At 42.6% G+C, this 72,089-nt stretch overlaps 4 protein-coding genes across 4 annotated transcripts; 3 read left to right on the top strand and 1 right to left on the bottom strand.

Annotated features, from left to right (window-relative positions):
- Positions 1–20,727: 20,727 nt before the first annotated feature.
- On the top strand, positions 20,728–21,650 carry LOC120914583 (olfactory receptor 5V1-like). Its single transcript, XM_040325263.1, has one exon. The coding sequence runs from the start codon at positions 20,728–20,730 to the stop codon at positions 21,577–21,579; it is 852 nt and encodes a 283-aa protein (XP_040181197.1). The 3' UTR covers positions 21,580–21,650.
- A 15,456-nt stretch (positions 21,651–37,106) lies between these two features.
- Positions 37,107–38,148, bottom strand: LOC120914471 (olfactory receptor 1361-like). The gene has a single exon (XM_040325156.1). It carries the CDS (start codon positions 38,142–38,144, stop codon positions 37,203–37,205), a length of 942 nt encoding a protein of 313 aa, XP_040181090.1. The 5' UTR covers positions 38,145–38,148; the 3' UTR covers positions 37,107–37,202.
- Positions 38,149–53,845: 15,697 nt separating this feature from the next.
- LOC120914584 (olfactory receptor 10C1-like) lies at positions 53,846–54,784 on the top strand. Its single transcript, XM_040325264.1, has one exon. The coding sequence runs from the start codon at positions 53,846–53,848 to the stop codon at positions 54,782–54,784; it is 939 nt and encodes a 312-aa protein (XP_040181198.1).
- Positions 54,785–65,401: 10,617 nt separating this feature from the next.
- On the top strand, positions 65,402–67,177 carry LOC120914472 (olfactory receptor 5V1-like). The gene has a single exon (XM_040325157.1). The coding sequence runs from the start codon at positions 65,810–65,812 to the stop codon at positions 66,725–66,727; it is 918 nt and encodes a 305-aa protein (XP_040181091.1). The 5' UTR covers positions 65,402–65,809; the 3' UTR covers positions 66,728–67,177.
- The last annotated feature ends 4,912 nt before the right edge of the window (positions 67,178–72,089 follow it).

Here is a 72,089-nt window from a genome sequence, read left to right on the forward strand (position 1 = left end):
CGCCGCTGTGCTCTGTAAAATGCACTTACCTTAATCCTTTCGACGTCCCTCGATGTCTTCTCCCGCCTTGGTGACGCTTCAGCCAATCAGGTTACCGATAACCAGAATCGGCGAACCTTATTGGCTGAGACGGCCCTCAGTCTTATCCAAGGAACGCACCCCGTATGTTTCCTGGATAAGACATCCGGGAGACGAGGGCTCTGGCTCTGATAGGCACTTCCGCACAGCCAACCAGCTCCCGTTATTCAGGTGGTCGGCGCTCAGTTTCCGGCCACCTGAATAGACCAGCGGCAGCTGGCAACAATGCCATACATTCATGCAATGCATTAATGTATGTTATTTTCAGTGGCGATGCGGAGCCAGAGGGGGTGGCGCTCCAGCGCCCTCTATGGACGGACCGCCGCTGTACAAAATGCTACACAAGTAGAACATAGCAGTGATTAATTCACACATGGTCGCACAATGTTCAAAATGTGTGATATTAAATCACTACTGTGAACTACTTGTGCGCCTCACAGAACACTATTTTGTAGCAAATTATCACTGCTCCTAGGTAAAGGACTGTATAAGGGCTTCTGTAAATCAAAATGTATTCCTAAATCAAATAATGTATTAAAATTAGGTTTTCAGTAATGGAAACCCATTGAGAAATAGTCTCGACTCTGTTAGTTCCCAGAGGAAATAACAGAAGCAATTAACCATTTTTCTCTAGGAAAGAATATAAGGAGATTTGATTATAAAAAGCTCATGACGGCAAGGTGATTATTATACCGTGGCCAATGACTCCAAAGTAAGTTCAGGATTCTGCTTAATCAAGTACAGCAAAACATTTCTTTTAAAATAATTTAGGTTTCTTTTTTTAAATGCCACATATATTCCCTACATTGTAGGTAATAAGAACACCAGGGTTTTTCTATTGTACCTTTTTTTGTATACTTTGTAATCTTTTCTTTTTTTTTTTTATATTACTTAACCACTTCCAAACCGCCGTACGTCTTTATACGGCCTAACTTTAAAGATGTATATCTCGGTAACGGCAGCAGCTGCTGCCACAACCGAGGTATCAATCTTTAGTGTCAGCGGTTCTGTTAACGATAACGGCAGTCTCCGTGGCGGATTCGCCGCGAGATCGCCATTATCGGCGGCGGGAGAGGGGGCCCCCCCTCCCGCCGCTCTCCCGAGCCCTCCGCCGCTTACCGGCGCTGTCGGTAGCGGCGGAGGCGATCGGCACCGTTCGGCTGCTGACTGGGGACGAGACTGAAGAAAAAATTTCCTTCACCCGTCCCCATAGCTCTGCTGGGCGGAAGTGACGTCAAAACATTAAAGAAACATTTTTTTTTTTTGTCATTTGAAAAAATGACAGTTTCAAATATTTTTTTTTTTTTTGCATTTTAGTCTAAATATGAGATCTGAGGTCTTTTTGACCCCAGATCTCATATTTAAGAGGACCTGTCATGCTTTTTTCTATTACAAGGGATGTTTACATACCTTGTAATAGGAATAAAAGTGATAATTTTTTTTTCCAGTGTAAAAAAAAATAAAATAAATAAAAAAAAATAAGAAAAAAAAAAAAAAATTTTTTAAAGCGCCCCGTCCCGACGAGCTCGTGCGCAGAAGCGAACGCATACGCGAGTAGCGCCCGCATATGAAAACAGTGTTTAAACGACACAAGTGAGGTATCGCCGCAATCGTTAGAGCGAGAGCAAAAATTCTAGCCCTAGACCTACTCTGTAACTCAAAAAATGCAACCTATAGAATTTTTTAAACGTCGCCTATCGAGATTTTTAAGGGTAAAAGTTTGACGCCATGCCACGAGCGGGCGCAATTTGTAAGCATGACATGTTGGGTACCATTTTACTCGGCGTAACATTATCTTTCACAATATATAAAAAAATTGGGCCGAATTTATTGCTGTCTTATTTTTTAATTCAAAAAAGTGATTTTTTTCCAAAAAAAGTGCGCTTGTAGGACCGGTGCGCAAATATGGTGTGACAAAAAGTATTGCAATGATCGCCATTTTATTCTCTAGGGTGTTAGAGAAAAATAAATATATAATGTTTGTGGGTTTTAAGTAATTTTCTAGCAAAAGAAAAGGTTTTAGTCTTGTAAACACCAAATCTGAAAAACACCCAAAGTAGAGAAGTGGTTAATTTCTATCACTTAGTACATCACCTTTAGGAAAAAAAGAAACCCTATAAATTAGTATAACTTTAATACACTTATTAGGGCCCTTTCACACAGATGTGTCCGTGTACGGGCTCCGCTTTGCTCAACGGGGATCGATCCGTCGATCCCCACTGAGCAGACAGATGACAGGTCTGTTTATGTACAGCCATGGCCAAAAGTTTTGAGAATGACACAAATACTAATTTTCACAAAGTCTGCTGCCTCAGTTTTTGAGATGTGAAAATGCATATACTCCAGAATGTTATGAAGAGTGATGAGACGAATTGCAATTAATTGCAAAGTTCCTGTTTGCCATGAAAATGAACTTAATCCCATAAAAAAAAATTCCACTGCATTTGTAAAGAAGGCTTCAGGGTGCCCAAGAAAGTCCAGCAAGCGCCAGGACCGTCTCTTAAAGAGGATTAAGCTGCGGGATCGGAATGCCACCAGTGCAGGGCTTGCTCAGGAATGGCAGCAGGCAGGTGTGAGCGCATCTGCACCCACAATGAGGCGAAGACTGGTGTCAAGAAGGGCAGCAAAGAAGCCACTTCTCTCCAAAAAAAACATCAGGGACAGATTGATCTTCTGCAGAAAATATGGTGAATGGACTGCTGAGGACTTGGGCAAAGTCATATTCTCCGATGAAGCCTCTTTCCGATTGTTTGGGGCATCAGGAAAAAGGCTTGTCCGGAGAAGAAAAGGTGAGCGCTACCATCAGTCCTGTGTCATGCCAACAGTAAAGCATCCTGAGACCATTCATGTGTGGGGTTGCTTCTCATTCAAGGGAGTGGGGGGGGCTCATTTACAATTTTGCCCAAAAACACAGCCATGAATAAAGAATGGTACCAAAACACCCTCCAACAGCAACTTCTTCCAACAATCCAACAACAGTTTGGTGAAGAACAATGCATTTTCCAGCACGATGGAGCACCGTGCCATAAGGCAAAAGTGATAACTAAGTGGCTCGGGGACCAAAACGTTGACATTTTGGGTCCATGGCCTGGAAACTCCCCAGATCTTAATCCCCGTTCTGTCTCTGCGAGGAATTATCGCAGGCGGTCGGGGGATATTGAGTCCGCTGGACCCGCTGATTGGCGCCCCCGCTGGCCAATCGGTGTGCCCCCACAGAAGCTAGTGCACGAATCGCCGTAACAGTATGGAAATTCATGCATCTGAGACACCTTGCCACCATGTAACTGCGGCGCGTGGTCAGCAAGTGGTTAAAGGCCTGTACACACTATCCAAAAATCATACGAAAAATACCACTTTCGTACAATAATCAGATTGTTAGTACAGGGCTTTTGAAAACCCGATCACAACAGTTCATCTGATATTATCCGATTGCATATGCACCAAAACTATTCTTGTACGATATCTATTCAATCAGTACAGTTGTCGTCTGAAAATACAATACAAATACACTACAACACATGACATCACTTCAGATTTTTAGTCTGTCTTCGAGAATATTTCACAACTTTAGGAAACTCTTCATGTTCGATATGCGACTAGCATGCAAAAACAAACCAGATGATTTGTTGTCCAATTTTTGGAATGTGTGGCTTAAGGCCCTGACCCTCAGGCCTTGTACTCACGACCGGATCTGTGCGCTGGAAACTGTCTGCCCGACAGTTTCCGGCGTACAAGGCTGATTTGTGTTTTGTTCCGCTGGCGTGTACACACCAGCGGACCAAATTCCCGTCGTACCGGAACGCGTGCACGTAAACTACGTACGACGTCACTATAAAGGGGAAGACCAAAGTTAATGGCGCCGCCCTCTGTTCCTCTTTTGCTAGTTACGGGTTTGCTCGTGTTAGTGAAGGTTTGGTTAGAGCTGATTCGCGCTTCTCGGTCTCCAGGCTTTGACAGCGTGTATTCACGGGTTCAGTGCGTGTGCTTGCGGTAACGTAGTTGTCATTCGGCTATAGGCTAGCAGGTTGTTTCTGCTTTAGCAGTTGCATCCTGTGCGCTCGTATCTGTTTGTCACGCGTTTGTCGCAGGTAGTGCTGGATTTGCGAGTGCTTTCTGTTTCAGTGTGTTCTTGACTGACCAGCCGGCCGGTTTGAAGCCATGATGGAGCAGCAGCGTCAATTTTCGCGAGTTGGTGCTGTTTATGGGATGGCTGCTGGATATGTTCATTTGTCCAGTACTTTGGCCAGAAACAGGGGGCGGAGGCGTTTCTGGACCAAGAATTGGTTGCGCCAGCGTGACCAGTTCTCACATATGCCTCTGCTTAGGGAACTCCAGGAGAATAATCCTAATGACTTTAGGAATTTTCTCCGCATGACGGACCCCGTATTCAACAGTCTGCTGGAACTTCTGTCCCCCTATATCACGAGGCAGGACACTGTGATGCGCCAAGCCATCACGGCCGAGCAGAGGCTTATTGCCACGTTGCGGTACCTGGCGACTGGGAGGAGCCTGCAGGACCTCAAGTTCTCGACAGGCATCTCTCCGCAGGCGCTTGGGGTCATCATACCGGACACGTGTGCTGCCATCATTAAAGTTCTGCATGAGGAGTATATTAAGGTAAGTTTCCTGGCTGTAATAATGTGGCCAACTAACTTTATTTTTATTTTCCCAGATATGCTGTGTGTTTAACTAACGTTCCCTTTTCTCCCTATGCATGTTGATATCAGCTTTACATGTTTTATTCTTGGCCTACCTGCATATTTGTCCCTTACCCAATATTAACCTGTCCAGCATGCTATCCTAGGGACAAACCCACCTTGCCATTTTTTAAAACAGGACTTTTTGTTTTTTGTGTCCCCCCCCCCCCCCTTCAAACTTTTATTGTCCCCATCAGAGGGCTGTGGAGTCTCTTAATGAAGTGGCCCTATATATTTCATTTCCCAAATTCTCCATGCACATTTTTCTAATGCAATTTTAATAATGTGAACTGTCACAAGGATGCTTGTAGGATGTTTTTGTTACAAAGTACTAAATCTCTATTTTTGTTTGTCCCCACAGCTACCCTCCACACCACAGGAATGGCAGTCTGTGGCTTCCCAATTTGCCCAGCGGTGGGATTTTCCAAACTGCGGTGGAGCAATAGATGGGAAACACGTCCGCATTGTGCCCCCACCCCACTCGGGGTCCTACTATTATAATTACAAGGGTTATCATAGTATTGTGTTGATGGCGGTGGTGTCGGCACAGTATGAGTTTCTATATGTGGACGTGGGGAAGAATGGCCGGATGTCTGATGGGGGAGTGTTCGCACGGACTGATTTCTATGATCGTCTCCAAGCTGGTGGTCTGGCATTGCCACCAGATGAAGATAATGTGGAAGGACTTCCGTTTGTGTTCCTAGCGGACGAGGCTTTCGGGCTTGGTCCTCACCTCATGCGGCCTTTTCCCCAGAGGACCCTCACCTCAGAGAGGAGTGTGTTTAATTTTCGGTTGGGCAGGGCTCGGAGGGTAGTCGAGAATGCCTTTGGGATACTCACCAACCGGTTCCGCCTGTTCAGGACATCGATACATCTGGCGGAATATAAATTGGACACCGTTGTATTTGCCTGCTGCATTTTGCACAACTTTTTACGCAGGCACTCCCAGACGTACCTACCCGACATCGGTTCTGAGGCAAGACTACCCTCAGATCCCCTTCCCGGGCTGGACACTGGTCGCGCTGGCTTGGCCCCCCAATCAGCTCGTGAGGTACGCGACAAATATGTTGAGTACTTCATGGGTCGGGGGGCCATTGCTATGCCAGATCATATTTCTTTCTAATTCGGCCCCCAAAGAAAGGAATATTCTAAAAAATAATAAATAATTAGACCATTGGACTTTATACAGTTGTTTGTCATTAATGCTTTTTCTCTTTTTCTGTCTTCCTGGTTCTCTAACTAACTTGTTCAATTGTAATGCATAATTGATTTCTCCACTTTTAGTAACTAACCACATTTTGCACAGTATTCACTCATCTACAAACAGGGTATTGAGTCTAGAAATAAGAAGCAACTCCATTTGTAAATTTTGAGGTCAAGTATTTTAATTTTTGCTTGTTCATGACCCCAAAAATTATTTTATAGTTTTTTCATTACTCCCTGCTTTTGTACTTAGGAGTCTACAAAATTTTTTTTTAATTTTTTTTTTTTTCAGGTAATTCAACCAAAAATATTATGCAGATTATACATTTATTAACAAGTTCACTTTTTTTTTAAACAAATATAGTTAGATTTATTGTTTACATATATATATATATATATATAGATTATTTTTGGTGGGGTGTTTCCCGCCTTAATTTTTTTTTTTGGGCATATTTTTTATGCACAAAAAACAATAATTTTTTAACCATTTTTTTTGTTTTTGGTGTGTTTTTCTAAAAGTAAATTTTTAGGTGAGATTTTGGAGTCAAATCTCTACTTCACTAAATTCAGTGATTAGAGAGATTTATAATTCTATATATATATATTTTATATTTTTTGGCGTTGTTTATTCTTTATGGTCTAAACTTTATAGTATCCCAAAATGTTCAACATGGTCAAAAAGTAACAAAATCCAATTCCAAAAATCTAAAAACTCACAACAGCAGTCAGTCATGGTGTGCTTTCACACTGGAACACGCCAAAATTGGAAGATACACACATTCAGTGCAAACTCGCCAAATGTCATTGGTTCAACAGACAAATGGCCACATGTGCTATCTGACATCATGGGTGATCAATGTCTGTGTTTTGTGGGAGCAAACCCTTCCTCTCAACTACTTGAGGATGGAGGAGGGGGTTGGACCCACAAAGCACAGACATTAGATATTCTGTGATGGCAGATAGCACATGTTGGCACACTGTGTGTGTATCTTCAAATTTTGGCGTATTCATTATTCAAACTGTAAAAATGTTTGTGGGGGCGGGGGATGGGCGGGGGGTGTTTCAGTCTTTGACACGGCCCATCATGTCAATAATGTTTTTAAAATTAGATTCGATGACCATCATTCTTTGCCGCATATTGTCCATTTCCGTGCTGCATTCCAAAAGGACATTTGTTACATTCTGTTCCATGAGAAACATCCTTTCACGCATATTGTGCATTTCAGTGCTGCACTCCATTACCTGCTGAATAATTATAGCAGCACTTGCACGTGAAAATATTGGCACACCATCCTCCTCCCCTAAAAAAAAAATTAAAAATGGCATTTACAACATTATTTTTCGATGAGGCCTATCTACATATGTTTTTTGGAATCACGCTAGGGTGACACTGACCTGATGGGCTTCTCCTTTCCACCTCTTCGACATCTTCTATCACTCCTCCTTCTTCCACCACCTCCCCATCATCTTCTATCACTCCTCCTTCTTCCACCACTTCCCCATCATCTTGGACTCCTCCTTCATCCATCAATCCACCTTCTTTCAATTCGCCAAATTGTTCTTCCGCCACTTGCCCTTCATCTGCTATAACTTCTAAGTCCAAAATTACTTCTTCCTCCTCTCTTCCTTCCTCCTTTCTTCCTTCCTCCTCTCCTTCCACATCCTCCTCTCCTTCCACATCCTCTTCTCCTTCCACATCCTCTTCTCCTTCCACATCCTCTTCTCCTTCCACATCCTCTTCTCCTTCCACATCCTCCTCCTCCTCCACATGTTGAGATGGCAGATTTTGGCCTTGTCTGGCCCTCTCTGCCTCCTCCAAATGCTGGCGACTTCTTTCCCCTGAAATAAACCAAAAAAAATGTAGACTCATCAGCACACAGATATTGGAGAGCATAAATCGCACACATTGCTTAGAAGATGCTTTCATTTATTTACTTTTATCTTTCACCAAACCTACATTTTGCAATTACTTCTATATGGCAAGCTCTGATCCTGCCCCTTTTTAGCAAAGTGACACACATGGATGTCCCCCCTAAACTGTATTTCTGGGAGACCCTACCAAAACCCATTTTTGATTTGGGGAGACACAGGTGCTCTGCATTGCAGATGTGAAAACATCTGCTTTATTACCACTGTTTTTAGAATGAATCCTGTTTGCCTTTCCCATTCTCATACTTTTTTGTTCTAGAACTAGCTTTTACACAATGTTTACAAACAAAGTTTTTGGCCAGTGAGCCATGTCCAGGTGTGTTGTTCCTGGAATAACCGAGCCTTTCTGAGAAACTATGTGATGTTACGTGGTTTACTAAGAACACTATTTGTAAATATGTAGTTATTTATGTCCTAAAAAATAAATGACAACATGTCTTTAAAATTACAAGCAGGCCAAGGAGGCAGATGGTGAAATATACATGGCAACACATTATTGCAGACAATCACCCCCCCCCCCCCCCAACCCCAATATATATTTACTTACTTTTACGCAGAATTTTAAGTATTTTCTTCATCTGATGTGGCTCCCTCAATTTTAAGTCTGACCATCGTTTCCTCAGCTGTTCCTTGGACCTGGTGATCCCAAACATCCTCTGCATTCTCCTCGCCACCTTGTCCATAATATGTGCCTTTCGGCGGTTAGGGGTCTTGTATGGCCCTAATTCACCATCATAGTCCTTCTTTCGCATGATGTAAACTAACTCCACCATTTCCTGGAACCGCATATTAGTGGCTTTATATCTTCTTTTCCTTGATCGGGACGTCCCTGCCTCTGTCCCTTCACTTGTGGCATGAGAGCATCGTGCCCGCTCGTGTGACATCGCCATCTTTCCTTTCCCACAGAGATTATGGGCGTGGAAAAGATGAATTCTTACGCCATGGGCGGAGAAGAGGGCGGCGTTTAATACATACGCGGAGTGTAGAGAATGCAAACAACGTGTTTACGTCGGTTACGCGGAGAATCTTCGAGCGCATCCAGAACATACACAGTTAACGCCATATTTCCTAAACTCATTGATTAGGGGCCTCGCAAAGGTGACGAGGGCGGGGTTTAATAAATACGCGGAGTGTTTAAAAGGTTTACGCCGTGATTACGCATCTTACGCGGTAATTAGGCGAGCGTGAGAAACGAGGAGCGAGAGACAGGAAGGTAAGGAAATTAAAAATGTGATCAGCAGAGGCCTTGAAAATGTAGACACATGGGATGGGGGTTTGGGCTGTTGGTTGCACCCTTTTGAAGCTATTCTGTCTATGGGGTACCACAATGTTATTTTGGTTTACAAATGCTTTTGGACACCTCACAAAATAGAGATGTGAACAATGCTGTACCTCATTGACAAGTTTTTGAATGGTGTATTCAGATCAGGCAAAGTATTGTTCAAGTGTTGGTTGTACAGAGGTCATTAGGAAGTGTCTTTTATGTCATCCATTGTCAGGGGCATGAGATTTACACATGAAAGAGTGCCTAGATGAAAACTGTCATTTGTAAGCATTGTTTATTTTTCTAGATTAAAATTATTTACTGCAATGTGAACAATGGCTCTGCATCTAGCAAATCAATGTTTGGTACAAGCAATGCGGCCGAGCTGCCAATCATTGTTTAAACAAGAGAGACTGTGTTTGTAATTAGATATAGGTAATAAATTTGAAGACACATATTAGATCAAGGTCAACGCTGATCCTTTGGAATATTTATTTTTCTGTGGTTTATGTTTTTGTAATCTAGACTCCAAAAGAAATATAATTTTGGATAAAATACAATGGACCTCCTACAAAGCAAGGAATCTATAGAGGCCTTACTCCAAAAGTATCAGGAGACGCCCATCCTGTGGAATTCAAAGCACTCTTTATATTGCAATAAAGAGGTACGAGCGGCAGCACTAGAAGAGTTAGCAAATTATATGCAAACTTGGGTGCCAGGATGCACTGCCAACATGGTGAAGGATAAACTTGCCAACCTCAGAAGCACATACAGGAGAGCATACAAAGCTAATAAAAGCCAAAAATCGGGAGCAGCAGCAAGACAAGCAAAGGAACCCAAACTGTGGTATTATAAACAGATGGCTTTTTTGCGGGACGAAATGGAAGGCAGGAAAACGATGTCCAGTCTTTCTTCCAACCTTTCCTCCATGCTACCTTCCAGCGGACCTTCCCCAGATGACCACAGCCCTGCAGAGTCGGAGGAAGAGGGCCTGGCTGACAGAGATGCAGATCTGCCACCCTTTGATGAGGAGGTATAGTAGTTTCCTCTATATTTCTGGCGTAAATAATTCTTGGTGGATTAATGATTAGATATTGTAAAAAAAAAACCAAGCTGGGAAAAAGCAAAAAAAAAGGTGTTCAGACAAATAGGTGTCAGAGATGACAACTGCAGGGGTCAGAAGTAGAGTGTATTCAAGTAATAATGAACAGAAAATACTAAACGAAAAACATGAAAATGAGTGTGGTTTTATTTAGCGAAATTGTAAAAAAATTCCTTTTTTTTCCACACAGGAAGAAGAGATCAGCCAGGAGGTGGCAGATCCTCAGGTGTCTGTCAGCCAGGAGGAGGCCGGGGTCAGTGGCAGCCAGGAGGAGGCCGGGGTCAGTGGCAGCCAGGAGGAGGCCGGGGTCAGTGGCAGCCAGGAGGAGGCTGGGCCCAGTGGCCTGCAGCAGGTCCACCCGGCCAGGAGAACCACCACCAGCCAGTCTTCTCCCCCCCAGGTGAGGCCATCAGGCCGAAGGAGGCAGTTGAGGCCTGTGGAGGAGGCAAGCCTCCGCATGATCCAGGAGGCAAGCGCCATCATGAGGGCCCCCCTCAACCCCACAGAGGCCTTCAGTGCCTCATTGGCCCATGATTTAAATGAAGGGGAGGAGGACCAGAGAAGACTGGCAAAGGCCCTGATGAACCAGGTCCTTTGGTGGATGCAGAGGGGCCTGCTGACCCCAGACACTGGGCTATGTGACCCGGCCCGGCTTGCGGAACACCATCCTCCTGCTGCCACATCAACCCCACCTGCAAGACCCCGTGTTCGATCCGCTGGAAGGCTGCCTGGAGGGAAGGCTGGAAAGAGGAGGAAACGTTGATTTTCTGCCTTCCATTTCCTTCCACATAAAGGACATCTTGTTTGTACTACCACAGTTTGGGTTCCTTTGTTTGTGTGCTGCTGCTTCATATTTTTGTGTTTGGCTCCTGAGGCTTGGAAGTTTATCCTTCACCATGTTGGAAATGCAAGTTTGCATATAGTTTGCTATCTATTCTAGTGCTGCCGTTCTTTTTATTTTTTGTGATGACATTTGCCTGAATAAAAGGCTTTTTGCTTTCATTTGAAAACATGTCTATTGTTTGTTATACTGTGGGGATTATTAGGCAGCAAACCTTTAATAAATATACAATGGGTAATTTACAAAGGACACACTCCTTGGGGGGGGGGGACATTTGGTGTGCCAACATGGTTTAATATTCTCTAATGAAACACCAAAAAAAAAAAAAAAAAAAAAAAATTTGAAAAAAACATGTAAAAAAAAATTAGTTTAAATGGTGACATAACTAGAAACAACAAAAAAAAATTAATAAATGCACATTCCTTTACAAAAATGACTACTCTAAATTATGGAGGACCACCAACCAAAACACACGTCTGGCAGAGAAAACATTATTAAAGGATTACATCACAAGCAAGAAATGTGACATTTCAGTATGGGACAACTCTATTGAAATTGCATCAGCAAGAGAACGGGGTTATTCTAGCAAGAGAAGAATTAATAAAACGAGGCTTGAAAATGTGGTTTAGTGCGCCTTTTTAAGACATTGTTCTCTTGCTAGAATAAAAGGTTTCTAATGACGAATGTGCCATATCCCAAAGAAACGCGAGTTTTACCTGAACGAGCGCTCCCGTCTCCTCATTTGGACTGAGCATGCGCGGGGTTTTTGTACGCTGCTTTTATGTACAGACGACCGAACATGTCTGACGGACACGATTCCAGCAGACTGTTTTAAAGCAAGACCAGGAAACAGTTGTTCGTTGGAAAACGGTCTGGCCGACGATTGTTTGCTGGAATTCAGTACGTTACTGCCTACACACGAATGAACATGTCCGCTGAAACTGGTCCGCGGACCAGTTTCAGCAGACATGTTTGGTCGTGAGTATGGGGCCTCAGATGATAGGGTGGAACCACCTTTTGGGTGTCAAATTTAATTTAGGTACTTATATTGTGACATCAATTTACATATACATTGTACATTCACATTAGTCCCTGCCCTCAAGGAGCTTACAATCTAAGGGCCTGATCCACAAGAGGGATACGCCGGCGTATCTACTGATACACCGTCGTATCCCTGTTTCTATCTATGGAACTGATCCACAGAATCAGTTTCTCATAGATAGGGAGAAGATCCGACATGTGTAAGGGACTTACACTGTCGGATCTTAGGATGCAGTACCGCAGCCGCCGCTGGGGGGCATTTCTCGTCGAAATCCAGCGTCGGGTATGCAAATTAGCACTTACAGAGACCCACAAAGCTTTTACGATTCGTTTTTTCTCCGTAAGTATTATTAGTTTGCCGTCGCAAAATTATGGCTGCTTTTACAAGGCCTAAACTGTTTACACCTTGTAAAAGTATACCCTTCTATCCCGCGTCGCTGTCATTTTTTTTTGTAAAATTTTTTTTTACCGCCGCAACTCTTTTTTTTTTTTTACGCCCGTCGCGATTCTCAAAACCCGGCGCAACGTAAATCCGCGCAAAGCACGTCGGGAAAATAACGTCGGGAGCATGCGCAGTACGTCCGGTGTGGGAGCGCGCCTAATTTAAATGGGACTCGCCCCATTAGATTAGGCACACCTTGCGCCGGACGGATTTAAGTTACACCGCTGAAAATTTCTAGGTAAGTGCTTTGTGGATCAGGCACTTAGGTAGAGATTTTGCGGCGGTGTAACTTAAATGGCAAAAGTTAAGTTACGGCCGTTTTTTGTGGATCAGGCCCTAAGTTCCCTAACTCGCATTCATGCATAGTAGGACCAGTTTAGACAGGAGACAATTAATCTACCAGCATGTCTTTGGAGTAAGCCCATACAGGCAGAACATGCAAGGCAGGTAGTGTCAGGGTAGGGACGTTAGTGCTGCTAGGCAGATGTGCTAACCACTTAGCCATTGTACTGTCCAATCAAACAGGTGTAGTTATACAGGGTTCTGGCCAGCAGATGCACCATGCACCTTATATATGTTAAAGTGTGAGTAAACTTCCATACATGAATTTTACCTATAGAAAGACTTCCTTCTTATGTAAATTTCACATAATGTGCTAGTATGCGATGCATACTAGCACATTATAACTTTGCCTTGCAGGTTAAAAAAAATCTGCTGGTGCTTTACTACCATTTTAAGGTGATGATACACTATACAAACTAATATATACAATATTATTTAGATCTAAAAAAAAACTATGTGAAGCGCTCTTTCGTTTCCCCAAAAAATACTATGTGATGTAAATACAAAATAAATAAAATAAAATAGTGATCCTAGTAGGAGTATTGCATATGACACCAAAAATATATTATATATGTCACAATGAAAGTGATATGTGCAACCAGTGACCTCTAGTGGAAAAAAAAAATTATAACACATATATCAAATAACATTAATATGTATAACCAGTGACCTCTAGTGGTTACATAAATTATAACACATAAATATATCAGGCAAAGACCATTAATCCAGTGATATCTTGGAGTGGGTGCTGCATTCATGGCAATGGAGTGGGTGCTGCATTCATGGCAATGGAGTGGGTGCTGCACTCATGGCAATGGAGTGGGTGCTGCATTCATGGCAATACGGTGGGTGCTGCATTCATGGCAATACGGTGGGTGCTGCATTCATGGCAATACGGTGGGTGCTGCATTCATGGCAATGGAGTACGGCATTCATGGCAATAGAGTGCGGCATTCATGGCAATGGAGTGGGCTGCATTCATGGCAATGGAGTGGGTGCTGCATTCATGGCAATATGGTGGGTGCTGCATTTATGGCAATATGGTGGGTGCTGCATTCATGGCAATATGGTGAGTGCTGCATTAATGGCAATGGAGTGCGGCATTCATGGCAATGGAGTGGGCTGCATTGATGTCAATGGAGAGGGTGCTGCATTCATGGCAATGGAGTGGGTGCTGCACTCATGGCAATGGCGTGGGTGCTGCATTCATGGCAATACGGTGGCTGCTGCATTCATGGCAATATGGTAGGTGCTGCATTAATGGCAATAGAGTGCGGCATTCATGGAAATGGAGTGGACTGCATTCATGGCAATGGAGTGGGTGCTGCATTCATGGCAATGGAGTGGGTGCTGCATTCATGGCAATGGAGTGGGTGCTGCATTTATGGTAATACGGTGGGTGCTGCATTCATGGCAATACGGTGAGTGCTGCATTAATGGCAATGGAGTGCGGCATTCATGGCAATGGAGTGGGCTGCATTGATGGCAATGGAGTGGGTGCTGCATTTATGGCAATGGAGTGGGTGCTGCACTCATGGCAACGGAGTGGGTGATGCATTAATGGCAATACAGTTGGTACTGCATTCATGGAAATACGGTGGGTGCTGCCCTCATGGCAATGTAGTGGCTGCTGCATTCATGGCAATGGAGTGGGTGCTGCATTCATGGCCATACAGTGGGTGCTGCATTCATGGCAATACGGTGGGTGCTGCATTCATGGCACATGTGAGGCTGTAGATGGGCACTGATTAGGCTGCATTGATGGGCACTGACCCTTATTTTGCTTCATATTTCTTTATTTAAAATTTAAGATTTTTTCCTGAAACTTCCTTTTAAAAGTGTGCGTGTTATAAGCTGATAAATACGGTATGTCCAAATAACACGCCCAAGCTCATCTCTTCACCACACACAGCCACAAAGGCAAGAGAATTCTTGTTGGGCAGTGTATTAGTGCTTGGACAAACACACTTAGACCGAATTTTAATGGTTTAAAGAATGTCAGGCAAAATGGTCGGCCCTCACGCATGTACACTTCACCAAATCTGGCCCTCTTTGAAAAAAGTTTGGACACCCCTGGTTTACGTGGTACCTGCTTTCTCCCAAGTCCTTTTACACCTCTCGTTGACAACCCAGACCTCCCAACAGTACTAAAACATCTTCTCTTAGGTCTTATGATAAAATAGACTGGACCAGAGCTAGATCTTTCTTTTTTACTTCCTCTGGTCTTTCTGTCCCTCATACGCCATATAGCTTAGGTTCCTTGAATTGGCTTATAAGAGCCCAACTCTCCTCTTTCTGCAAATCCTTCCATGCCATGGGCCTTACACATAGACCTATTACAGTTTAAGGAGCTGTGCTAGTGTGCTCCCCCTTGGAAATCCCTTGCCGCACTCTCCACCATGTATAAAAACTTGCAAGCTAACAGGACCTTACCCACTTTGCCCTGGCTGTGGTCCAGAGACCTTAGACATGAGATCCAGCCCAAAGATTGGTACACAGCATTCAAGTAAAATCATAAATCTTCCACCCCTTCTTTCACCCTTTGGGTCAACAACATCAATGACATCATGCAGATTGAGGAGCTATTAGTGGAGGAGTCTGATACATGGATTAAATTCAAGCCTCTGTGGTTAATATGGGCACATGGGCATATGGGTTTCGCTTTATCAGCTATACCTGGACTTTCCAAAAGCGTTTGACACAGTTCCCCACACGTGGCTTATGTGTAGGGTCAAATCAGTGACGATCCTGACCTCCCTGGGGCCCTTAGCAAAATGACAAATGACATGTCACATTAAAGTTGAGAAGCTGGGGGCTGGCGCTGTAAAGATTAAAGTTGAGAAGCGGGGGGAGGGGGTGTTCTGCTGTCGGAAATGACATCTTACATTAAAGTGAGAAGCGGGGGGTGCTAGCTCCTTACCTCTTCTCCCATGCAGCCAGCGAGTTGAGAAGCGGGGTTAGGGGCCGAAAATGACTTCTCACCAGGCAGGGCCTCTAGTAATTTGGGGGGCCCTCCGCAGCTTTGCGGGGGCCCTAAGCGGCTTGCATAGTGAGCCTATAGGGCGGATCGGCCCTGGGTCAAATATACAGGCTTCCAAAGATCAATTTTTAAATGGATAGAAAACTGGCTAAAAGACAGAATTCAGAGAATAGTGGTTAATGTATCATACTCTGAATAGTCTAAGGTTATTAATGGTGTACCCCAAGGTTCAGTGTTGGGATCCTTACTTTTTAATATCTTTATAAATTATATAGGGTCTGGTATTAAAAGTAACACTTTTGTCTTTGCCGATGACACTAAGCTACAGTATGCAGTGGAATAACGTCCTTACAACATGTCTGCAATTTAAAAGCCGACCTCAATGCACTAATTGGGCGACTATGTGGCAGATGAGGTTTAATGTTGATAAATGTAAAGTTATGCACTTGGGGGCTAAGAATATGCATGCATGCATCCAGTGGCGTCTCCAGCTTTCATATTTAGGGGGGGCACATGGGGGAACAGGGACAAAAGTAGGGGGGCCAACTATAAAATGCAATTATATATATATATATATATATATATATATATATATATATATATCCTGGGGCCCTTTACTACGATCCCACAACGGGCCCTTTCACATGTTCTGCAGTGAGCTCCCTTCCTACTATACTGAGACCCCCCAGGGTGGCAGAAAACAAGAAATATATGTCACAGCACACCAAGAAAATATAAGGGTCCAAAGCAGTGGGAGAACTATTAGGGTGTGTAGCGCCCCCTTACTTTCAGTATGGGCACTACGCTAAAGTTAGTGGGGAATGGGAGAGTTATTTTGCTCCCATTCACAATTTATTTAAATTGTAACTTCTGTTATTCCAGAAATGTCCACTGGGTCAGTCTGTGCTCCAGGGATGCGTTATCATCCCTGGCCAGCAGTTGGCACCAGTGGGGTTCTGGCAGAGTACGTTTCTCCAGCAGCCAATCAGAGGAGCTTTTTCCCTCATGGGGCGTGCTGGAGAGGAGTATATCTGGGACAGGTGTCATGTGTTCTAAAATCTTCGCGGGGTCCCCGTTCCAGGTGCGGCATCCACCTTCAGGGTGCACGCATCCATGGACCCCGCCGGCGTGGCCCACCTGGCCAAAACTGCAGGCTACACAAACCCTCATCCGGAGGTACAAGGGGACCCCAGTGACTTGCTGGGTTCCCGGTTCTATTGAAAGCATCCCAGGCTGGGTGCCGTACGATTGGGGAGTCGGTTTGAGGAGGACCCGGAGGCAGGTTGCCCAACAGAGCCTGAACAAACCAATTGGGGATCTGGTGACCAGAGCACTGGCAGGTATGTTTGCTGTCATCTGGTGACCAATGCAGAAATCTACTGGGAGGATTCGCTCCACTTATCTACCTAGCTCAGTTATTGTAATTGGCCTGTGGCAGAGGCTCTAGAGCCAGGCCTGTGAGACAGGCCTGTTTCCTCCCAGAAATCCTAAGTAACATCTCGGCTGCCAGGCTTATGAAAAGGGGTCTGTCCGGGGGCACTTTACCCACTCAGTTGGAGTGGCGACGAGTTACAAATTGGTACTATACAGAGCAGTACTGACTGCTCCATTTAATATCCAGACCTGATACTGCAAGGTTCTCTCTCTCTTTCTTCATCAATCTTGTCCTTCCCAATTTATGTTGATGTTGGCTGTGTTGGCCTGGAAAATAAAGCATTGGAAAAAAACTTTATTTACTGTCTGGACCTTCGCTCACTGTTTGTCTCTACAACTGCACCCCTGGGCCATATCAAGGTAACTCAATATGCCGATCCCAAAAATAAACCAGCGGCTCCTGCGGGGGTAGCGCTACATGTGCAAAGGTTGTCTTGCAACCGGGCCCTGGTGTTCTGCCACTGTGGGGTTCCACAGCTGTCCTGTCCCTGCTATTGACAGCGCTGGTCTGGCATCTGTCTCCTTGGCAGCGGCGGCAGTCTATTATGACCTAGTGATGGTGACATTATGGGTGCATGCAGGGAAAGGCTGGCACTATTGGTTATAGAGAACCGAGCCCCCGGCTGGTCACCTAGCAGCAGTAATGCTGTATAACCTTCTCTGTTGACATGCTGATCGGATGTGATCCAAGTGATGCTCCCAGTCAGATTTAATAAACACAGTATTTATTAGCATCAAGAGTACAACCACATATATATATAATCAACCGTATGTTCAGCAGCCATGTGGGCTCTATGCCTGTAAAGTGTGGGCTTTGATCAATAAAATCACTGATATTTAACACTAGGATTTGACTAGGAGCACCACCTGGATTGCATCCCGATCAGCATGTCAGCTAAGAGCAGCCATAGACAGTTTAAATCTCAGCTGGTTCAGCAGGAACTGGCTGAGATTTGAACCATTAATGAGCAGATTCTCTTATGATTATCACTAGTGGTTGCTGTATAGCCACTAGTGATAATCACTGTTTGTCAGGAGAATACAATTGCTGGGCGGGAGGGATATTCCCCTGTCAGCACTGTCTGTGGGGGAATCATGCAAGTTTCTTTCCTGCAATCTGTTGATGCAGGAAAGAAATTTGCACCGTATATTATCTGCCTAACTGAAAGTGAAAGTAAATTGTGAATGTCTTGAAAGAACCGGAGAGGGGGAGGGAGACAGATGGCGGAGAGAAGGGATGGAGATAATGCAGTTTAGTGATTACAGTGTACTGCAGTCTGCAGTGCACACACTTACCCACGGTCCAGGCTAGAATCACAGTGCTCGTGGAGTCCTTCCTGCAACTCGCTCTTCTCCGTACCAATGAGGATGCAGGGGAAGGAGCAGATAGGGTGGCTGTGGTTGTGTGAGCACTTGCATTATGCAGTGTCAGCGAGCAGAGGGAGGGTGGAGGGATCCCAGCAGAAGCTGACTGGGGACGCTCACCCTCTCAGGAGAGACTGTGTTACTCCAGCGACAGCCCGAACAAAATCCCCCCCAATTTTTTTAAAATATTTTTTTTGGGGAGGGGGCACATGGTGGGGCACAGCATAATGTTGGGGGGTCAGGGCCCCCTCTGCCCCCCCCTAGGGATGCCATTGCATGCACCATACATACTAGGGAGAGTACAACTGGGGGAATCAATGGTGGAGAAGGATCTGGGGGTTTTGGTATATCATAAGCTCAATAATAGCATGCAATGCCAAGCTGTGGTTTCCAAAGCGAACAAAGTCCTTTCTTGTATTAAAGCGGAAGTAAACCCATCGATTTGATAGTTTAAAAAAACAGTCAACATTCCCGGCATGCCGGAAATGCTAGATGTCACATTTGCTTGTGCTCTCAACCAAACTGTCAAACCATCCAATGGCTGGTTTCATAACTGATCACATGTGCAGCATCATGGCAGTTGCAGATTAAACAGAGGCTAAGATGGCAGCTTCCTTGGCTGAAAACAATAGGAGGGTTTACTTCCATTTTAAGAGAGGTATGGACTCCAGAGAGAGAGATATCATTTTGCCCCTGTACAAATCATTAGTAAGACCTCATCTGGAATATGCAGTTTTGTTTTGGTCACCAGTTCTCAAAAAGGATATCGGGGAACTGGAGAAAGTGGAGAGAAGTGAAACCAAACTGATAAGAGGCATGGAGGAGCTCAGCTATGAGGAAAGATTAGAGGAACTGAATTTATTTCCTCTTAAGAAGAGGAGAATAAGGGGGGATATGATCAACATGTTCAAATACTTAAGTGGTCCATATAGTGAACTTGGAGTTGAGTTATTCACTTTAAGGTCATCGCATAGGACAAGGGGGACTCTTTACATGTAGAGGAAAAAAGATTTAATCTCCAAATATGGAAAGGTTTCTTTTCAGTAAGAGCTGTGAAAATGTGGAAAATACTCCCTCCAGAAGTGGTTCTGGCAAGCTAAGTAGGTTGCTTTAAAAAAGGTCTAGATTTTTTTCTAATTGTACATAAAATAACTGAGTACTAACATTTATAGGTAAAATTGATCCAGGGAAAATCTGATTGCCTCTCGGGGGAACAGGAAGGATTTTTTTCCCATTCTCAAAAAAGTAGAAAGTGGTGGATTCAAATTAAAAATTTTGAGTTGTCATTAAGAATAAGTGAAAGAAAATCATCCAATGTTGACATCGCTTCCTATGACATTTCTGTAAGAGAGTCATTCTGTTCACTTTGGAGAGATTTTCTCTCATTTTCTGTTGCTTCTCTAGTACATGAAATAACCTGATAGGAGTTTTACCCTTTCCTACGTAAAGTTTAATGACCCAGGCAAGTAAACAAGCTGGTGGGACATTTGCCTGATGCTGGGTAATCACTATCTGGATGCAAAAAGGTTTCATTGTATCACTGTTTCAAAGGCTCCTAATTTACCTGATTGGCTACCAAATACATGACAATTTCTCACACTAAGCACCTCCTGCAAACGCTATTCATCCTACACAACATTAACCCTTCTTGACCCAATGTTACCACAAACCTTGTCCTGCAGGCCCTGTGCCTAATTTTCAGCTTTCACTCTATGCCCAGCCTTTTCAAGGCATATTTAGGCAATAGAATTTCAGTCAAAACAATTGCCTGTGTGTCTAACCTTTTCTATGTTGTTCTTACAGTTGTATACCTATGGCTGTGAGAAGTCCAGCCAACTCAACCACCGTGTTTCTTCTCCTGGGCTTCTCTGATGTTCCTCAGCTTCGTTGTGCTTCATTCTTGTTATTCCTGAGTATAGTGACTGTACTGTCTTCCCTGATGTAAAGCGCTGCGCAAACTGTTGGCGCTATATAAATCCTGTATAATAATAATAATAATAATATACCTGATGACCTTATTCGGCAACACAGTTGTTCTTACAGCTATTATTTCTAGTACTTTTCTTCATACACCCATGTACTTCTTTCTGGCCAACCTCTCAATCCTAGAAATGTGCTACATAACTATAACTATCCCCAACATTCTCAACAACATCAATAGCCAAAGTAATATAATTTATTTCTGGGCATGTATTTGCCAAGTTTATCTCTTTACATTGTGTGCTACTACAGAATGTGTTCTTTTAGCTATCATGGCTTATGACCGTTATGTTGCTATTTGTATCCCTTTACGATATAGAATTATCATAAACCATACTTTGTGTCTCCAGTTAACAGGGGCCGCATGGGCCAGTGGCATTGTGAACTCCATCATACAATCGCTTCCCACTTCTCTTCTGCCATACTGTGGACTAAACAAGATAGATAGATTGTACTGCGAGGTTCAGCCACTGTTACAATTGTCTTGCAGTGATGCTTATATCAACAAGGTTTTGACTTCTGTTTCTGCTACAGTGTTCGGAGTTGGGTTCATGACCTTTATTTTGATTACCTATATCTTTATCATTTCGACCATTCTACGGATCCCATCTTTACATGGGAGGATGAAAGCTTTCTCAACCTGTAGTTCTCACATCACGGTGGTCACCATGTATTATGGTGCTCTTATTTTTATGTACATGAGGCCAACATCCTCCAATTCACAGAGAATGGACAGTGTTGTGTCTGCCACCTACTGCATGATCATCCCAGTGCTGAACCCGATTATTTATAGCTTGAGGAATAAGGAAGTAAAACGGGCCATTACAAACAAATTTAAATTACCCTTCAACAGTCAAACGGCAAGACTTGGTGGGCAGTGATAGTGGTTAAGCTACTGTACATTTGGAAATAGACCATTATCTTCTATTTTGCACAGTACAGGGAAGGTAGATCTGGGCTGTCAGTCACAATCCACATATCAATGACACCCCAGCATATAAAATATAAAAAATTACATTACTTCAAAATGATAACATATCTTAGTTCAACGGAGGTAATAACTTTGAAATGATTGTAATAATATATGTGAACTACGCCGTCATCTGAAACATATTTTGCCTGGCTTAACTGTATATTCCCTCTTCTATTTAATCTATATGTATCTGTATGGTATGTAAGAATGTTTGTATAACAACACACCCGCCATTATGTTATTGTTGGTCAAGCCTGGAATCCTGTTTTTAACCTCAGGCAACACTTTATGACCAGGTATCCATTTTATGTTAAGTGATAAAAATAACTAATATTTCCTTTCAGATGGGGGCTCGTCCAGGATAAGATAATTATCCATTGTGGGTAGACCTTTGTCTATTTTTGACTAATTCTTCCCTACCCAGGCTCTGATAAAGCCTTAGCCTTTTAAATTTAAAGAGAAAGGAAGGACTGACCACGCCTTAATAGACACACTCACAGGAGTATAACATTGTAGGGTCTGTGGGAGACCCGAATATGATCATATGATATGATGTCCTAATGAATGTATTTTGGAGTGTCCTGCGAATGGGATTCGGTGTAAGCCGCATCTGATTCGCATAGGTGTGAACCCAGCCTAAGATAATTAAGAAGTATATATCTATGGAAGGAATATGGAAAACATTTCTAAATGAAGAATGAATGGAATGGCCAAATGAATGTGGTATAAGAAAGTGGTTGTATTGTGTTTAATAGTGGTGCAACGGATCGTCATTGATCCGTACGGATTAACAGCTTTGGATCGGCACACACGTGATCCGTGGGATCGCAGAGCGGTAAAACATGCTGTGGTGTCGATGTCATCGATGATTTTGTTGACCATTGAAATAGCAACACCTATGGCTTGTCCTTTACCCATGTCTGGGACCTTGAGAGCCTTACCTTCCTGGACTTAGACCTATACCATCTTGATGGGAACATTGAGGCAAAAAATCATTTCAAACCCACTGCTGGTAACTCTCTTCTCCACTACAACAGTTGTCATTACAAAAAATGGATCAATAATATTCCCGAGGCCAATTTTGCCATCTAAGGCGAAATTGTACCCAAAAGAATGATTATATCAAACAGAGTGACATTCTCAAGCAAAAACTCTTCGATAAAGACTATCCCGCTTCTCTGGTTAATCAAGCATATGACCATTATCTTGAGCCAGAGAAAAATCTCAAACCCCAACAAAAGCCTTTTGATCAATCTACGCGGTTCATAACGAAGTTTCACACTGATTTAAAAAAAAATGGAAGGAATCCTTAAAAAACATTGGCTGATCCTTTTACAAGACCCTTATCTTAAAACCATTCTACCTCACACCCCCAGAACTACTTATAGACGAGCCACTAACTTGAAAAATAAAATAGCACCCAGTAAGCTAAAAACATCATTAGCTTCAGAATTTGTTCCCATGATATCTCTTAAAGGAATGTTTCAATGTAAAAAGGCTACATGTAAAACGTGTGCCTTTGTAAGCCACGGCCAAAAACAATTTACAGCAAAAGGAAAAACATACAGTGGCGATTTTTATATTTGTGGCTCCGACTTTGTTGTGTATGCACTGATCTGTCCCTGTCAGCTCCTCTATGTAGGTCGTACCATACGACCACTCCGCCAACGTTTTGGGGAACATAGGAGAAAAATAGAAGAAGGAAGGGACAAACACAGTGTACCTCGTCACTTCGCTGAATGTCATAGCAAATCCACCGATGGCCTAAGAGTTTGGGTCATCTTACAAATCTCCAACAAATTCTCAGAAGCCGAAAGGTTCCATCGACTTTGCGAGAGAGAAACATATTGGATATATTCCCTAGATACTCTCAAACCTGGAGGCATCAACAAAGAGTTAGAAATATCCACTATATTATAAGTTACAGTATAATCATCTATCTATTTTCAATGTAACAGCTCTTTGATATCACAAGGTGTCTTGCCCATATATTTCTTGTCCGACTCCCCTGTCTTATTTATAATATTTTTCTAAATTATCAGACATGTGTCTTTCTCTATGTGTATAGGTGTGTATGTATTTGGATATATATATATATATATATATATATATAGTATATATATATGGTATATATATATGGTAGTGAGTGAGTGAATAACTTGTATAGCGCTACAAATGCAAACTGAATCGCCTCAAGGCGCTTATTTCCATCCAGTGTCGTTCTTATCCTTCAGAAGAGATGAGTCCTAAGTTTTTTCCCGAAAGCCCGATGGTTTTCTTCAATGCGGATGTTTGCGGGCAGAGCGTTCCATAGCCGTGGTCCTTGGACTGCAAATCTTCGTTCTCTTTTGATTTGTAGCGGGACTTGATGTGGAGGAGGCTTTGGTTAGTTGATCGGAGAATGCGATTGGGGGTGTAATGCTTTATTTTCTCGCACATGTATTGAGGAGCGTTTCCTTGTGTGCACTTGTGGGTAAGACAGAGGGTCTTGAATGTGATCCTATCCTTTACGGTTAGCCAATGAAGGGTCCTCAGTGATGGGGTGAGGGATTCCCATGTTTTTTTCGCCGTTGCCAGTCTGGCTGCCGTGTTCTGGACGACTTGTAGGTGCGAAATGTGATATTTAGGTAGGCCAATATAGAGGGAGTTTGCGTAGTCAAGTCGGGAATTGATGATCGTTTCAACTACTACTGCTATGTCTTCTTTTGGGATGAAGGGGATGAGTCTACGCAGCAGCCGGAGGAGATGGTGGGATTCGCTGACTACTGATCCTATTTGTGCATCCATCGACATCTCAGAGTCAAAGATGACTCAGAGACTTTGACTTTAGTGCTTGGGGTGATCATCTGTCCAAGGATGGTGGGTGGTGTCCATGAAATCTCAGCTTCTGTCTTTGTGGAGGAGAAGAAGTTCTGTCTTGGATCCATTGAATTTGAGGGAGCTCTCAGTCATCCAATCATCAATCAATGCAAGGCATTTTTCTAGACCGTTATATATTTTATTTTTTTCCGGTGATGGGAAAGTAGAGTTGAGTGTCGTCAGCGTATGAGTGGTAGCACAGGTCCTGTTTACTGATGATTTTGAGGAGTGGGCGAAGGTAGATGTTGAAGAGCATGGGTGAGAGGGGTGATCCTTGAGGGAACGATTTCCTAGGATGGCTAGATCTGCGTCTTTGACTCCTGCTACTTCTTTAAGGCGAATGAGTAGAGTTTTGTGGTCTACAGTGTCGAAAGCTGCACTGAGATCCAGCAGCACCAGGAGACATGATTCTCCGTCATCTGCTGCTTCGAGAGCATCATCCCATATTTTGAGAAGTGCTATTTCAGTTCCATGGCCTGGGCGGAAACCTAATTGAAGTGGGTCCAAGAGTTTGTGTGTGTCCAAATGGAGTTGTAGCTGTTGTACTACAGCTTTCTCCATAATCTTGGAGATGGTGTTCAGGCTTGTTATCAGTCTGCGGTGATTTGGGTCTTTAGGGTCAAGGTTAGGTTTCTTTAAGAGGGGCTTGATTATGCTTTGCTTGAGGGAGATTGGAACAATACCTTCTTTGAATGATTGTTTTATGAGATGTGTTATGGTGGGTACCAAGATATCGGTACATTCTTTGAGGAGTTTTATCGAAATGGTGTCATTTGGTAATGTACAGCATTAAAGGGTTAAAAAGGTGGCGATGCCTCCTCAACGCCTGTCAAATGCTCTCTGAAAAGTGATCCAGGCAGCAATGCTAGTGTAAATAATCCATAAGGCTGCTCAGCCAATCAGGTATATTTATTTTGCCAATTTAGTAGGAGGCCTGGGGACTTGAGGCACATCTCTGCAGCAAATAAAGGAAAACATTTTCCCATTTGTTCAGCCAGGGCCGTAGATATTTTTTTCCCTGGGGGTTCAACCGTGGGTACCAAGAGGACAATAATTAGTGAGCCTGCCACGCTGTGACAAATGTGGGTGTGGCGCTCTCTGCTGCAGTCCTATCTGGCCACCCGACTTCTTCTGTAATGCAGGATAAATGGGCCAGTTCCTGCTGGTCCATTAATAACCTCTACTTTCTCAAACTGCCTACCCCTCCCGCACCTTCTCCTTGTCAGTGGGTGGCTGCTGATGCAGTGGATCAGAGTTCTCCTCTCCCTCATACCCTGGAGAAAATGCAGAGAAAAGCAGCCAAACTAATAAGAAAGAAAAAAGAAAAAAACAGTGCAGCGCTAGTGAGTGATATTGTGCTCATATAAATTAATAATAAACAAAAAAAGTCATTCTGGAATAAACTGAAAATATAGCCAGAATAGGAAAAAACATAAAAATGCAGATGGATATATGAAGAAAAAGTCTTAAAAAGCCACGAAACAAAGTTCATATGACTCTATCCAGTAATTTTCCTTGTGAAAGAGAAGTGGATTGTGCAGACAATGTGAAAGACTCTTGATTGATGTGAGGTAAGCTGTCACCAATACACCCGTGAGGAAGGATAAGATTGCCTGCTTACCAGATGAAAAGACTGTTTTGCATCAGTCTAATAGGGCCTGTGGGAAGTCTGGTCTCCCAATACCTTAGCCGTCAAGATAACCACGGTATAGCTCAGCATACAATCCGAAGAGTCATAAACCAAAAAAAAGAGAAGAAGGACCTCTCATAGCGTATAACGTTTAAAAATAAAAGAGGGTTTAATAAAAATTGCACTTACAATTAGGCAATATAAATACAGCATGGATAGCAAAACGTCTCCGATCTCTTGTTCCGATGCTTCTCGCTACTCGGTCAGGAAAACACAGCCGGCGTTCAGGACGGAACGCGATGACGTCACGGCACCCTACGATCGTTTCGTCGCTAATGGACTTCAACGGGGGAGTAAGCCGGATGTTGACGTCAGCGCGCTAGGTGTTTAAATACCCACGGGTTCCATACTGGAAAACTCGGGGAGAGTCCTCATAGTGACTGAGGGCAAAATAATTGAGTAGCGAGAAATGGAAAAGTGTTCTAATCATGTTGTACATAACGTATCAGATTAAATAACGATATATATTAGTACAGAACGCGGGGGTGTTTAATAACTGGTAGCGGAGCATCGAATAATGAAAATAAGATCGGAGGTTAACAATATATACAAAAAGATTGTATCATAAATTTGCATAATCATAAAAATCAATCTATATTTAATTAGAAAAGATCTATATCATAAAAATCATCTATATTTAATTAGAGAAGATCTATAAATTAATTTAAATTTTGATAATGATTATGATAATTAAAATTGGAATAAAAAATTAATTAATAAAAATTTTTTTTTTTTTTTTTTTTTATTATGAATTATTTAAAAAGCAGTTTATATCCCAATCTACGTTAAGTCCGAACGGAATAAAAGATTTCATAGAAAAAATCCAGCGAGTTTCGAGCCTAGATATGGCCCGAACCATATTAGTACCACGCCAATGAGGACGAATGTTATCTATGGCAAAAAAACTTGTCCCCTTTAATTGTCTCCCATGGAATTTATCGTAATGTTTCGAGAGGTTATGTTTAGGGAACCCGCTTTTGATCCTGCCCACATGCTCACTAAGACGTATATGCAGTTCTCTCTTAGTACGGCCGATATATTGCTTTGAGCATGGACATTGAATCATGTAAACAACGTATTTTGTTGAGCAAGTCATAAATGAATCTATGTCATAAATTGTACCAGTAGCTGTTGATTGAAAATTAGTACATTTCCGTTCCCTAAAGGAATTCACCTTGCAGATATTACATCTGCGACATGGGAAAAAACCTTTAAGGGACTGGAAAAATGACATAGTTCTTGGTGGATCTATAGCATTTGGTGCAATTTTTAGCCTTAAAGCAGGTGCCCCCTTAAAAATCACGATTGGATTATCAGGGATAAGTGATCCAATAATCTTATCACTTTTAAGAATGTCCCAATGCTTTTTTAAGATTTTTTTAAATGAAAAATGCTGATTTGAATATTTGGTAGTTAGGGACCAGCTAAATTTTTCTGAAGGAATAGGGTTCTTACTACTGTTTTTTACCAATAAGGATTCTCTATCCATCTGTTCCACCTTTCTCATGGTTTCGTTAATCAAAACTTCTTGATATCCTTTAGTCAAAAATCTTTGTTTCAGAACGTGTGCTTGTTCATGGTAGTCCTTAATATCAGTGCAGTTCCTCCTTATGCGTTGAAATTGACCTTTAGGTACTGCGGCTAACCATGAGCTATGATGACAGCTTGTGACAGGAATAAAAGCGTTCCTATCTGTCTCTTTGAAGAACGTGTTGGTAATCAGTTTATCTTCTTTTACATAAATGTTTAGATCCAAAAAATGGATGTGGGAGGTGCTAATATCATATTGAAGAGAAATACCCCTCGTATTGGAATTTAATTTAAAAAAGAATTCCTCAAGTGATGTTGTGTCTCCCTCCCATATGACTAACACGTCATCTATATAGCGTTTCCAAAGTCGTAATTGTGAGGGTGGTTGATCATCAATAGCTTCTCGTTCCCAATGAGCCATAAATAAATTGGCTAGGCTGGGGGCGAATTTAGCCCCCATCGCCACGCCACAGATCTGAAGAAAAAAGGTACCACCGAACCAAAAATAGTTATGTGTAGTTGCAAATCTTAACAACTCCAAAATAAACTCCTTCTGTAAGGGTGGTATATCAGATTCTTGCTGGAGGTAAAAGTCCACTGCCTGCAGACCATGTTGATGTGAGATAACCGTGTATAAAGAAGCCACATCAGCAGTGGCAAGGATATAGCCATCCTTCCATTGGACCTCTTTTAATAGATTCAAGACTTCAGTGGTGTCTCTAAGGAAAGCAGGAGTCGATTTCACTAAGGGTTGTAAAAAACTATCTACATATTTACCTATCCTGGCCGTGACGGAATCTATTCCGCTTATAATTGGACGGCCAGGGGGTTTAACTAAACTTTTATGAAGTTTAGGTAAATAGTATATCACCGGTACTCGCGGTGTGATGGGTATGAGATGGGCATGTTCTTTTTTGTTAAGAATCCCCTTATGTAGGCCTTGATCCACAAGATTGGATAACAACTTCCTATATTTTACTGTAGGATTCGAAGGTAGGGGGGTGTATGTTGAACTATCAGACAATTGTCGATTCATTTCTTCAACATACTGGGACTTGTCTAAAATGACAATCCCCCCCCCTTTGTCTGCAGGTCTAATTACTATCTCATTCCGCTGACAGATCTTCTTGATGTTAGTCTGAATAGGGAAAACACCTCTAGGTTTAGTAATTTTAAGAGACAGAAGATCTTTTGTAACCAGTTCTTTAAATACTTGTATCGCAGGAGCAACAAAGCCTGGTGGATTGAATAGTGATGCATTCCTCAGATTGCTATGTTGAATAGGAGCACAAATGGTAGGTGGAACGTCGTCTGAATTGACTCCAGATCGTCGAATAGAAGATGGGGGAATCCTATGGATAACCTGAGTGCCATTTCCAATTGGATTTAAAATGAAATGTCTTTTAATATTCATCTTGCGGATGAATTTGTTAACATCAATAAAGGTCTCAAATTTATTGAGTTGATGTGGGGGGGCATATTTAAGACCGTGACTCAAAACATTTTGCTCGCCAACTGTTAATGAGGCTGAGCTAAGATTGAAAATACCAGCTAGGTCCGTGGTTTTCCTCTCTTTGGCCCGAATTCGCCTCCCCCCTCTGATGCCTCTCTGTCGTCGTACTCCTTTTTGCTCTGACTCCGTGTCATGGGAAAAAAACGAGGAGGACTAGTAATCCCATACTCCCGTGGAGATTCAATATAGTAGTCTCTCTGAACTGGGAGGCTATTTTGATATTCCGGATGCTGAGTAATAACATAATTATCTTCATATGTATCCAATTGATGGTTGGAGAGCGCAGCAAAGCGGTTTTCGAGGGGAATGCATCCTGGAGTTTGATTTCTTCCTTCAGCTCTTTGATCCCTATATCCCTGTATTCCTGGTTTGAGGTTCCAGCGATCCCGTGGATCTGTATGATAGTCTCTGGAATCATTAACTGAATTGGTGGAATTATAGGGATGAGGTCTAAAATGCCAGGTGCCTCTAACTTCTCCCCTCTGTTCTGAAGAATTCAGATGTGGCTGAGATTCTCTAGGGACATAGTAGCCATTATGAACATTGTCTCTAAAGTTAGGATCTCTCCCTGTAGGAGGTCCCTTAGGGCGAGCCCCTTGAGGAGGGCCCTGTGGATAACCCTTTTTGGTTAGTTTAGGAGGTTTGGATGAAAAAGGAGCATTACCAGTCGTCTGATTTTTGTTATTTATTGGGCCCTGTGTTGGTCCACGGGGAGGGGGTCGGTTATCAATAGAGGAAGCAGGTTGCCGGGAAGAGGCTCCACTTTCAACTTTATTGATTTCTGCATTCTCCAAATTGGTCTGCCATTTAAAGACCACCTTGTTAGAATAATCCGACAGATCGCGGTTAAATTTCTTCTTTTTCTTATTTTTTTGGTCCAAACCTTCCTTCTCTATAATTTCTCTCAGTTGATCAGATTTGGATATATATAAATCCTGATCCTTGAATAGATTGAGTTTAGTTTTTATTCCCCCAATTTCTTCATTCAGGGATTTTATTTTATCTTGTTTCTTATCTAGAAGAAACTGGAGAAATTTAACCCCTATATCATTAAAATAGGTGTGCCAGCCCTCTAGGTCAGTCTCCCCTTTCTGAGGGGCTACTTCCCATCTGAGACTGCGGGGTACCATTTTTTTATCAACATAATGCTCTAAATATGCGATATCCCAAATAGTGTGCAGTTCAGAGATCAAAAGATTTTTAAGTCTAAGGAACAGGCCACCAAGAGCATCATTATGCTCAATACTACCATCAAAAACTCCTTCTGTGTTAATATTATATTGTGATCTGAAATCAAAAATGTCCATAGTGAATGGTGAGCAGCAACGTCTAAGTACAAAGGACAATAGAAATAAACAAAAACCAAAAGGTTGACGCTGCGCTAAATTAAATATTGAATTATAAATGTAAATAGCTGCTAGCACTAAATTGTGTACAACAACTTGGTAACATAAAAAAGAAAAAAACAGTGCAGCGCTAGTGAGTGATATTGTGCTCATATAAATTAATAATAAACAAAAAAAGTCATTCTGGAATAAACTGAAAATATAGCCAGAATAGGAAAAAACATAAAAATGCAGATGGATATATGAAGAAAAAGTCTTAAAAAGCCACGAAACAAAGTTCATATGACTCTATCCAGTAATTTTCCTTGTGAAAGAGAAGTGGATTGTGCAGACAATGTGAAAGACTCTTGATTGATGTGAGGTAAGCTGTCACCAATACACCCGTGAGGAAGGATAAGATTGCCTGCTTACCAGATGAAAAGACTGTTTTGCATCAGTCTAATAGGGCCTGTGGGAAGTCTGGTCTCCCAATACCTTAGCCGTCAAGATAACCACGGTATAGCTCAGCATACAATCCGAAGAGTCATAAACCAAAAAAAAGAGAAGAAGGACCTCTCATAGCGTATAACGTTTAAAAATAAAAGAGGGTTTAATAAAAATTGCACTTACAATTAGGCAATATAAATACAGCATGGATAGCAAAACGTCTCCGATCTCTTGTTCCGATGCTTCTCGCTACTCGGTCAGGAAAACACAGCCGGCGTTCAGGACGGAACGCGATGACGTCACGGCACCCTACGATCGTTTCGTCGCTAATGGACTTCAACGGGGGAGTAAGCCGGATGTTGACGTCAGCGCGCTAGGTGTTTAAATACCCACGGGTTCCATACTGGAAAACTCGGGGAGAGTCCTCATAGTGACTGAGGGCAAAATAATTGAGTAGCGAGAAATGGAAAAGTGTTCTAATCATGTTGTACATAACGTATCAGATTAAATAACGATATATATTAGTACAGAACGCGGGGGTGTTTAATAACTGGTAGCGGAGCATCGAATAATGAAAATAAGATCGGAGGTTAACAATATATACAAAAAGATTGTATCATAAATTTGCATAATCATAAAAATCAATCTATATTTAATTAGAAAAGATCTATATCATAAAAATCATCTATATTTAATTAGAGAAGATCTATAAATTAATTTAAATTTTGATAATGATTATGATAATTAAAATTGAAATAAAAAATTAATTAATAAAAATTTTTTTTTTTTTTTTTTTTTTTTTTTTTTTTATTATGAATTATTTAAAAAGCAGTTTATATCCCAATCTACGTTAAGTCCGAACGGACTAATAAGAGGTATGGAGGAGATCAGCTATGAGGAAAGATTAGAGGAACTGAATTCATTCTCTCTTGAGAAGAAGAGATTAAAGGGGTTGTAAAGGATTTCCCCCCCCCCTAAATAGCTTCCTTTAGCTTAGTGCAGTCCTCCTTCACTTACCTCATCCTTCCATTTTGGTTTTAAATGTTCTTATTTCTTCTGAGAAATGCTCACTTCCTGTTCTTCTGTCTGTAACTCCACACAGTAATGCAAGGCTTTCTTCCTGGTGTGGAGAAAGCTTCTTGAGGGGGCGAGCAGGACGCCCACTAACACACAGCTCCTTTCTCTATCTGCAAAGTAGAGAGTGTCCTGACTTGCCTGCTCGCCCCCTCCCCCCTCAAGAGGCTTTCTCCACACCAGGGAGAAAGCCTCGCATTACTGTGTGGAGTTACAGACAGAAGAACAGGAAGTGAGGATTTCTCAGAAGAAATAAGGACATTTAAAAGCAAAATTGAAGGATGAGGTAAGTGAAAGAAGGACTGCACTAAGGTAAAGGAAGCTATTTAGGGGGGGGAAAAAAATCCTTTACAACCCCTTTAAGGGGAGATATGATTAAGTTGAAATACATAAGGGGCCCATACATAAGTGAACTTGGTGTAGAGATATTCACTTTCAGGTCATCACAAAGGACAAGGAGGCACTTTTCACGTCTGGAAAGTCTTCTTTACAGTAAGAGCTGTGAAAATGTGTACTAGACACCCTCAACAAATAGTTCTTGCCAGCTCAATAGATTGCTTTAAAAAAGAGCTGGATGCGTTCATAAATGCACAAAATATATCTGGTTACTAATTTGTAGAGCTAATAACACCAGGGGTAGTTGATCCAATAAATATTCAGTTGTCTCCTTGGGGATCAGAAGGAATGTTTCTTTATTTCCTTCTCCTACTGTAGCAAATCGGATTATGCTTAATTGGAGTTTTTTTGCCATCCTCTAGATCACCTATGGATATTGGATCTTGTATATATATATATATATATATATATATATATATATATATATATATATATTTTTTTTTATTGGTTGCACTAGATAGACTCTTTTTTTCAACCAGACTAACTGTGGGGGAGATTTACTAAACCTGGTGCACATAGAATCTGGTGCAGCTGTGCATGGTAACCAATCAGCGTCTAACATCAACTTGTTCAATTAAAGCGGACTTCCGCCTAAAAAAAACATATTAAAAGCCAGCAGCTACAAATACTGCAACTGCTGACTTTTAATATATGGACACTTACCTGTTCAGGGTGTCCGCGATGCCGGCAGCCGAAGCCGATTAGTCCCTTGGCTCTCGACTGCCCCCGTCACCATCCTCGGTGAGGGAATCAGGAAATTAACACTTGTGGCTTCACTTCCTGGTTCCCTACTGCACATGCGCGAGTCGTGCTGAGTGTCCTCACTGGTCCCTGCTGTTTCCTGTGTTTCCCAGAAGATAGCAGAGGAGGACAGTGTAGGCACAGGAAGTGGCGTAGGTCACTGCGGTGATCTATGCCAGGAAGTGGGAGCAAATACCTGTATTACACAGGTATTTTCTCCCTTCTCCCCCCTGTAAGGTGGCAAATGTGACACTGGAGGGGGGGGGGGGAGGATTACAAAAAGTGGAAGTTCCAATTTTGGGTGGAACTCCACTTTAAGCTTTGACAAGAAAAACTGGAAGCTGATTGGTTTCTATGCAGAGCTGCACCAGATTTTGCATGCTCCAGTTTTAATAAATAACCCCCTAAGTGTTTAAAGTGGTTGTACACCCTGTTACAACCACTTTTACCTATAGGTAAGCCTAGCTTAAAGTGGAGGTTCACCCAAAAAATCTATTTTTTAACAGTAGATTGGGCCTAATTACGGGAAGCAAAATCGGGTGTTTTGATTAAAATCAATGCAGTACTTACCTTTTTTGAGATAGATGTTCTCCCGCCGCTTCCGGGTATGGGCTGCGGGACTGGGCGTTTATATTTGATTGACAGCTTTCCGACCGTCGCATACAGCGCGTCACCAGTTTCCGAAAGTAGCCAAACGTCGGTGCACAGGCGCCGTATAGCGCCGCACCGACGTTCGGCAACTCGTGACGCGCTGTATGCGACCGTCGGAAGGCTGTCAATCAAATAGGAACGCCCAGTCCCGAAGACCATACCCGGAAGCGGCGGAGAACATCTATCTCAAAAAAGGTAAGTACTGCATTGATTTTAATCAAAACACCCGATTCTTCTTCACGTAATTAGGCCCAATCTACAGTTAAAAATTTTTTTTCGGATGAACTCACGCTTTAAGGCTTACCTGTAGATGCTGGAAATATCTCCTAAACTTCCACGGTTTAAGAGATATTTACAATAGAAACATGTGCCGTAGAAAACAGCACAGGCACACTTTAGAAACGCTGATCGTGCTGTTCCTAAAGGAGATCATGCCATGACTGGTGGCTCCAACGTGAATGCGCGGGAGTGACATAATCGCGGCTCCGACCAATCACAACGCAGAAGACGCGATACCCGGAAGTAACTTTGGGATGAAATGTCGAAATGCATACTAGCTCATTGTGCCTTTGTCTTGCAGGTGTTAATTTTTTATAATTTTTTTTTCAAAAGTGGGTTTACAACCACATTAAATTGAAACGTTTGACTCAAATTTGTTTTTAATTATTCACAGAAATAATATGCTTCTTAGGAAAATACATTCTTTTTAGAACCCACATATTTTACAACTCTGCATTTTTTATATATATACAGTACATATACAGCGCATTCTTAAAATCACTTGCTGATATCTGTGAAGATACGGGAAGCCGTGTTTACACGCGTCTCTCCCCGTTCTTCAGCTCCGGGGACCGATCGCGGGACACTAGCGGTGATCGGGCCCGCGACCCACGACTGGGTTCATGTACAGGACGTACATGTGCCCAGCCGTGCCATTCTGCTGTCGTATATGTGCAGGAGGCGGTCCTTAAGTGGTTAAAGTATATGTATACCCTCACCTTGTAAAACAACCCATTCAATTTAAAATAGAAATAAAATGAAAAACATTTGTATATACATATAAAAAAACATCATAAACACCCTTTTCCTGTTTTATTTTTTTATTTTTTATAAGTGATAACATAACCTTTGTTCTCAGCTGCATGAGAGCAGAAACATCAACACACTGATCTTCCCAGTGAATGGCTCTGACAGCTAAATAACTGACCGTGCTGTGCTCTCATACCTAGTCTGGTTAGTTTTTAATAGGAAAGCAGAGGGACGGGCAGGAACACCAGGTATTTCACACAAAGGAAGAAATTTAAAGAGAACATGATACTTTTTCATACAAGTACATGACATGGCAGGCACATATCAGGAATATGAAATGTTGGGATTACATATGGTCACAATGACCATATAAGAAGTCAGGAAAACCTTCACAACAGGGAATAAATGGTAAGAATACTTGACAGAAGCTCTTATCCTTCCCCATACTTTTAAGCCAGCCAAAGACAGATCATTATTCATCTGGTTTAGCAGAAACTGGACAAACTTTGATCCATTTATGGACAGGCTGGTTGTAGTGAAATTAATCCATCAACTGATTCAGTACCACCAGCATATCTCTTTTTTTTTGCCTGATCACTGCTGGTGCTTATAGCCGTTAGCACTGATCAATAAATTCTGCTGGTGGGAAAGACTCCCATCGGTAGAATTCAATAGTGCTGCGGGAGAGATTCCCCCATCAACACTTAGGCCTCGTACACACGACCGAGTTTCTCGGCAAAAACCAGCAAGAAACTTGCTGGGAGATATATTTTTGCCGAGGAAACCGGTCGTGTGTACATTTTCGTCGAGGAAACTGTCGAGAACCTCGACGAGGCAAAAAGAGAGCAAGTTCTCTATTTCCTCGATGGGAGTCTAAATTGGCTCGTCAAGTTCCTCGACGGGCTGGTTTTCGACGAGAAACTCGGACGTCTGCATGCTAAGATACCCGCGCTTGCTCAGATTAAAGTATGAGACGGGAGTAAAAGTAGCATTTGTAATGGAGATAACACATTTTTAAAGCTGTAACAGACTGAAAAGTGAAAATCGTCTCTTACCAAACTTTTATTTAACACGCAAACACATGAAATTAGCAAAAGCAGCCCCAAGAGTTTAGCCAGTGGAATCGAACTTCCCCTGCCGTTGTATGTGTTGTATGTCACCGCGTTTGAGAACGAGGAGATTTTGGCTTGAAAGTGTGAAAGTGTGTAAAGTGTGTATATCATAATGTATTTTTGCACACTTTCCCGACCCTCAGTAATGTGAACGAAGTGTTACAGAGCCCTGATTAGAATGTAGATTTTTTTTGTTGTCAGTAAGCATGTAAAAGACGTCTAAAGGGATTTTCATGCTATGCCTATGCTTTTTTAACACTCAAGATCATTAAATATAGCTGTAATAATGAAGAATGCCCAGTGAATATATTACAGTTAAAAAATATAGGGCTGTTACGGATTAAAATGTTCGCGTTCGATGAATTTTTTTTTTTAATCGATTAATCGACTAATTTTTATTAAATATAATGCACTTACAGATCCAACTACTTTTAGCTGATCTCCTTGCATTGCAACTCTGCATTAGTCAGTGGTAAATGTGGTTATATACTATATACAATCACACGTCACTAGTTAGTTTCCACAATCCATGACTTAACTTCACGGTTCACACAAATACATTTTAAATTCAAACTGTAGTACTAACGCAAGTAATTTTTTCTTATTAAACTTTAAGAAAAAATTAGAAAGTTAATTTAACTTTAATTATAAAACGTATCTAGTATATTGACTGTCAGTCACTTTATAAGTAAGCAAGAAGGCATCACTTTAGCCAGTCACACAGACATACCAGATTGTTTACATTTTCTGGAAGCAGACATGATCGCATTTTATTGACAATATACCCTGAAGAACTGAACAGTCTTTTGCACGGAACAGATGTTGTTGATACACAAAGAATTGTCTGCACAAAACTGCTTAGGACAGGAAAACTATGGTTATTTCTGCCCCCTTCCCTTGATGGAGCCTGATGCATCCTCCTGCTCCACAGATGCAAAGGTACCTCAATCCAATGGGTGCAGTTTGTACGCATCCAGCAGGGTAAGTCTCACTGTTAAGGCTGTCCGGTGACATCAAGAATTTTGATCGATCAAAAGAATTTTGATCGATCCAAAAAAATAAAGATTAATCAAGGAATTAATCTTTAATTTCCCCAGCCCTAAAAAAATGTTTATATGACAAATGTAGCTTTAACCAGCTGGCTATGTTTACCATTATGTTCGGTCAAACAGAATTCATTTTGGCCATCAGTCTTTGTAAAGCTTGCTTTACATCCTTGTTTCTCAAACTGTATATAAAGGGGTTCAACATGGGAGCAAGAACTGTATACATCACACTCGCCACCCTGTCTCTTGTCAATGAATAGCTTGAAGATGGACGGAAGTAGGTAAACATGATGGTTCCAAAATAAAATATGACCACGGCAAGGTGGGAAGAACAAGTAGAGAAGACTTTACTTCGTCCCTCTGCTGAGTGGATTTTTAAAATGGCCAATATAATATTGATATAAGAGACTAAGATGAACAAAAATGGTCCTGATACCACAACAAAGCCTTCAGTGAAGATGACCAATTCATTTATGGTTGTGTCAGAGCAAGAGAGCTTAAAGAGTGGCACCATGTCACACAGAAAGTGGTTGATTAAGTTGGACCGGCAGTAAGAAAGCCGTGAAGTCAAAGTTGAGTGCAAAATTGAATTGGCTGTAGAAAGCAACCAGCAGCCAGCAATAAGTTGAAATCTAATTTTTTTGTTCATGACCACCACGTAGCGAAGAGGGTCACAGATGGCGATATAACGATCATAAGCCATGACAGCAAGCAAAAAGTCCTCCACGTTGGCAAATGTCAAGAAAAAATAGATCTGGGCCATGCAACTTTCAAACAAAATAACTCTGCTCTTAAGATCCAACAGAAAGTTCTTCAACATTTGAGGAACAGTCACCAAAGACAGACAAATATCTACAAAGGACAAGTTGCCCAGGAAAAAGTACATTGGAGACTGCAGATGAGAATCCCAGCAAGTCAACACAATGATAACCAAATTCCCTGCCAGAGTGATAACTAAAATGAGGAGAAAAACTGCAAAAAGTGCAGTCTGGTAGTTATGGAGATCAGAGAATGTTGATAAGACAAAGTCTGTTATTAGAGTAGAATTGTCTGACTCCATTCTTATAATATCTGAGCTTTGTCATGAAAGGCAAGGTTAAAACCTTTGTTTGGAATAGATTAGTTAGTTCATTAGTGTTACAAAGCTGTCTGCTTCATTAGCGGTTTTTATTGTCAAACAAATTATTGCACCTACTGTCATTAATACATCATTAACCACTAGGGGCCCGCGCTATAGTCGAATGATGGCTACAGCGCGGACCCCAATTGCCAGGAAGACGTCAATAGACGTCCTGCCCTTTGCACAATGGGGCAGCTATTTAAATGACAACCATCAAGTTTATCGTAGCTTCGTACTTAGCACTGGTTCATTCTTCACAAGTGCAAAGTCTACAGGGTTTTTCATCATTTGGGCTTCCTTTGGTTTCTCTGGTTTGTGGCCACACAATACAAAATTCCTGACTTAATGTACATGCTTATTGCAGGTTAATGGAGCTTACTGTAGGGGAATAAATAAGAAACCCCTACAATAAATTTATCTCAATAACGTTGTACTTACAGTTCTGATAAAGTTCTGATAAACCTATTAAACACTCTCGAGTTATCCACCTAAAAGTGTGCTACTAAAATTTTAATAAAAAATGAATTTTAAGTTTGGGTTTCTGCCCCTTTACCATGATGCAGACTTAGCGAACATACCTGTATCTTGCCTAACAGATATTTTTTTAGTGCATTATTTAAAGCTTATGCATGTCACAAAAGAATGAAATGTTTGGGCTCTTATCTGCTAATAGGTATGCCACAGGGAATAACGCTCTTCAGATTGATCTCTGGAGAAATGCACTGTGGGAATACTGGCAACAATTACCAACATGATTTGTAGCAATTGCTATGTTAATTGGCTTAAGATATTTTTCTTTCAAATTGTTTTTATTAAAGATTAAGCATCAACAAAATAGTACATAATATCTTAAGAGCCGGTTCACACAGGGGCAACACGACTTTCAGCATGACTTTGGGAGGCAACTTGAACATGACTTGAGTATGAATCACAACGCGACTTACAACACGACTTGAAGTCGCCTCCAGGTGGGGAAACTCAATGCCAAATGTTAAATAAAAAAACATCATGGGTTCCCCCTCCAAGGTCTGGTAGGCCCTTAGGTCTGGTATGGATTTCAAGGGGAGCCCCCTACGCCAAAAAAACAGCGTGGGGGTCACCCCCAAATCCATACCAGACCCTTATCCGAGCACGCAGACCGGCCGGTCAGGAAAGGTGTGGGGACGAGCGAGCACCCCCCCTTCCTGAACCATACCAGGCAGCATGCCCTCTACATGGGGGGTAGGTGCTTTGGAGCAGGGGGTGCCCTGTGGCCCCCACCCCAAAGCACCTTGTCCCCATGTTGATGGGGACAAGGGCCTCTTCCCGACAACCCTGACCGTTGGTTGTCGGGGTCTGCGGGCGGGGGGCTTATCGGAAATCTGGGAGCCCCCTTTAATAAGGGGGCTCCCAGATCCCCCACCCTATGTGAATGAGTATGGGGTACATCGTACCCCTACCCATTCACCTGGTGGGGTCTTCTTCCAACTTCGGGGGTTTTCTGACTTCTCCCTTCTGCCGGGCACCACCGCTGTCTTCTTTCAGCTCTTTTACCAGTGGGGGCCCGGTCTTCTTCCAACTTTGGGGGTCTTCTTCCAACTTTGGGGGGTCTTCCGACTTCTCCGCTCTCTTCTCCCGCTCTCTGGTTCTTTTTCCCTTCTGCCGGGCACCACCGCTGTCTTCTTTCAGCTCTTTTACCAGCGGGGGCCCGGTCTTCTCCCTTCTTCTGACTTCGGAGGGTCTTCTTCCGACTTCGGGGGGGTCTTCCGACTTCTCCGATCTCTTCTCCCGCTCTCCGGTTCTTTTTCCCTTCTGCCAGGCACCACCGCTGTCTTCTTTCAGCTCTTTCATCAGCGGGGGCCCGGTCTTCTGCGTCGCCTTCTTCTCTTCTTCGATGTTGACTCAACGCTCCCTCCCGCTGTAATGCCAGGTGTGCGGTGCACGGCGATTTATATAGGCCTCTTTTGACGTCACAGTCCCAGCATGCTCTGGGTGGTGATGACATAGTTACCCCGCCCCCTTATGTCATCACCACCCGAAGCATGCTGGGACTGTGACGTCATAAAAGGCCTATATAAATCGCCGCGCACCGCACACCCGGCATTACAGCGGGAGGGAGCGTCGAGTCAACATCGAAGAAAAGAAGGAGGCGACCCAGAAGATCGGGCCCCTGCTGGTGAAAGAGCTGAAAGAAAACAGGTGAGTCACTATGGAATGATGAGTACTGGCAATTAACCGACAGCTTAGGAACCTGAACACAGAGAAGGAATGGCATAGAGCTCAGCCCCGACACTGTGGCCCTGAGAGGATACCGTCCAGACCTAAATAGAGCCTTGAATTGTGAGGATAGCAAGAGGTAGCCCTGTTAATGAGGCTAACAGTGAGGAAGGAAGCTCTCTATTTCTCTCTATTGTTGACTACAGAAACCCGAAGGTGTTCAGTGGGATTATCAAACCATGGTGTCCGTTTAATAAACTGTGAAGTTTTTTCTCCGTTCAGTTCACAGCAGTTCACGGCAGTTCTCATGAGGAGAATTATCTCCTCTGCAGCCGGTTTAATAAACTGAGAACTTCAGTTCTCAGATGGTGAACAGAGGTGAAGTTTTTTCTCTGAAAACAGCTGAGATCTGTGTAAAAACTGGGTGGACTGCCTGTAATCTCGTGAGATATTGTGAGATTATGGTGCAGCCGAATTCAAACAGTGAAACTAACGTTTAAAAGAACATGTAATTAATGTTTTCAGACATGTGATAACATATATATATATATATATATATATATATATATATATAAAATTACATATATATATATATAAATACTGTATGTATATATATGTGTGTATGTGTATATATATATATATATATATATATATATATATATATATATACCGTATTTATCAGCCTATTGTGCGCACCCGCGTATAGCGCGCACCCCTACTCTGGACGTGAAATTCCTGAATTTTATTTATTTTTTATTACTTACAGTTTTGGTGTCTTGCCTGGCGTCCATCGGCGGCCTTGTCCGGTCTGGCGTCCGTCTGCGACCTTCGTGGTGTCCTCCCCGCTGCTCCTGCGCTGTCTCTGAGCCGATCCCTGCTTCCCGCGCTGTGTTTGAACGCCGCCGACATATACCGAGCGCAGTACACTCGGGCACGCTCGGCTCCTCTCGCATAACCTAGAAGGGAGCCGAGCCTGGCCGACTGTACCCGAGTATACTGCGCTCGGTATATGTCTGCGGCAGCGTTCAAACACAGCGCGGGAAGCAGGGATCGGCGGCAAAGTTCAAACAGTGCGGGAAGCAAGTATCGGCGTATATCGCGCACCCACAATTTTGCCCTGATTTTAAGGGAAAAAAAGTGCGCGTATACGCCGATAAATACGGTATATATATATGTGTGTGTGTGTGTGTGTATATATATGTGTATATATATATATATATATATACACACACACACACGTGTTATATAGATACTGTATGTGTATATATATATATATATATATACACACACACACACATACACGTATATTGTTGTTAATATTCATTTTTAACCCACTGGTGTTGAAATTAGGAAGAAATAAGCCTTCTTCCTCTTATCACACCAGCTTCTCTCCCAGATTCTCCACCTCTGAGCTGGTGAATCTGGAAGGGAGATATTTCAGGTGAAGAGCTGTGAAATCTTCAGATCACCGTTTATTAAACTGGCCATTTGTGACAAAACATCCATGTGCTGTGATGTGAAGTGAAGAATGTGTTCTCTGCTTCTTATCACAGTTTATTAAACCGGCAATGCTCTGTGATAAGCAGTGATCAGCCGTGATCATCATGATCTCCGCTTATCACGGTTTATTAAACGTACACCCATGTGTGTAGTACAGTACTGTACAGTACAGCCCTGTAGTAATTTTCTAATATTGGGAAGTTGATACCTCCATTCCGTTTATGCTTAATCAATGTAAAACATTTTTCTTTGCCATATAAAGTGTTTTATTAGTGAGTTTACCATTTGGAAAAAGTTATTGGGTAGTGTAACCGTCATCACCGTCTACGACCTCCCATCAACCCACGACAGCTCATCTGATACTCCAACCATCCAACAGACATCAGACATCCCATTTCCCAGAATAACGAGACTTGCTCTGTGTTCTGGTTTCAAATGCAAGACAACTTTAATGGTTAGCTCTCAAGTTTATGGTTGCTGGCCGGTCTGCCACGGTTCTCCAGTAGTCCTTGCAGCTGTCCTTTAAGCGATGGAATTATCCCACTGCTAGCCACCACTTGTAACGGTCACCACCGTTTACAACCTTCCATCAACCCACGACAGCTTATCCGACACACAGACAAACCAGCAGGCACGATCCATATCCATTCCCCAAAAAATGAGACTGACCGCTCTATTCTCTGCTTCAAAATGTATGAACACTTTTAATGGTTAGCTCTCAAGTTTATATACAGTTTTCAAGGCATGGTTCAGTGATCACAGGAACAATCAAACTCTCCACCCACCCATCACACCCTGGGGGGGGCTTCAATACACCTTCAGATGGCTAATTGCTAAACATTCCAGACATGTCAGCGCCGGTCTATAATTATCATGACCTAATCACTCCACCTGAGAAGTCACATTCCTTCATTAACAGAATTCAAACAAAACACCATCACACAATGATTTCTTCTCAATCCACATCTTTAGACAGATGGTCAGTCTCCGACAGAAAGGTATTCACACCTCTGAGCTTCATTGGCTTTAAACAGTGTTATCACACAATGAAAGGCCTTTCAAGAGCCAGCCTCATTTAACAACTCACTAGCCAGGGCTAATCATTGAAAAGATTCATTATTGACCGGTAGGGTCAGAATATTCTTTGCAGACATAAAAGAATATATTGTAGATTACTGTCCATGTTAAAACAATCCAACATATGTCTCTTTATTTCCTGGCTCAATCTGTGCCCAAAAGTGACTCCTGTTACAGGTAGTATAATGGGGATGGTCCTAAAAAAATATAGGATTTTTGGAAATAACAGCATTTTAAAAGCTACAATGCGATCTAGCCTACTGAGTTCATATTTCGCAATATGAGAGAGGTCTTGTTTGATTGTATAAATAAGAGAAGGGAGGTTGATCAAGTAAGATCATTTGTTCTGTACCCATGTATAAAAAAAAAAAAATTGGATTTCAGGAGCTTTAATGATGATTTAGATATTCCCACCAGTAAGATAGGAAATTTGGATACGTTAAGTTTTTAGTAGGGAGTAGAAAGTAGGAGGCATGATGACTAAATTTGATTATAACATTCTGAACTGCTGTCAAGGAAGGCACTGGATTGATAAGAGTCAAAACCACATCAGCGAAAAGACCTATTTTATGCTGATGTTCTGCAATTTCCAGGTTTGATCTTATTTTTTCAGCTAAAGGTTCCATAAAAAATTTGAAGATAAGAGGGCGTAAGGGGCAGCCTGTCTGGTTCCATTGGTAATGTGGAAAATGTTTGAAAGTACACTGGACTTAAAGACATTTAGCCAGATTCAGATACAATGGCCTATCTTTTGGCCGGCGTAGCGCATCCCATTTGCACTACGCCGACGTAACATAGTGAGGCAAGTACAGTATTCACAAAGCCCCCTCCCTTGGACAACAGGAGAGTCAGGACGCTCTCTACGTTGCAGATAGAGAAAGGAGCTGTGTGTTAGTGGGCGTCCTGACTCTCAGGAAAACTGCCGTAAAAAAAAAAAGAGAACCAGCTCTCTTTTTTCCCGCCGGATTCCCGACCAAAACTCTCATGGCAGTTTTCCTGTCGCATGCGTCGTGTCGTGGACGCATCCCCGTGCGCATGCTCATAACCATGTCGGAACAACTACCTAAGATATGCCGGATCACTGCCTATGCCATGAACGTAATCTACGCCCATCCAGACACACGTCCAACGTAAACTACGTAAAAACCGCCGGCTTCTGTTCCCCGATGCAGACCTTTACATGTCTGCTGCTGAGTTACACCTCCTTTATGGGGCTTAACTTTGCGTCGGACGTACAACTTATGCGCACCTCTCGTAGCCTGCGTCTGGCGGGCGCATGTTCGTGAATCGCCATATTTTCCTCATTTGCATATTTGAATGGCTAATCAATGGCAGCGCCACCATGCGGCCAGCGTAAATGTGCGCCTACCCTACGCCGGCGTAGGCAAGTTACGTCTGCGGGATTAAGCCTGTTTTTAGGCCTATCTTAGTTTGTGGGTACGGCTCACAGATACGACAGTGCATATTTGCACTTACGCGGCCTATCTGGAGATACGTCGGCGCAAGTGCTTTGTGAATCCGGGCCATAGTGTCTCTGGGCCGGATTCAGAAAAGAGATACGACGGCGTATCTCCTGATACGCCATCGTATCTCTGAGTGCGGTCGATCGTATCTATGCGCCTGATTCAGAAGAATCAGTTACGCATAGATATCCCTAAGATCCGACTGGTGTAAGTGTCTTACACCGTCGTATCTTAGGCTGCATAATCACGCTGGCCGCTAGGTGGCGCTTCCGTATAGTTACGCGAGGAATATGCTAATTTGGTATTTACGCCGATTCAGAAACGTACGTCCCGCCGGCGCATTTCTTTACGTCGTTTACGTTAGGCTTTTTTCGGCGTGTAGTTACCCCTGCTATATGAGGCGTAGCTAATGTTAAGTATGGCCGTCGTTCCCGTGCCGAGTTTTGAAAATTTTACGTTGTTTGCGTAAGTCGTTCGCGAATAGGGCTGGACGTCATTTACGTTCACGTCGAATCCAATACGTCCTTGCGGCGTACTTTGGCGCAATGCACACTGGGATATTTTACAGACGGCGCATGCGCCGTTCAAAAAAAACTTCAAAAATGCGGGGTCAAGTAAAATTTAAATACAACACGCCCCCAACATCCCCATTTGAATTAGGCGGCCTTACGCCGCAACACATACGTTACGCCGCCGTAACTAAGTGCGCAAGTTCTTTCTGAATACAGAACTTGCGCCCAAAGTTACAGCGGCGTAATGTATCGGAGATACGTTACGCCGGAAGAAAGATGCGCTCATCTTTCTGAATCTGGCCCTCTATTTCCAGCATAATGCATTACATATGGAGAATAGAGACTAAGCATGAAGAAGAGTGGCAATAACTACATAGAGCTTGGCCTAGCTACAGAGTGATGTAGGAACAAAATTATTTTAAGTAAAACAAACACCACTGTCTGTGCAACTTTATGAAGGGAGCCACCTTGAAATAGGGCACCTGGGGGGCGGCAGTCATGACACCAGCTAAAATTGGAACATAGTCATAGAATAAAAGATAAAAAAGCTGCATACACATGTAGCACCCTCTCGTGGCTGGGACAGGGAAGACATACCCCCAATGCAGGGGGAGGACCAGCATTACTTCAGGAAGGATCCATGGCCGCAGTGAGGAGATTCACTACAATAATGGGCGCCAGTCACTTTAGTCTTTTTCCAAGTATATTGCTCTGACTCACAGGCAGAGAGGGTTAGGGTGTCAGTTTCCTCCAGTGACATAGCTCCAGACTTCATCAGGCTTCTCCTCCATCCAAGGGAGTGCTAAGATCCTCTGAGAGCAGACATCAATCTCCTTCCAGCAGAACTTCCATCCTCGGGCTCTCTACCTTGGATGCTGTACCCTCCTTAACAAGGCAGGGCAGCTTGAGGATTCTGTGCTAGGCCTAAACCGGCTTCTGATTTAGGCTGACCATACATGTTCAATTCTCTTGTACAATTTTTCTTTAGATTTACCAAAAACAGTATAATGTGAGGTCAAAACTAAACAACTTTCAATTGTATTTAATTAGGCATGCCCTTGCACTACATAGTTTAAGGTAAATCTAAATGAAAATTGTACAAGAAAATTTAACATGTATGGCCTGCCTTAGCCAGCACAAAATCTTCCACAGACACCTCCCCAGACCACAGCCAGCCTGGGGGAGGAGAGAGAGCTCAATAGGCCACGCCCCAATCATTTATAGCACCCCCCATCATGCAAACTGATCATTAAAGCGGAGCTCCACCCTGAAAAAATAGATAAAAAATGCTGCAAAAAAGATTTATTTTTTTATTTTTTATACATACCTGAAGTGCCTGTTGCTAGGCAGATCGTCCTAATCTGCTACTTCCTGATCTGAGGTCCATCTTCTTTCTTCTCCTCCTCGCGCTGCCTCCTGGGGAATGGGGGAGCGGCGTCTTCTGGGACCTTATATGTGTCCCAGGCGACATCGGGCATTCATGTAGCGCCGCCCGGCTCGCGCATGCGCAGTAGGGAATAAGGCGGTGACACCGCAACGCTTCACTTCCTGATTCCCTCACCGAGGATGAAGGCGGGGCAGCCGAGACCCTAGCGATTGCTCAGCTTCGGCTGCCGTCATCGCGGGCACCCTGAACAGGTAAGTGTCTTTTTTAAAAGTCAGCAGCTACAGTGTTAGTAGCTGCTGACTTTTAATTTTTTTTTTTAAACCGGACCTCCTCTTGAATCCCCTAGTGGTTGTCCAGAGGGGACATAAATGCTCAAAACTCAAAGTTGCTACAGCTCCCATGTCAAGTGCCCCAAGTGTCTGTGAGACTCAGTGGCAGCAACAGGGAACTGCAGCCCCCCAAACCTAAAGGAAAGAGCCAAATGTAAAAAGAAATTGCCCTGGTCAAACTACTACCCAAAATAACTAAATTTGCTAGCCACCTCTGAGAACAATGGCTACACTCAGATAGTGTTATAAATCTGAGGTTTTAATATCTTTTTGCTCAATGTAAAGGGAAGATACAAAAGGTATTGTTCTGCTTTTATGTATGTGTAGCGCTACACCCGCAGGAGCCGCTGATTTGTTATTGGGATCGGCATATTGAGTTACCTTAATGTGGCGTATGGGTGCAGTTGGAGAACAAAGCAGTGAGCGAAGGTCCAGACAGTGAATAAAGGGGTTTTCCAATGCTTTATTTCAGGCCAAACATGGCCAACATCAACATTAAGTGGGATGAGCGGGTTGATGAAAAAAAGGGAGAACCTTGCAGTGTCAGGCCTGGATATTAATTGAGCAGTCCTTGCTCAATAGAGTACCAAATTATTATTCGTCGCCACTCTAGTTGGAGTGGGTAAAGTGCCCCCGGACAGACCCCTCTCACAAGCCTGGCAGCCGAAGTGTCACTTAGGATTTGCTGGGAGGAACAGATCTCTCTCACAGACCTGGCTCTAGGGCCTCTGCCACAGGCCAATTACTTTAGGTGAGCTAGATGGATAAATGGAGCGAATCCTCCCAGTAGGTTTTTAGCATAGGTCACCAGATGACAGCAAAACGTACCTGTCAACATTCCGGTCACCAGATCCCCGATTGGTTCGTTCAAGCCCTGTTGGACAACCTGCCTCCGGGTTCCCCTCAAGCCGACCCCCCAATCGAACCGCACCCAGCCTGGGATCCTCTCAATAGAACTGGGGAGTCACTGGAGTCCCCTTTTACCTCCGGATGAGGGTTTGTGTAGACTGCAATTCTGGCCTGGTGGGCCGCGCTGGCGGGGTCCATGGAATGCGCGCACCCTGAAGGTGGATGCCGCACCTGGAACCGGGACCCCGCGAAACTTGCCTAGCACATGACACCTGTCGCAGATATACCCCTCCCCAGCATGCCTTGCGAGGGAGAAACTTCTCTAATTGGCTGCTGGGTAAAGTTGCTCTGCCAGAACACCTCTGGTGCCAACTGCTGGCCAGGGATGGCATTGCATCTCTGGAGCACAGACTGACCCAGTGGACGTTTCTGGAGTGACAGAAGTCCTAATTTAGCAAATTGTGAATGGGAGCAAAATAACTCTCCCATTCACCACTAACTTTAGCGTAGTGCCCATACTGAAAGTAAGGGGGCGCTACATATGATATTGAGGGCAAAAGCAAATATAGCGGCATCCCTGACCTCTAAAGGTCTAATGGTGACCTACAGAGTGATGGAGAGCTGACATCCTTCCTTATAGTGTGGGTTATTAGGCATGGCGGGTGTATTGCAAGTTGGAAACATGGGCACCAGTCACTTTTTGGAATGCAAAAAAAGAGATTTATTGTCTCTTAAACAGAAAAGGGGGAGAGAGGGTTAGGGCCAGGACACTCTCAGGCCCCGTACACACGAGAGGATCCATCCGCTGAAAAATCTCAGCGGATCGGTTTCAGCGGATAGTTCCCCTGGTGTGTACGTTCCTGCGGATATTTATCCGCGGATATTTCCGATTTCCAGCAGATAAAAATTTGTTAGCATGCTAACAAATCTATCCGCTGGAATCGGCTCCAGCGGATCGATCCAGTGGTCTGTACAGACTCACCGGATCGATCCGTCTGAACCCGTCCCTCGCATGCGTCGTAATGATTCGACGCATGCGTGGATTTCCTTATATGACAGCGTCGCGCACGTCGCCGCGTCATCATCGCGGCGACGGCGCGACACGTCACCGTGGTTGAATTCCGCGCAGATTTGGATCCAATGGTGAGTACATGCCAACGGATCCAAATCCGCCAGAGGATTTATCCGCGGATACGGTCCGGAGGACCGTATCTGCGGATCAATCCTATCGTGTGTACCAGGCCTTAGGCATATGCAATAGTACTTGGCATACTCGGAGACAAAAATAGGCAGACAGCAATGCAGGTAAACTGTATTTGTAGAACTACTGATTCCTATGGCAACTGAACTTTGAACAGTCAATAGAGATCCATACAGATAACTCCCAGTAACCTGTTGTAGATCTTCTCTCACATCTCACAGTACCCTACTGTAGATCTTCACTCACTGAGCTCCTGGTCTCTCACTAGACTTCACTGGATCCCCTGAGCTCCTCCACAGCTAACCTGTTGTAAACCCCTCAAGCTTCACCCACGCTACCCGCTGGGTCCCTGGCTTGGCTCTCTGTTGAAGCTTTCATACTTCTTCACCATCCACGGCTGGTGAAAAGGCTGCTCTGGTACTTCTTCAGACTTCCATACACTGGCCTCTGATAATAGGAATGGTTGTCCCTTACTGACGACTATTCCTCCCTTTACCTCTGGCCTTGATCATCACTTGCCCCTGGTGACAGGAGTGGTCATCAATTGTGGCAACCGCTTCTCCCTCACTATTGACAAGGACCCAGTTCCCCCGTCTGGCTGAACCTCTGCAACTTGGTTGGGCTTCCAGTCTGAAGCCCCAACCCTGCTTCTCTCAAACCTAGATAGGCCTCAGACAGCCTAGCAGCCAGTTGCTTCCAGAATAGGCTTCAGTCTTCTGGCCTGGCAGCTGGAGCCTTGTGACATGCGTCCATCCAGACAGCCATCCAGGTGGCACAGAACACTGATCACCTGACTCCTCCCGAATAAATAGGCTCTCCCAGTAGGCCAAGAGACTAAAGAAACCCCTGCAAATTGGCTGAGACAACTCCTAGTCTGAATTTACTATGCCCTGGTCATTCTAGTACCACAGGCAACAATTCCACCTTGTGACAGAAGAGAGGGGTGCATCAAATCCAGAGTTAGGGAAAAGCCAGTGAATCCCCTATAAATCAACCAGGCTAGTTACCACCTAGCAAGCTAAATTTTGTTAGCAACCCTGCCAAACTACCAGGGTGCTACACAAACAAATGTAGTGACTGGAACCAAATAATATGCAGATAATAATTTGAACAGGATTTATTTTTACCTTGAGATAAGCATTGCAGTCACAGTCCCTTCCCTGGAGAAGGGCCTTCCATACACTTGTGTGTAGCTGATCTCTATAAATATGAAAATCACAAGTAGGGCTGCAGGAAAGCGTGCTACAGCCAGGGAATTAAACACTGTACGTACTACATAGATATCAATGCTTTTCATATTTTCAGTCATGCAAAGCTTTTTCTTCAAAGAAATTACTTTACTTTAACGGATTTCTTTCTGCACTTAAAAAAACAATCTACCGGTATTTGTCTAAATCTCAGATTTAATGTCTTTGTTATGATTGAGAACAGAATGATATTTAGATGCATATCTCTAATGAGGTGCTCTTTAACACTGGCTGCCAAAACAATTTTAACTCGGACTGCAGAGTGTGACAGATATCGACAACAACCCATTTGGCACTACATTGGTTCTTTCTGTCTTGGGCACTGGGCCGCCAGATCACCCAGTTGATAGCAGAACCAACAGCAAACCTCACAGGGCTCCCTCTGTTGGTTCTCTGTAAGCTTTGGCCCCAAGGTTCTTCTGGCAGCTGTATTATGCACCCGAGCACCATGAAATAAATGGGTGCCATCCTGGTGCTGAAACCCACTTCTTTGGAAAGGGGCAGCTCTCTGGTGACAGAGGGACTCTCCTGGAAATATTCTGCACAGCTGTAGCGCTCGATAGCAGCAGCCATCTCATCCAGGGACTGAGGCACCCATCGGTGGAGCTTACTTGGCAGCCCATGCAGGAAATGGTCCAGTGCAACTCTTTCCTTTAAGGAAAGGAGCCAGTACATCTGCCCAGTCTTTTCCGGAAGACCTTCCCTTGGTGCAACCCTCTCAAACATTGCTAGGTATGCTTCCACATTGTCTAAGGTTACACTGCCTTCCGGGGGTCACTCTTTACAGCGGGTCACCTTTCATAATTACAGCCTGCTGGGTCACCACCTTTTGTAGTCCTGCTAACTGTTGAACCCATAAGCGGTTTGTTTCCTGTTGCACAGCGACTGCCTGGGCATTAGCCACTGTTAACTGTTTAATTAGCTCCTCTATGGCTTGTCCCGAAGACCTTTACAGCTTTCACCCAGGACATGGGATTGGCCTGCACCCCTTACACTGCCCAATGCATTCCTCCACCAATTTGTAAGGAATCAGAAGGGTGAAAAGCCAGCTCAGAGGCAGTCCTGTAAAATAAAAATGGTTTTATTCAGCAAAACCACAAAACAAACAGAAGAAACGACAGGCTTGTCTTGTAACACAGGTGCACATATAAGAAAAGTTCAGTCTCTGCAGCCAACAGGCTGGTATGCACAGTACACAGCTCTAGCCAGAGCTACAGTCTCTTATGCAGGTTAGCTCACCCAAGCAGGCCACAATCCAGCAATGGAGCTCTACTCCCAACGTGCTCACTCCAAGCACACAGCTCCACTGACATTTCCAGATCAGCTGACTAATAAATAGGTCTGAAGGGAAAGTACCTGACCTCCTCAATGAACCCTTTCTCAACCCGGCCCCAGGCTGACTCCCTACAATACACATCTATCTATCTATCTATCTATCTATCTATCTATCTATCTATCTAGATAGACACACACACACACACACACACACACACACACACACACACACAGTCCTTATTGGATTTAGTGGCAAATCCATAAAAGACTAGGAGGTCTCAGCCCCTGTTGGAAATAGCACAAAAACTTGAGGCAAACTTGGTGGCCTAGGAGAACCCTCCTAGGCCACCAACAGTCTCCTCACCACTCCATCTTCCACCAGACTCCCCTGCTGGTATAACTCATATAAATGTAAGGGCTGGCCTAGCCACCCTGCTAAGCTGGAATGCCTGGAGTTTGACTAGGTTCCCCTAAGTATGCAGATCAACCCTCCTGGCCTCTGTCCACTAACTTCTTGAAGTTTCTCCAAACTTCCAGAATCCGGGGGAGACACCTGCCTATATGAATTATCCAGCCTGACCTGCAATAAATTCTGACCCAGATTCCAGACTCACACTTACTATGAGTCAAATACATGTCTGTGTAAATATATATATATATATATATATATATATATATATATATATATATATATATATATATATATATATATATATAAACAAAGTGAAAAAATATTTAGTATATAAAAGAAATGTCCATATGAAAAAAAGTGTCTATAAGAAACAACATAGTGATCAAGCAGCCTTCACTCATATGTGATCCACTCACTGGATAGTGCACAAAAACGTCTGGTCTATTGTGCAAGGAAAATCAACCACCATGTAAATACGCCCCTTACCAAAAAAGCGGGAAGATTAAACTATACATAGCCATAAGCGCTCAGCATAACTGGAACAAAAGCGATTTCATAGACCAGGTCAGCAACTCCCAGCATTGAGATTACCAGTGGGAAAATAACCTACAAACTAACATAGTGAAGTATGTAAAAAACTCAGTGCATTTATTCAATGACAGCTTCAATGCAGCAAACACAAGATCAAATGTGTTGTGCAGATAAAATAATTTAGCAGGCTGATGGCTCAAAAAAATAGCAAGACACTGAGTTGAGCCGACTAGTAGCACAGACCCATGCTAAGATGTTTCTTCATAATGATGTCTTCTGGAGACAGACTGACTCATGCTGGGAGCTGCTGATCTGGTCTATGGAATCGCTTCTGTTTCGGTTATGCTAAGTGCTTATGACTATTTATAATTTAATGGTCCAGCTGATCTAGTAAGGGCGTATATAATTACTTCCATTGAGTGTATTACATATGAGTGAAGGCTCCTTGATCACTTGTGTTGTTTCTTATGAACACTTGTGTTGTTTCTCATGGACACTTTTTTCGTATGGGCATTTTTGTATATATACCAAATATTTTTTCAATCTGTTTATATATATATATATATATATATATATATATATATATATATTTGCATAGATATGTCATGTCACATTGTGTTATTTTTTATTGTACTTAGCGCTGCTTTCTTTTGTATATTGTGGAAAAGAAAGGGAAAATTAGGTTGCGCTAAATAATCTACACAACATGAAAAATTGTGCAAAAATGGGTATATATAAATTAAATAAATAGAGGTCGATACCCCTCCAGGGGATAAAGGCTATATACCACACAAAAAAAAGAAAATAAAGGTCTGGTGTGACCCCGCTAACACCTTAATCCAAAAGAGGTAGCCCTGGGACTTTGAATGAGGCGAGAGAGGTTTAGCCAATGTTGACAACGAACAATGAGACAAAATCAATTTATTATTTTCAAAGTGTTATGTAACGAAGCGGCAACAACAATGATTGTGCGTTACCCGGCATAATGGCCAATGTACACAGCACAAATGAAAGTAAATATATAAAGATTTATTACAATTGTTATACATCAATGAGAAACAATAAAACTTGAAAGTTGCAGGGCCAGTGGATGCACATATACAATAAACAAATAAAATGTACATACATATAAACAGAAATATGTAGACATAATGCAGACATCAACAATATCCAGCATGTACAGGCATACAACAAGCATCAATGGGCTTCATTGATGCTTGTTTTATGCCTGGGAAAACTGCCATGTTTGCTTTTGGTCGGGAAAACCGGCCGTGTGTATGCTTCATAGCAGTTTTCCTGACAGGAAAACTGCGAGCAAAAAAATGAGAACATGTTCTCTTTTTTTTTTTCTGCCGCGATTCTCAGTGTTTTTTTGCTCAACAGTTTTCCTATGGGAAATACTGCAGTGGAGCATACACACAGCTGGTTTTCCCGACCAAAGCTGTCATGGCAGTTTTCCTGTCGGGAAAACCGGCCATGTGTGTACACAGGAAAAAGTGTGTACGCAGGTTCTCGGTTTTCCCGGTGGACTTTTGACCGCTGGGAAAACCGATCGTGTGTACGAGGCATTAGTTTCCTGCATATAGTTCATTGTGAATTTGTATGATTGAGTCTGAACTTCTATTTGATTAACAGGATGAAAACTAAGAATTTACATCAAAGATGAACCAAACCACTGTGACTGAATTTATCATCCTTGGCTTCTCAGCTTTTACTGATATTTACCTACCATTTTTCTTGCTCTTCCTCTTCATTTATCTTGCCACTCTAATGGGCAATGCAGCCGTTGTTTACATACTACGCTCTGACCCAAGTCTTCATTCTCCTATGTATTTCTTTCTTTGTAACCTGTCCATCCTCGAGATGGTCTACTCATCTGTCACCATGCCAAAAATTCTCACCAACCTGCTATCCAAGCGCAAAACAATACCTTTTTTGGGCTGTGCAGTTCAGATGTTCTTTTTTTTAGCAATGGGGACCACAGAATGTCTTCTTCTGGCCATTATGGCACTGGACCGCTTTACAGCTATCTGCCGACCTCTTTATTATAACTTGATCATGAATGTTCAAATGTGCTCCCACCTGGCAGCTTTTTCATGGTCATCTGGGTTTTTACTGTCCTTGGGTCAGACAGCTTTTATCTTCAGCCTGCCGTTTTGTGGTCCAAATGTGATTGACCACTTCTTTTGTGACATACCTCCAGTCCTGAAGTTGGCATGCACTGAAACATACCTAAATGAGGTTGCAATTTTCAGCGTATGTGTAGCCATCCTTCTGACCCCATTTTTGCTCATTCTTGGATCTTACACCCAAATTATTTCAACATTACTAAGAATGAAATCAGTAGGTAGCCACAGAAAAGCCTATTCTACCTGTGTGTCCCACCTAACTTCAGTCACACTCTTCTATGGTACTGCTTCCTTCATGTACCTTCGACCTCGGTCATTGTACTCTTTACATACTGATCGCTTCCTCGCCCTCTTCTACAGTGTTGTGACACCCATGTTAAATCCACTGATCTACAGTTTAAGGAACCAAGAGGTGAAGGCATCACTGTTAAAGATCAGTAAACAAATTCAAATTTTTTATGATAAAAAGTGATATAGAGGAAACTGATTATAGCCTAACCCTAATATTTGCAGTATTTTGTTCCATACCTGGCATAATCCTGTGCTTTTTGAGGGCTTCACTATGTAATTGTTAAAATGAACCTATGCTTTGCTCATGTAGGGCAAAGCAGCACAGATAGCTTAGCAGCAGTTTTACCTGGCCACCCATCTGAACTGTCACATACAGCCGGACAGAGCTTTACACATGCCGCGGCTGTGATGCTTTGCATAGGTTGTGTCATCTTTAACTTGGGTTGCAGAGTTGGACAAGCGGAAGCGGTTGTCCAACTGACCCATTGAGTTCAATGGGGCAATACCGCAACCACACAATTGCAGTGCAGAAGTGTGGAATTGCAGGGTTAAATTAAGCGGTAAGTAAGCAATATACTGCCTCCTCACCACCTGTTAGATACCCTCTGGAAAGTGAGCCAAAACGTGTTTTACCCTTCAGAGAGTACTGCAGGCCACTGCGAATGTAAAAGACCCCTATAACTGGCCAGTGCAGCTGCTTATATTTTCTTTACTAACACTCCCCAGCCTCTCCGTCTCCATTCACCCACAGCTGGCAAGGGAAGACATCCTATGTAACTTTAACCTCTTGGCAGTGACAGCCCAGCCACATATTTGTGTGCAATATTGCAAAAACAGCTGTGCTTAGACCGCTTGCCCTGTACATTCACAGCACAGTTACCAGCCGCTCCTGATAGCTATTCGCAATCTGGAGCTTTCTGATCATGTGACTACCCTGACAGCCAATCACGGTGGTCACATGACCATAAGACCTGCCCCTCCTCCCAGCATCTAAAACCCCTTAAAGGCCTGGGAGGCGCCAGCACCAAAGGGGTAAAGTGGTTCTAAAGACAGAAGGTTTTTTATTGTATTGCATTCTATGCATTAAGATAAAAAAACCTGTGTGCAGCAGCCCCTAATACTTACCTGAGCCCCATCTCTATCCAGCAATGCAGCACGAGAGTCTTGGCTGTCCGAGACTCTCCCTCCTCATTAGCTGAGACAGCAACAGGGCACCATTGGCTCCTACTGCTGTCAATAACATTTAGTGAGCCAATAAGGAGAGAGAGGGGGCAGAAATGAACCATGTCTGAATGGACACACAGAGCAGCGGGTGCAGCTTGCTCTAGGGCAGGCATGTCCAAAGTCTGGCCCACGGGCCAATTGCGGCCCACGTTCCGGTTTAATGTGGCCCACCTGGTGATTTGGATATATATATATATCTTTTGCGGCCCCCGGGGCTGCCTCGGAGGGGACAGAGAGGGGGCAGGATGAGCGCCGTTAGAATCTCCTGTTTACTTGGCGGCGTCTGTAATAGAAAGTCCCGTCTCCTGGGCTGCCATCGGACTGTTCTGTCTATCATAGGAGGCGAGACTTTGTATTAAAAAAGGCTGCCAAGTAAACAGGAAATTCTCCTGTGTGTAATCTGTTGCCGCTCATCCCACCACTGCAGATGGGAATCGATCAGGCGGCACTGATGGCAATGGTAAGGTTGCTTTCATGGAACTTGTGAGGCTGCGTTTATGGCACTTGTGAGGATGCGTTCATGGCACTTGTGAGGCTGTGTTCATGGCACTTGTGAGGCTGCGTTCATGGTACTTGTGAGGCTGCAGATGGGCACTGACCCTTATTTTGCTTCACAGTTTTTTTTTTTCCCCTGAAACATCCCTCTTAAAGTGAAGGTGCATGTTAGACCCTGATAAATGCGGTATATCCAAATCACACGCCCAAGCTCATCCATAGTCCTGAGCAGCTCTCTGGGATTTGTTGGGGGCCACAAAAGATATATATATATATGCAAATAACACGCCTGAGCTCATCTCTTCACCACACAGCCACAAAGGGAAGAGAATTCTTGTTGGTCCGTGTATTAGTTGCTTGGAGGAACACACTTGGACCGAATTTTAATGGTTCAAAGAATGTCAGGCAAAATGGTCAGCCCTCACCCATGTTCACTTCATCAAATCTGGCCCTCTTTGAAAAAAGTTTGGACACCCCTGCTCTAGGGGCACTTGGCAGAAGGAAGGAGCTAGGAGCTCCAGAAAGGGACCCCAGAAGAGAAGGATCAGGGCTGACAACAGAATGCTATCCAGGGTGATATGACTTTGGCAGCCCTGGATTGCTGTGGCAGAGCCTTACAGATCGTTTTGTGTTTGGTGATAAATGGTAACCTACCCTTGAGGACCTGCAAGAATACAGAGAGGCTATGCTCGGTCTTGTAGGGGTCTCAGAGCTTAAACCTGATCTGGAAGCTGCTAAAACACGTTTAGCAGCATGCCAGAGAATCGGCAGTGGAAACTCTGGAGATTGCCATCTACAAAGCTGAAGTGCTAACAACAGGGCAGAGCCCTGATAACCTCTGCCCAGCACCGATAACATCTTCTGGGTTCTATGGATAATAGACGGTGAACCTCTATCCCCAGACACCACTTCCAAAGATTGGGGATTTAGTTGACTTCTCTGCTGAGGAAGGACAACCTGGTGAGTCTCAGGCAGAAGAGCTGGCTTCAGGGCCAAACTTCACTGAGCTCTGCCCAGCACCAACAGCAGCTTCAGCCTCCCTGAGAGAAGAGGCAGTCAGCCTTTCTCCCACAATACTGACAGAGACATGGGATTTTCTGCCAGCAGCATCTGTGGGGTTACCAGAAACTTTTCCAGCTAAAGCCCTGACGACTGGACAGCGGGTCCAAGACCTCTGCCCCACACCTGCAGCAATTCCAGAGGCCCAGAGTGAGAAGGTGGTGGTCACTCTCCAGCAGCAGATTAAACTCCAGGAGGAGAAGGGAGAGGAAGTGTTCGTCCCCACTTCCTAACAGTTGGCCAGGGTGGAGGAAGCAATCTTTCCTCCCCAGCAAAGATCAGTGCACCTGGGAGACAGCACCAGAGACATGTTGTCCCAGCAGCCAGATGAGGGTAAGGTAGATGGAGCAGCCGGCTCCCCTTCCCAGCAGCAGACGGCACTCCAAAATGATTCCACCACCAGCCCAGCAGAAGAGCTGGCAACAGGGCAAAGTCCTGCTGGCTTCTGTTCTCAACTAACAAAAGATTTGGTATCCACCTGTATACTCCAGAATGCTGGGCAGTCGGCCCAGATCCCCAACAGCATGACGAAGTGAGCACAGCTACCCAGCTTCTTTCCAGCGGCTGAAAGGACTTCTCCCTAGCGGCGGGTATGCTCTCTGAGAGAGGCAGAGGTTGGCTGGGTGAGTAACGCTCTGTTTGGCACAATGTATTTGGGGTACTGTGTGGGTACAGTCATTGGGGAACTGGAACTATTGACTAACTTTGCTGTCAACCTGTCTGGGGTCTCCTCCTGTGTTAGTCTCCTGCCAAAAGGGAGATGTGTGATGGGAGTCACTTTGGGCGGGGCGCCCGTGGAACCCAGAATCCCTTGGAGAGGTTGGGTAACCCTTGTTTCAGCTCCCCATGCACCTCATATGTCTAAGTTACCCTGTGTCTATTAGGGGCACAGGGTGTCCAAGAATCCCAGACTGAACTGTACTAATCGGACTCACTGTACAACCACACTAGAATGTTGTATGTAAGTATGTATACAAATATATATATATTTTGTATACTGTCTCATTCTATGGTGTGCTCTCTGTTGAGTCATTTGGGGTGTGGCTGTATTACATTGTTCTATTGTGTCTGTCTGCCTTGGGAGCAACCTGTAATGGAATGCATATGTCTATGTAGATTAGCTGTGAGAGGGGAGGGGAGAAAATGCCCCAACAGCTCTCCCTGCTAATTGGACAGTCTACTGATAAGAAGTTTGAATATCTCTGTGTGCCAGTGTTCAAATAAACAGTTCATGTTCACCAGCCAAAACGAGTACTACCTAGTTCTTGGTTGTCAGCAGTCTGAATATCTTATATCTATATTCAGGGAAGCTGTATATGACAAAAGCACTCAAGCAGAGAGTGGGACGTTTCGTTACAGTTAAGAAATTCTAAACTGCACAGTCACTTTGGGTATGTCCTAATAAGGCTTGTTGTCAGGGACCTGCTGGTAGTAAATGTAGGCTTTTGCGTGCGTGCGCACACACTCATTCCTTTGCAGAATAGACAACGTGCTCGCACGTGCACGTTGGCGCCAATGTTCCTTTAAAAGGACAGCAGCTGCAAGGGTACATTTCTGTTTGATCTGCAGCTCTGTACCAGTAACCCGTGTTTCTGTCTGCTGATTACCTGTATCTGACCCGGCTCTGTCTGACTACCCGCTATGTCTAGCCCTGACCTCCAGCTTGCCTTTGACCCTGCTAAACCTCCTGTTGTTACCTGCTGCCAAACCTTGCCTGTTATTTGACCACGCTTCAGCCTGCTGTATTAACTACCTGATTACCCTGCTCTGACCCGGCTTGTCTGACTCTGCTACTGCCTGCTGCTTTTGTTCTGTGTTGTTCCTGTATCTGACCCGGCTTGACTCACCCTGCTCCAGCTAGCTACTGATCCTGCACCCACCAGCTCTTCAGGTCGCTGACCTGCAACAGCTCTGCTGCCTCCAGTCCCAGCCATGCCTGAAGGATCACCTTCCTGCTACTGTGCCAGCTGCTGCAACTGTTCCAGGCACTCCTACCTCACTGCGCTCTCAAGCTCACTGTCCTCACTGCAGTGGCTCCTGAACCAGGACTGTAAGAGAGGTCTCCCCCTACAAAGTCAGGCTATACTACCAGGTACGTTCAGTACATAACACTTGTGTTTAAAGTATATCCAAACCCGAGAACACAAATGCAAGATATTGGAGTTTACCAGTTCTAAGATGTGGTAGTTGCATTCATTTTATTTTTTCTAAGGCATTTTCCTTTATTTCACTTGTCGATTCTTCCAGTCATTTCTATTCTAGGGTGACAAAACTCACACACTGCACTGTACGATATTGAACGAGGGATGTGTAGTTCACAGAAGATAGCTTGTTCCGTACACAGGAAGTTACAAGGGCACTGGAATTCTAAGTAATGCAGCTACCACATCTAAGGACTGGTAAGCTACAAAATTTAAAAATTTTGTTTTTGTCTTTTAACACACTCTAAAACCAAACTCCAGCACTCTGCTTCCTCAACCTATTCAACCCCCAAACCCCCTTGGAGCATCGCTGCAATTTCGACACACACAGGGTTCACAGGAAGTCTGTTTTATTCAACCTAGAAGACTGTTAGCATCTTGTGATTTTCTAAAAAAGTACTGTTTAGGACAGCTATAAATTGAAGGTGAGCATTGAGGCAAAAGAGGCCCTTTCTTTTTTAAAACTTAAGTTTTGTCACACAAATGACGTCATCTGGGGCACTAGACAACGTCATTTGTGTGACGAAATGCACGTCGGGAGGACGAGACGTGCTGACGTCATCTCGTTTAAGTCTGAGCGGATGGGCGTTCACTTAGCCGGCCGGCTTTCTTTTACATGCTGCTTACACGTCTGTGTTTGTAAGTTTTTTTTACCTTATTAAATTTTATATTTGATCTTACGGAATTTCACTATGGTGAGTCCTTTATTCTTTCCGGTACTTTATCTACTTGGGTGACATAAATATCTGAGGTTTATTGATTACAACTGGCGGTTGCTGCAATCCACGTTTAAAGGCCCAGGCTGGGGTTTACAGCCGCAAGCTATCCTTGCTTGCCATCTGGTAAGCGTGCATTCCTTTCGGTGTTTTCACTTTTGGTGGTGGATTTTCTTCATTTGAATCACATTTTGTTGTCGTTTTTGGACTTATAAAAATCATTTTATCTCAGCGCAGCTACGTCCTTTTTATTGCATATAGACATGATTGATTGCACACATGATATTATAAAATGTACTCAAAATTCTTCAAGGTAGTCTCACAGTAGACACATAGTAGCTGTGACAATACATCAATGGAAAGCTCTACGCACATTTCGTGGATAACGTCCACTCATCAGGAGCAAATGCGATATAGGTATGTCTATAAGTAAGCTACAGTATTCAACAACATGGATAGTATTGGTAGCTTGAGGCACTCTGGGAACATATTTCCTGGAAACTGAGGTGGAAATAACTGCGGCAACACAGCAGTCAACAGAGAACAAAAGGTGAGCATCAGTAGTGATTTTATCCCCAATAAATAACCGTGATTGTAATAAGTGCTGAGTAAAGGCCCATAGGGCTTCCTTAGTATGAAGTGGAAAGCACAGTCCAGAGATGTGCATGGTGTCAACAAGGTGCAAGGAGCAGCCTGCCATGACAGATTGTGAATGCTGTGGCTCCCAGGGCACTGTATAAGATGGATAAAGGTAAATGCTTTCCTATTCCAGAGTCAGCTTTTTTGTTTTGGTTGACCCCAGGCTTGATTAAACTCATCGAGATGATTTTATTCATTTTTATTGATAAGTATACTTTACAGAAAAGTTCCAATCAGGAGAAAATTTAAAGGGGTTGTAAAGGTAAAAAAAACATTTCCCTAAATAGCTTCCTTTACCTTAGTGCAGTCCTCCTTCACTTACCTCATCCTTCGATTTTGCTTTTAAATGTCCTTATTTCTTCTGAGAAATCCTCACTGTAACTACACACCGTAATGCAAGGCTTTCTCCCTGGTGTGGAGAAAGCCTCTTGAGGGGGGAGGGGGCGAGCAGGCAATTCAGGACACTCTCTACTTTGCAGATAGAGAAAGGAGCTGTGTGTTATTGGGTGTCCTGACACTCCTGCTCGCCCCCTCCCCCCTCAAGAGGCTTTCTCCACACCAGGGAGAAAGCCTTGCATTACTGTGTGTAGTTACAGACAGAAGAACAGGAAGTGAGGATTTCTCAGAAGAAATAAGGACATTTAAAAGCAAAATCGAATGATGAGGTAAGTGAAGGAGGACTGCACTAAGGTAAAGGAAGCTATTTAGGGACATTTTTCTTTACCTTTACAACCCCTTTAATATTTTCTGCTAGAGTAGTTACAATACTGCAGTACACAGGGCCGTCTTTACCGCAGGGCAAATGGGGCAGGTGCCCTGGGCCCTGTCTCTGATGGGGGCCCAAAGCAACCCCCTTTAAAAAAAAAAAAAAAAAAAAAAAATTTTTTTTATTTTTATTTTTTTTAGGGGTCCGGAGGCCCCCAGGGGCCCGGAGGCCCCAGGGCCCCAGATGGCAACCCCCCTTTTTTTTATTTATTTTTAAATAATTATTATTTTTTTTTAATATATTTTTATTTCTTATTAAAGCGACAATTTTTTTTATGGGTTTTTTTATGGGTCCCCAGGGGCCCGGAGGCCCCCAGGGCCCCAGATGGCAAGCCCCAGGGCCCCAGATGGCAACCCCCCTTTTTTTTATTTATTTTTAAATATATATATATTTTTTTTAATATATTTTTATTTCTTATTAAAGGGACAATTTTTTTATGGGTCCCCAGGGGCCCGGAGGCCCCCAGGGCCCCAGATGACAACCCCCTTTTTTAATATAAAAAAACCTTTTTTATATATTTCTTTATTTCTTTTATATATATATATATATATATATATATATATATATATATATATATATATATATATATGTTATTATTATTATTATTATTATTATTATTATTATTATTAAAGGACCCAGAGGTCCCCAGGGATATTATTATTATATATTATTATTTTTTTTTCTTTATTTTTTTTATATATATATATATATTTTTTTATTAAAGGGCTCAGAGGTCCCCAGGTGGCAAACACCCTTTATTTTTTTTATAAATGTTTATTTTTTTTATTTGTGTTTATATATTTATTTATTTTTTATTAAAGGGCCCAGAGGTCCCCAGGGCCCTGGATGGCAACCCCCCCTTTTTTTTAAATAAATGTTTCTTTTTTATATATATTTTTTTATTTTTTATTAAAGGGCCCAGAGGTCCCGGATGGCAACCCCCTTTTTTTTGTAATTTATTTTTAATAAAAAAAAATTATTAAAGGGCCCAGAGGTCCCCAGGGCCCCAGATGGCAACCCCCTTTTTAAAATATATGTTTTATATATATTTTTTATTTCTTTTTTTCTTTTTATTAAAGGGCCCAGAGGTCCCCAGGGCCCCGGATGGCTACACCCCTTTTTTTATATATATTTTTCTTTATTTCTTTCTATATTTCTTTTTTTGTAAAGGGCCCACCGTTTCTACATTTGCGGCAGCCCCCCCCTGCTTCTCAATTTAAGGCGGCAGCACCCCCCCATCCCGGTTCTCTGCTCCAGGGGGCCCATGCCTGAAACTGTGTAAGTGGCCCCATAATTTCTGATGGCGGCCCTGCCGCCCGTTAAGCCCCTGTGCTACCCACAAATCAGGCTGAAAATCATCAGCGGCACGCAGCCAGTGACAGTACTGCTTCCCTTCCCAGTGTTTTAAAATGTACAGCACCCCTGGCTTCCCTTTAGACGTGCACTTCTCCCTTCCTGCCACTGGGTGCTGCTTGTATATAAAAGTGAATTAGAATGTGATTTTATAACATCCCCAGTTTGCTCTTCCCGAGGCTGACTTCTTCATGTCCTGCTCCTCAAGGTATGTCACTGTTTGCTAATCTATATTGTAAATAGAAGTTTTCTGTAGAGTGTGCCCAAAGTCTTTATAATATTTGATGATTCACTGCAGGTCTGGTCAGTGTTTTAAAAAGTTCCTCTATTTTACACATGGCATGGCATGGGGGTCACAGCACCGTCTGTCCATTCTGTATTAGCACCATGGGACGCCATGCCATGTGTAAAATAGAGGAACTCTTTAAATCACAGACCAGACCTGCAGTCCAGGCTGAGTAAGGTCTCAGAGCACATGGCATTACTGTATGTATTTAACTGCTTGATGGGCTTATTTTGGGCCTGGCTGGTTCACATGTATGTGTTTTGGCGGCCCACATTTGCGCAGGCACAGCAGCCCATTCATTTGAATGGGCTGCCATGCCTGCGTTTCCTGCAAAGAAAAGTGCATGCCTCATGTAATAGGCTGCGCACACGGCACGTCCATGCCCATCAAACACTGAAATACAGCACTGTCTGTCCATTCTGCTGTCTGCTGTGACTTATCTGCAGTTCCCGCACTGTCAAACTTGCTGCATTTTTAGATGTTTAGGTCACGCTTTTAAAAACACAGTGCGTTTGTGTGTGCAAGAACTGCAGGTAAGTAGTATGGTGCAAAAGCAGAATGGATTTAAAGGCAACTGTATTTTTAAAATGCTGAATGCACCTTTTTTCTGCAGGAAACAAAGGCATGGCAGCCCATTCAAATCAATGGGCTGCTGTACCTGCACAAATGAGGACTGCCAAAACACATACATGTGAACCAGCCAGGCCCAAAATAAGCTGGAGGGGGGCCCCAAAAAAATGTTTGCCCAGGGCCCAAACCATATTAAAGACGGCCCTGGCAGTACAGTATAACTGCTTAGTTGCAATTTTGCAGGTTTTTAGAGCAATGAGATTAATGGCGTATAACAGACAAAATTACATTTAAATAATGTTGGCCATAACAGCTTTTATCCTGAACCCAGTAGGCATTCCACTCAAACGTTTCCAAAATATATTTAAAGTTTTTTTTACTTTACATACTTTTATTTGCATTTACCATACTAACATCCACCATTACTGCAAAAAATATATACCAGTTCTTGTGGTAATTGCAACGATCAGGTTAGGACTGTGTCCAGTAGGGTATACTAGGGGTTGACAAAGATTGTTTCTGGCCATGCCATGCCACCATGACCGCTTGTCACACACAAAAATGTTCCATGTTAGAAAACGATTGTACACACAACTCACAATAGTCCCCTTTTATGCTGGAGGAAAACATGGCTAGTCCCTGGCCATGCACCACCTCCCCCCCACTGATTAAACCAGAACAAGGATTGCTGGTGGGGTGTCAGTGCCCTATTCCGCTGGAATATCTACCCATCTATGGCCATTATTAGACTATCTTAATAAAATGCATTATGAGCTTTATGTTTTGCATTGTCTTATTTACAATTCTAATTTTATAAAGAACGTATTCAGGAGGGACTCTAGGGTCCTAATGGGAATCTTCCAAGTCTACAATATTCTGTACATAAGCCTCTCTCTCCAGTAGTCTCAGTTGTGTTGCTTTTCTGTACAAAGCAGGTGAGGTTTCCGTTTTGTGTTTTATTATAATATTTTGTATGGGTTAGTTCAGGAAGATTCTATCATTCACAATTACATGTTTCTATTCAAAATTCAATTTGGGAGCTGACAAAAGCATACTACCAGAATCATAGAAACAGTAGTACATCTAGTCTGCCAATTTTTTTTTTTTCTTCGTTAACTATATTGTTTATGAAACTATTTTACACCAAGACACGTCTTGCATTACTTAGGAATAAATTGAGATATCTTTTCATTATTAGCAAATTTATTTTTTGTAACAATCTTAACATACAGAATAAAATATACTTGATGTGATAAAATATGAAATGATAACTAAATACACATTTGTTCTCTAAATGTAATTAAGAAGCACACATACAGAAAAATATTATCATTACCATCATGATCATACTGTAGGTGTGCACAGTCTATTGCATTAGGGTGTTCATCTCAAAGCTCAAACACGTATGTGTGTGTTTTCTTGTGTATATATATATACCGATGGTTTTCTGTAGATCAGTGGACCGTGTCATTAGGGGAGAGATTGGTGTTAGTAGGATGGTGTTTTTATTTGTATTATTTTATCTTTTAATTTTTTCGTACAAATTTTTTAGGAGCCTGGTTTCTCTGACTGAAACTTCAAACTAACACATACAAAATAAGAGTAACTGCTGATGAGTTATTCACTTATAGATGTAAGGTTCAGCTTGAGCTATTTAGCCTGTAAACACATGTGAAAAGTCAAAAAGGTGCACATGCTGGCTGACCAGAATGTTAAAATATTACTATGCAATATTTCGTATTTACCTGGCTAGAAGTACAAAACAATAAAATTGTATATTGTGTTTTGCCATAATAAAAAAAGGAAATTATGTAAAAAGCCACTCCACAAATCCCTTTTGAATTATCTCTCAGGTTGAACATATTTGACCTATTTTCATAAATTAAATTTAGTAGTAATGCACAATCTGACCACTGTGACTGATTTCATCCTTCTCGGATTTTCACATTTCTCTAAGTGGAACATGGTGATGTTTGTGGTCTTTCTGATCATCTTTCTTATGACTATTGTAGGAAACAGTCTTATTATTTTGGCAGTCAGAGTAAACGATAAGCTCCAAACTCCCATGTATTTTTTCCTATCTAACCTTTCAGTCCTAGAGATGTGTTATACATCTATCACAATACCAAATATATTATTCTCATTAGCAAGAGGAACCAATGTGATCTCTTTCACTGGCTGCATCATCCAGGTCTACCTATTTACACTGTGTGCCACCACTGAATGCATTCTTCTTGCTTGTATGGCTTGTGACCGCTACGTGGCCATCTGTCGACCCTTACACTACACAGTCATCATCAATAAGATGGTGTGCCTGTGTTTGGCAGCACTTGCTTGGCTAAGTGGAATTCTAAACTCAACGATCAACACTGTGTTTACAACAAGTCTTTGGTTTTGTGGTAGAAACTCCATAGAGCGCCTCTACTGTGAGGTTCAACCTCTCATTCGTCTCTCTTGTTCTGACACCCACATAAACAACATATTGGCTACACTTTCAGCTGTTGTGTTTGGCGTCAGCTGCCTCATTTTCATTTTAACCTCCTACATTTTTATTTTGGTGACCATATTCAGAATCCCAAGTAGGGCCAGCAGACAGAAGACTTTCTCCACTTGTGCTTCCCATATTACAGTAGTTGTACTATACTTTGGAGCCCTCATATTCATGTACCTTCTACCTAACAATGGTTCTTCAGAAAAGCTGGATTCTGCAGTCTCTATGATCTACTCAACAGTCACCCCCATGCTAAACCCTATCATTTACAGCTTGAGGAACAACCAGGTTTTAGAGGCTCTGAAATGTCTAACACACATGTGAAAAAAAATTGAAACATTTCAAAAAACATTTCTTAACAACTAGGCTGGACAAGTAGTGATTTAAGAAGTAGATTGTGGTAATTAAGACTCTATTTTAAAGTGCCATTCAGCATCAGTTGAAGTTGTTGGGTGTACTTTTTTTAGTTGTTCACATAAAGATTGTAAATGCAAAATGGTCATAATATTTTGATGTAAAATCTTCCCTGACCTCGTCTTAAAAAAAGAATATGAATACAAAAAGCAGAAGTAAGCAGTTAACGTTATTAATGTGAATTTATTTATAGGACTTTCAAATTCCATATCTCTTCCATAGGGTTAACACAGCACCACTGTGGTTCCTTTGTCTACAGTTGGTTGAACACAGACTTATCCAAAATCTAAACACAACAGCTGCCGATCGTTATTCTTAAGATTACAAAGCGTGCCTTTTTTTCCAGTTAGTAACTACATTATTTAGATTTTTTTTCTTACAATATATTCATTTTAAATTCTCAAATTCTCATTTTTAGAAAAAAGATTAATAAATCATTTAAATGATTGTATATAAACATAATATGTTTTATATTAGAAGTCTGAGTTGTTATACTATGTTTCCAATCATTTAAATGTTCTACTTTAATATGGTTTATAAAAATAAAACTTATTTGTGTGCATTTCTTACCTTTTTTAGCTTAGTCTTGTAATTATATATTTAAATGTAAATTGAACTCCTTTTTAAAACAGAGTTTCACCCAAAAGTGGAACTTCCGCTTTAAGCACTCCTCGCCCCCTTAAATTTAAATTTTTTTTGGGGGGGGGGAGTGGGTACCTTCTTTTTAGAGGGACTTCCTTTCCTACTTCCTCCTTTCCGCTTCTTGACTTCCTAGGCGACTACCCCTCTCCCCCTTCCCTACAATCTTCTGGGACACGTTACAGGTCCAGAAGATTGCCTGGCCAATAGCAGAGTGCAGTGCCACTTACAGTGCACTGCGCAGTGCATGCCCGGCCGTGAAGCTATAAGCTGTCACGGCTGGGTGCCCACAGTTGCTATGATGGCGCCGTAGAGAGGAGGGGAGCGAGGCTCCAGGCGGCTGCATCGCTGGACCATGGGACAGGTGAGTGTCTGTTTCTTAAAAGTCAACAGCTACACTTTTTGTAGACTGCTAGGCTCTGATGAAGAAGCTTTGTGCTTTGAAACGCGTCAGCCGGCAGTGACCCTCTTCACTTCCTCCATGACCATTTGGAGTGTGGTTCGGGCTCCACATGTTGCAGTCTCTATGGAAAAAGCCTCATAGGGCCAGATCCACAAAGAAGTTACGCTGGCGTAGCTATTGATACGCCGCGTAACTTCTAGTTTGCTCCAGCGTATCTTTGTTTTGTATCCACAAAACAAGATACGCCTGAAGCTGTGCTAGAACCGACTGGCGTACGTCTTAGTACGCCGTCGGATCTAATGTGCATATTTCCGTGTTGAGTATGCAAATTAGGTAGATACGGCGATCCACGAACGTACGTCCGGCCGGCGCATTTTTTTACGTTGTTTCCGTAAGGCTTTTTTCGTCGTATAGTTACCCCTGCTATATGAGGCGTATCCTATGTTAAGTATGGACGTCGTTCCCGCGTCGAATTTTGAAAATTTTACGTTGTTTGCGTAAGTCGTTTGCGAATAGGGCTTTGCGTAGAATGACGTTCACGTCGTAAGCATTGGCTTGTTGCAGGTTAATTTCGAGCATGCGCACTGGGATACCCCCACGGACGGCGCATGCGCCGTTCAGAAAAAAATTCATTTACGTCGGGTCAAGTAAAATTAACATAAAACACGCCCACATCTTTAACATTTGAATTCCGTGCCCTTACGCCGGCAGATTTACGATACGCCGCCGTAACTTTAGAGGCAAGTGCTTTGTGAATACAGCACTTGCCTCTCAAAGTTGCGGCAGCGTAGCATTACTACGATACGCTATGACGGAATAAAATTACGATCCGCTACGTGGATCTGCCCCATACTGCGTATCTTTCTACCACAAATTGTGAGTAGGTTTTTTATTGAAATCCAATAAAATAGTTTAACCACTTGTCCACGGGAGGACGTCATATGACGTCCTCCACTTTGTGCAGTGATATCTGAATGATGCCTGCAGCTACAGGCGTCATTCAGATATCGCCGTCTTCAGCCGCCGATTCTGTGCACGATAAGAACAATCAAAGCGGCCGTTCCACCGATTGATCGTTCTTATAGCCATCCGGTGCTTCTCCGGTCTCTCCCGTGCCATTGGGGGCCCGGAGAGCGAATCGGTCGACGCTGCCTGGAAAGCATAGAGATGGTCACCAGTCATCTCTATGACCGTCGGAGGCCCGGGCGTGACGTTATGACATCACGCCCAGTACCCGGAAGTAAACAAAGCCGTAATCGCGGCTGTCGGCATGTGATCAGTGATTTTTTTTCACCGATTTCATGCTTGCAAGCCTGGAGGAGAGATGTGGGGTCTTATTGACCCCACATCTCTCCATAAAAAGGACCTGTCACACTGATTCCTATTACAAGGGATGTTTACATTCCTTGTAATAGGAATAAAAGTGATAAAAAAAAGTGTAAAAATAAAAAAATTAAGAAAAGTAAAAAAAATAAATAAAAATTTCCAAAACGCCCCGGTCCCCGTTATCTCGCTCGCAGAAGCGAACATGCATGCAAGTCCCGCCCACATATGTAAACGCCGTTCAAACCCCACATGTGAGGTATCGTCGCGTGCGTTAGAGCGTTAGAGCGTGTGCAATTCTAGCACTAGACCTCCTCTGTAACTCGAAAATAGTAACCTGTAAAAAATGTTAAAACGTCGCCTATGGAGATTTTTAAGTACCGTTAAGTTTGGCGCCATTCCATGAGTGTGTGCAATTTTAAAGCGTGACATGTTAGGTATCTATTTACTTGGCGTAACATCATCTTTCACATTATACAACAAAATTGGGCTAACTTTACTGTTTTGTTATTTTTTAATTCACGAAACCGTTTTTTTCCCCAAAAATGGCGTTTGAAAAATTATTGCGCAAATACCATGCGTGAAAAAAAGTTGCAATGACTGCCATTTTATTCCCTAGGGTGTCTGCTAAAAAAAATTATAATGTTTGGGGGTTCTGATTAATTTTCTAGCAAAAAAAAATTAGATTTTTACATGAAGGAGAGAAGTGTCAAAATACAAGTGGTTAAACGGTAATACACTAGGTTGGTGCGCCTTTGTTGTTTTTTTGTCTTTTACACTTTTTGTAGCTGCTGACTTTTAATAAACTAAAAACGGGTGGAACTCCGCTTTAACATTTGCTGAGAAGTAAGAAATTTAGAGTGATTAAATCATTGATTTAAATTAATGTATAAATGTTAATATTATTACTGTACTAGTACTTTAATTTACTAAGTGCAAGAGAATATTCCAGTTACAAAATGCATTATTTAAATATTTTTATTTTTATTTGCCTTTAAATTCTAGATTTCTGTTTTTGAAAAGAGATTCAATACATTGTTCCAATATTTACTTAAAATGTGAAATTATTAAATACACATATTACATTTTAATTCCACACTATTCATGCAAGATTTCATTTTTCTATTTTAAATAAATGCAATCTATGAAAAATAAAACCTATCATTATCCGTTTCTTATATATTATATATTTTTTTTCCCACAATTTAAGTTTTATTCACTAGTTTTCCATAAGTGCTTAAAGGTTAGAAAATATTTGCTTTAAGAGCTTTAATACTAAATAAAATAACGTGTTAAATAATGTGTCAAGTTTTAATATTAATATTGTATTTCCACTACAGCTGCCACTAAGTTTGCTTTTAAATGGCTAATTTCTCATTTTTAAATGTTTATATAATTTCTATTAAAACAAACATGTAATTAACAAAAATACATTCTAAATAATTCATTCTATATTATTCTAATTGGTGTGCACTCATTTCATTCCTATTTAAAAAAAATCCAATTTGTAAAACCTATTATTTTGCATTTCTTCCCTCTTGTAGTTTCATTCTTGTTAACCACTTAAGACCCGGACCAAAATGCAGGTAAAGGACCCGGCCAGTTTTTGCGATTCGGCACTGCATCGCTTTAACTGACAATTGCTCGGTCGTGCGACGTGGCTCCCAAACAAAATTGGCGTCCTTTTTTTTTCACAAATAGAGCTTTCTTTTGGTGGTATTTGATCACCTCTGCGGTTTTTATTTTTTGCGCTATAAACAAAAATAGAGCGACAATTTTGAAAAAAATGCAATATATTCCTTTTTGCTATAATAAATATCCCCCAAAAATATATACAAAAACTTTTTTTTCCACAGTTTCGGCCGATACGTATTCTTCTACCTATTTTTGGTAAAACAAATTGCAATAAGCGTTTATCGATTGGTTTGCGCAAAATTTATAGTGTTTACAAAATAGGGGATAGTTTTATTGCATTTTTATTAATATTTTTTTTTTTACTACTAATGGCGGCGATCAGCGTTTTTTTTCGTGACCGCGACATTATGGCGGACACATCGGACAATTTTGACACATTTTTGGGACAATTGTCATTTTCACATCAAAAAATGCTATAAAAATGCATTGTTTACTGTGAAAATGACAATTGCAGTTTGGGAGTTAACCACTAGGGGGCGCTGAAGGGGTTAAGTGTGACCTCATCTGTGTTTCTAACTGTAGGGGGGCGGGGCTGGATGTCATTAATCGTGCTTCCCTATATTAGGGAACACGCGATCAATGACAGCGCCACAGTGAAGAACAGGGAAGCTGTGTTTACACACAGCTCTCCTCGTTCTTCAGCTCCGGGGACCAATCGCGGGACTCCAGCGGCTATCGGGTCCGCGAGTCCCGCGGCCGCGGTCACGGAGCTTTGGATCGGGTCACGGGTGCGTGCCGCGGGCACGCGCCCGCGACCCACAGCTGGGCACTTAAAGAGGACGTACAGGTACCTGCTTGTGCCCAGTCGTGCCATTCTGCCGACATAAATATGCAGGAGGCGGTCCTTAAGTGGTAATTATATGCATATAATTAAATTGATTAAATGTTTATATATTTTTTTATTTATGAGAAATTATAAATATTACAGTGTGCTTAGAGGTCTATTATGAGATGATGTTTAAAATGTTATATGAATAAACATAACTATATTTTTAATCATAAAACATTTAAAAATTACAGCTGAACTTTAGGTAAGCAACTTAATGCATAGTTAAAATAAATAATAATATACATACAGTATCTCACAAAAGTGAGTACACCCCTCACATTTTTGTAAATATTTTATTATATTTTCATGTGACAACACTGAAGAAATTACACTTTGCTACAATGTAAGGTAATTTACAGCTTGTATAACTGTAAATTTGCTGT

This window comes from Rana temporaria, chromosome 9 (assembly GCF_905171775.1).
Source record: "Rana temporaria chromosome 9, aRanTem1.1, whole genome shotgun sequence".
NCBI classification, from domain to species: Eukaryota; Metazoa; Chordata; class Amphibia; order Anura; family Ranidae; genus Rana; species Rana temporaria.

Excerpts from the sequence above, each read along its gene's own strand:
- LOC120914583 (XM_040325263.1), top strand. The coding sequence starts at position 20,728 with ATGACCTTATTCGGCAACACAGTTGTTCTTACAGCTATTATTTCTAGT.
- LOC120914471 (XM_040325156.1), bottom strand. The coding sequence starts at position 38,144 with ATGGAGTCAGACAATTCTACTCTAATAACAGACTTTGTCTTATCAACA.
- LOC120914584 (XM_040325264.1), top strand. The coding sequence starts at position 53,846 with ATGAACCAAACCACTGTGACTGAATTTATCATCCTTGGCTTCTCAGCT.
- LOC120914472 (XM_040325157.1), top strand. The coding sequence starts at position 65,810 with ATGCACAATCTGACCACTGTGACTGATTTCATCCTTCTCGGATTTTCA.